We start from the raw sequence: 72,089 nt of genomic DNA on the forward strand, positions 1-72,089 counted from the left end.
GAGTCCCAATACTTGTAGGGGTCGTAGAGCTTACCTAACCATTACGCTTACCTAACCACGTTCAACTTCAAGGGGTAGGAACGTCCCAAGCATTCCGGATAGCACGGATCCAAACGTTATATGCAGCCAGGCACAGATAATAGATAGCTGATGTAGTCGATTTAAGATGAGCGAGGAGTCTTCGGGCTTAATCCAAAATGTGAATGCCATGCTTGTTTAATTATTTAATATGAATTGCATCATTCAAGTCACGAGTGTGTCCCTAAATTGACGGGTTTATTGATCCCCTTGCGACTGTCGAAGTCACCCTCGTCAGCAACAAGGGGATGTTGTAGACATTTTAGAACTAGGCGGGGCTTCCGGCTTTACGTTTGGTATTCACTGTACGTAACTAGCTAACTAACTGACTAATCTCAAGTCAGTTAATTATTGACAAAATAGGATCAACATCAAGCCATAAGAATACGAACGTTAACCTTTGCGGGACAAGGGAAGCCATGGCTGAAGCCGAGGATATTTTTCTTAGAGCTAAACAGCGGACATTCACTGGACTGACCGAAGGTAGCTAATGTTAGTTAGTTGGCTAGCTATAGTTAGTTAACTGTACAGGCTGGCTAACATCCATCTGTTTTACAATTTTGTATTCCTGACTGGTTAATATAAAGGATACATAGTTACGAATATGCACGCTAAATTAACCCATCGAGTAACCTAACGAGCTAGCTATCTGTGCTACACGTGAACGACTTTCCCGAGACGTGTCATGTTGTTTACAAAAGTTGCTGTTTAGCCTTTTGCCATTTACTCTGCGTTTCCGAGATGAGTTCCAGAACAATACTTTTCATTTGTTCGAATCTGCTCAGCTATAAACTAGCCTTTTCACCAATTCACAGTCCGTAATACTTTCAACTCATGAAATATAGCTAGCCCTTGATTCTGAAGATTGATTTACAAATGCCTAACAGTAAGGTTAGCTGTAAATGTGAGTTGCATTATTGCCGTTTACCTTATCATAACCCCAAAACAGGTCTCTGCCCAAATGCAATGGCCTATTACACGTGTTATGTTGTATGGAAGACTACCTCCCGTCTTTTTTATTTATTTTATAGGCCTATTTTCGGATTGGCTTGTGATAGGAAGTCAGTCACTGTGTACTGTAGACCTTTGACCAGTGAACCGACTAGGCTGAATGGCTCCATTTCTGCCCAAGCTTACAGACTGAGGAATTTAATTGTTTAACAACTAATCAGATTTACAGACAGTCTCTTCCTCTCACAGCCTAGCCCATTCATAGACACTAATAGCCCTTGATCATGACACTCAGTTCCATACATTACACATAAGTCATTGTGTAATGACTCCAACACCATCATTAAGTTTGCTGATGACACAAGTGGTAGGCCTGATCACAGACAATGAAGAGACAGACTATAGGGAGGTCGTCAGAGACCTGACCCTCTGGTGCAAGGACAACAACCTCTCCATCAACGTGATCAAGACAAAGGAGATGATTGTAGACTACAGGAAAAGGAGAACTGAGCACGCCCCTATTCTCAGCGACGGGGCTGTAGTGGAGCAGGTTGAGAGCTTCAAGTTCCTTGGCGTTCACATCCCCAACAAACTAACATGGTCCAAGCACACCAAGACTGTCGTGATGAGGGCACGACAAAACCTACTCCCCCCTCAGGAGGCTGAAAAGATTTGGCATGGGTCCTCAGATCCTCAGAAGGTTCTACAGCTGCACCATCGAGAGCATCCTGACGGGTTTCATCACTGCCTGGTATGGCAACTGCTTGGCCTCTGACCGCAAGGCACTACAGAGGGTAGTGAGTACTGCTCAGTACATCACCGGGGCCTCGCTTCCTGCCATCCAGGACCTATATACCAGGCGGTGTCAGAGGAACGCACAGCAAGCAGTACCGGAGCACCAAGTCTAGGTCCAAGAGGCTTCTAAACAGCTTCTACCCCCAAGCCATAAGACTCCTGAACATCTAATCAAATGGCTACCCAGATTATTTGCATTGCCCCCCCCCCCTTTATGCTGCTGCTACTCTCTGCTGTTATCTATGCATAGTCACTTTAATAACTACCTACATGTATAACATTTGGTTTTGATTTGGATGAAGGCGTCTTCTGTACGGGGGTGTTTTGTTAAGAGCCCAGATGCGCAATCTGAACATTAACGTGTCTCTTGCCGTATGGTTTTGGAAGCATAAGGACCGTGTCCTTCAAATCAGAGAGAAATAATAATTAAGAAAAGGTTCAATTGATACACACCTTGATAAAGTTAGGGTTAGTCTTCCCACACTGCCATGTCTCCATGTTACAGCACTTGTTTACGGAAGACAGGCAGATGGAAGACAGAGGCGAAAACCTGCACTAATTCGCTATCTAGCATGCTCGCACACGTGTGTAAGCGTAACTGGGCGGAAAGTGTAGTTCTTGCCTCGAGGCACACGCAGCCTTATGGATCTGTGCAAACCTGCTACAGTAAGTGTAACTTTTTAACTTGAAAGATTCTTTCTCGCTGATATGAGAGTTACGTTCTTTAAACTGTATTTCAAGCGATGATTGACGTTTCTAAATGTTAAAACATAGCTTCGGGATTGTAGTTCACATGGTCTCCCCCGGTAAGCAGCATTTATAGCTGAGCGTCCTTGGGATGAGGCAGAATGCCTTGGGTTCTCGAGAGCAACTCACAATTCTCATCTCTCTACAAACTTTTTTTGATTTTCAGCACCACAAACGGATGGTGAAATGGATAGGTTTTTCTCTTCAAATGAGAATTCAACACAATTTCATATTTCATTAAATTATTTTTTAAAGGCCCTCCACTCTAATCGTGAATTATGATTAGTATTGTTTGAATGCACCGTCTGCCAGATGAGAAATCTCTCAGATTTATGTTTGAAGTGAAGCTCGCTCAGCGCAGCCACACAAAGCTGCGTGTACTTATCGGCTTTCATGGGAGCTTTGGCTACTCTTTTTCAAATCTTTTTTTATTTTTATAGTTCACACAGCAGCGACTCCTGAGACAATCACACTACTGTAAAGCTTGTGTTAACAAAGATACCAGGCTTTTTCTCAGAGAGTCAAAGCTAGGCTGGTGTAAAAGCCTTACAAATCATGTATGTCTCATGAGTCAGTAAAAAAGGGGGGGGCTTAACCTTTTACATTTCTAGTTATGGGAGGAAACAGTTTGCGTGCAACCTAGTTAGAATATACATGTTTCTAATTGGTGGTGGAGAGATCAGTGAACTAAGACCAATATTCTCACGGTATGGTATGGATTATTATTTGAACCTGTTGGTCATCTATGAATGTTTGTTCTTCAAGATGTTCAATCTGGCCTTAATGGCCATGTACTCTAATAATCTCCACTCGGCACAGGACAGAAGAGGACTGGCCACCCCTCAGAGCCTGGTTCCTCTCTAGGTTTCTTCCTAAATTCCTGCCTTTCTAGGGAGTTGTTCCTAGCCGCCATGCTTTTACGTCTGCATTGCTTGCAGTTTGGGGTTTTAGGGTGGATTTCTGTATAAGCAATTTGGGACATCTCCTGATGTAAAACAGGCTTTATAAATATATTTGACTGATTGGTATAGAAGACTGATGCAAGTTATATTGAAGAATAAGCCTCAGCAGCATAAGTATTTTTCTGAATTGTAAAAGTTCAAGCCCCAGTCAGGAAAGTTTTCAACCTATGTAATGTACCAAAGCAGCATCCTGTCTTCAGTGATGATGATATGAACATAACCTTAGACTGAAAATTGTAGTTAAAATTTGTTTGTATTTTCTTTACCTTTGATCCTTCCAAATAGCTTACTACTTCCCATGTCATGATTGTGCATTTATAGCCATAAAGTAAGGCGTCTAGTTTGTGTTGTGTTTAATACATCTGATGTTAATGTTAACCATAGGAGCAGGGAATGTTCCCCATTATGTTCTAAATGAAGATACAAAGAGCAAAGTAAAGGCTCTTTCACTGTTGTTCCCAGTACTGGGATTCTCAGGCTTTCATTTGCTGCACAAGCTTCTCTGGAGGAGAGAATTAACATAAACTCATTTTGGAGAGAAATGCATGAAGAGCATGTTAAACATTGAAGATCCTGATGAACAAGGAAGTCCCGCTGTGTGTGTGTGTGTGAGAGAGAGTGAGTATATTGTAATGTGTGTGTTTGTGTGTATAAAGCATATAGCTACTTTTTGAGCTACTGGAACAGAGTGAGTGAAGCAGGCTTTTTCTCCAGACCCAATACCAACACCAGATTCAACTAGTCAAGGGCTTGATGATTAGAACAAAATCCTGCATCCCCAGGGTCAATTTGTAAGAATACTGCTTTTAGGACTAACTTCAGCATGACTTTCATAAATAGAGACACCCGTTGCAATAAAGTATAGTGCATTCGGAAAGTATTCTGATCCCTTCACTTTTTTTCACATTTGTGTGTAGATTGATGAGGAAAAATAGGATTGAATCTATTTTAGAGTAAGGCTGTAACATAATATTTGGAAAAAGTGAAGGGTTCTGAATACTTTCCACTGTATACTGATTCTATATTCTATCCCATGTCCCTGGCATGACTCTCTCCCCTGAACTCCTCCTACCTTCCCAGATGAACAGAAGGAATGGAGAGGCCCGTTCTGCTTCATCCAGGCTGCAGACCCCCAGCTGGGTCTGATGAAGACCTGGAGGGAGGGGGACTGTGACGGGGGAGGGGATGAGTGGACCGATGAGGTCCAGCTGACCCAGCAGGCTGTGGAGGCCGTCAACAAGCTGAGCCCCAGGCCCAAGTTCATGGTGCTGTGTGGGGACCTGGTTCATGCCATGCCAAGTAAGACAATGTTCAAAAGAAACACACCTGAGCCTTAACAGGTGTAAACATAAGGATATTACCTGTATTTGTATGGTAGACATACTATGTGGAAGAGAGCAGTCCAGTCATACTTTGACAATGACGGGATCCTTTTGTGTACTGTCCTCAACGTGATGCCGCCGTTTGTATTCAGAATGACAACTGGGAGTGGAAGAGTAAAGTCAGATTTTTATAACTAAACCAAGATAGACCACAGCCTGCCGTTTCAAATGGGAACGAATGAGCCGTAGTGGGCCGAACAAGCAATTAGGTAGGCAGAGCCAAGCAGGAGCTAGAGAGATCCTATTGGCGCGTTCTAGCGTTAATTTGCATATTTCCTTTGGGGAACGCTACTCTGTGAAGTGCGCGTGTGCAATAACTCAAATCACCTTTTCACTCCTAAACAATCCAACGGGTAAAGTCTACAAAACTTTGTCCACTCTGTTCGTAACAGATTGTAGTTTTGGGAACAGAGAACTGTATTGCGATCAAATGTTTAATCGATGAGTAAATTAGCAGAATGTCTATCAGAATCCATCTTGTTCCATCTTCTCCAACTGCCGGCCACTGGGCTTCTTCTCACTACCATATTTTGTATAAATGCTTCACATTTGTACATCCGGTGAAATATGTCTCTTTGTTCTATCTGTGCTGTAGTTTTGCTACGGCACATTTCATTGCAGCCGTGTGACCATAAGAGTTCAATGTCAAGCAGCGATGTAGATGCACTGTAATTGACATTCTGATAGATCAGTGTGAAGGTCTCTGATATTCCATGAGTCTATAAAGGAAGTGGAATATGACTGTTATAATGATAAATTGATTCTCCTGATTTAATTTATGCACTCTTGAGAACGTTGAGGGTTTGGAATCGTTACAGAATGTTCTATGAGATGCAGAAGAATGAGCCGTCTCTTGATACCGGCGGACTTTGTAAACTCCCGCTACAGTCTCTGTGCAATGTTTTATCAAAAATCTATGAATGAAGTGTTTGCCTCTAAGCCATTTTTCACACAATGGTAGATCTAGGGAAATGAATGAGTTTTATCTACTCAAATAGATCTGAGGTTGGCTTAGCACAGGTTTGTCAGGCCTTAAGGAAAACTTACCTCCCATTTGTCAGTGTAAGAAAAAAAGTCCTAAAACCCCATCCTTTCCTGTGTGGTTTTAAAGAGGAGGATAAGTGGGAGAGGTATGCCTGAAAGGTGTTAGTTGGAAACAGATGCTGGTGGTGAATGCAATTTCAGTGAGGGGCTATAGCTTGGTGAGTGTTTGACAGCCAGCTGACTAATTTGATAACGGTAAGAGGAATCGGCAGGCTAGACCCACTGCAGAGATAATATTGTTGCGCACCAAAGTGCTGCTTAACAACAGAACTACCGTTTCATTACAATTAAGGGCCGTGGGGGGCCTTGCCTTCCAGTGGTATATCTGTGGAGTCCGTGGCTCTGACGTGCATCTACAGGAGACAGCAGGCGTGCCTGTCGGTCTGTCCAGCTGTGCTGAATACAGTGCATTCGGAAAGTATTCAGACCCCTTGACTTTTTCCACATTTTGTTACGTTACAGCCTTATTCTAAAATTAATTAAATAGTTTTTTCCCCCTCAATCTACACACAGTACCCAAATAGGGTTGCACATTTTGGGGAATTTTCAGGTGGAAACTTTCCGTGGCAATTAACGGAAATATGCAAATTAATATTAATACTATTTAAATGTATACAGTGTTTACAGACCAAGTATTTGATAACCTGCAAAATTGGCAGTGTTTCTTACTTACAAAGCATGTAGAGGTCTGTTATTTTTATCATAGGTAGACTTCAACTGTGAGACGGAATCTAAAACAAAAATCCAGAAAATCACATTGTATGATTTTAAGTAATTAATTAGCATTTTATTGCATGACAAGTATTTGATACATCAGAAAAGCAGAACTTAATATTTGGTACAGAAACCTGTTTGCAATTATAGAGATCATACGTTTCCTGTAGTTCTTGACCAGGTTTGCACACACTGCAGCAGGGATTTTGGCCCACTCCTCCATACAGACCTTCTCCAGATCCTTCAGGTTTCGGGGCTGTCGCTGGGCAATACAGACTTTCAGCTCCCTCCAAAGATTTTCTATTGTGTTCAGGTCTGGAGACTGGTTAGGCCACTCCAGGCCCTTGAGATGCTTCTTACGGAGCCACTCCTTAGTTGCCTTGGCTGTGTGTTTTGGGTCGTTGTCATGCTGGAAGACCCAGCCACGACCCATCGTCAATGCTCTTACTGAGGGAAGGAGGTTGTTGGCCAAGATCTCCAGATACATGGCCCCATCCATCCTCCCCTCAATACGGTGCAGTCGTCCTGTCCCCTTTGCAGAAAAGCATCCCCAAAGAATGATGTTTCCACCTCCATGCTTCACGGTTGGGATGGTGTACTTGGGGTTGCACTCATCCTTCTTCCTCCAAACACGGCGAGTGGAGTTCAGACCAAAAAGCTCTATTTTTGTCTCATCAGACCACATGACCATCTCCCATTCCTCCTCTAGATCATCCAGATGGTCATTGGCAAACTTCAGACAGACCTGGACATGCGCTGGCTTGAGCAGGGGGACCTTGCGTGCGCTGCAGGATTTTAATCCATGACGGTGTAGTGTGTTACTAATGGTTTTCTTTGAGACTGTGGTCCCAGCTCTCTTCAGGTCATTGACCAGGTCCTGCCATGTAGTTCTGGGCTGATCCCTCACCTTCCTCATGATCATTGATGCCCCATGAGGTGAGATCTTGCATGGAGCCCCAGACCGAGGGTGATTGACTGTCATCTTGAACTTCTTCCATTTTCTAATAATTGCGCCAGCAGTTGTTGCCTTCTCACCAAGCTGCTTGCCTATTGTCCTGTAGCCAATCCCAGCCTTGTGCTGGTCTACAATTTTATCCCTGATGTCCTTACAGAGCTCTCTAGTCTTGGCCATTGTGGAGAGGTTGGAGTCTGTTTGATTGTGTGTGGACAGGTGTCTTTTATACAGGTAACGAGTTCAAACAGGTGCAGTTAATACAGGTAATGAGTGGAGAACAGGAGGGCTTCTTAAAGAAAAACTAACAGGTCTGTGAGTGCTGGAATTTTTACTGGTTGGTAGGTGATCAAATACTTATGTCATGCAATAAAATGCAAATTAATTACTTAAAATCATAATGTAATTTTCTGGATTTTTGTTTTAGATTCCGTCTCTCACAGTTGAAGTGTACCTATGATAAATTACAGACCTCTACATGCTTTGTAAGTAGGAAAACCTGTAAAATCGGCAGTATATCAAATACTTGTTCTCCCCACTCTGTTTTTTTCATTGGATATTTTTACCATATATGGAGACAGAAACATAAACCTTTTACCTTATCATAAGTAGACATAATTGCAAATGATTAAATCCTTCCAATAGAAAAAAAAACACAAAAACAATTTAGTTACGAATTGAACTTTATTTAAATGAGTTGTCTCTTCACATGGGATCATTTCACTGAACAAAAGAAAGGAAATATTGAATGATCCCCAATGATCCATCGCATCTCCCAAAAACGTTTTCAACATACCGTATTTTATGTTTTTGATAAAAGTTCTTCATTTTCTTTGAGTTGTGCATGACCCTAGTGTGGCAACACATGCATTCTACATTATTTCAATGGGTCTTTCTCCATTCTGATTGTTTTATACTGTCAATTCAACTTAAACCTAAAATAACTTCCTGCACTCATTTGAGATCATTTCCACACTGCCATGATATGGGGGAAAAAGCTAGGCCTTATTTTTAACCAAATGTTGCAATTGCAATTTAGATCAAAACACTTGGGTGAACTTTTGGAATCACAGAAATAGAATGTTTATTATAATTCTATAATTAGAATAGAAATAATAGTGGGCACTTTGAATACAGTGTTGTTTGACATGACAAAGAATGAAAATGCCATGGACGAGTTATTGTGACAGGGTAGGAACCAAAGTGATGTTCAGTGTTTCCTAGAGGACCCTATAATCTTCGGCTACATTACAATCTTTAGTCATGTAGCCAACATATTCATGCTTTGCTTATTCCTCTTTGATTTAGAAGATACTGTTGCACAAACAACATGCTGATTTAGGCCTCCACCAGCACTGGTATGTGTGTGCTTAGGCTCATTGTCCTGTTGGAAGGTGAACCTTTGCCCCAGTCTGGAGTTCTGAGCACTCTGGAGAAGGTTTTCATCAAGGATCTCTCTGTACTTGGCTCCCTTCATCATTCCCTCAATGCTGACTTGTCTCCCAGTCCCTGCTGCTGAAAAACATCCCCACAGCATGATGCTGTCACCACCTCCCTGACCAAGGAAAAGTCTTTGTGGTTCAAAACTTCTTCCATTTAAGAATGATGGAGGCCACTGTGGGGGACCTTCAATGCGGCAGACATTTTTTTGGTACCATTCTCCAGATCTGTTCCTCGACAAAATCCTGTCTCGGAGCTCTACAGACAATTCCTTCGACCTCATGACTTGGTTTTTGCTCTGATGTGCACTGTCAACTGTGGGACCTTATATAGACAGGTGTGTGCCTTTCCAAATCATGTCCAATCAATTGAATTTACCACAGGATGACTCCAAGTTGTAGAAACATCTCAAGGATGTTCAATGGAAACATGTTGCACCTGAGCTCAATTTTAATCTCATAGCAAAGGGTATGAATACTTATGTAAATAAGGTTTTTCTGTTTATTTTTAATACATTTGCAAAAATTTCTACCAACCTGTTTTCGCTTTGTCATTATTGTGTGTGTGTGTGTGTAGATTGAGGGAATTTAATACATTTTTGAATAATGCTTTAATGTAACAAAATGTGGAAAAAGTGAAGGGGTCTGAAGGGTTAACTGCCTGTTCAGGGGCAGAACGACAGATATGTCAGCTGTGGGACCTTGTCAGCTGTGGGATTCGAACTTGCAACCTTTCGGTTACTAGTCCAATGCTCTAACCACTAGGCTATGTCTGATATAGCCTAGTTATAATGAACATGATTTTATTATGGCTATATAAAAGGTATAATTTGTATTGTATTTTGCACAATGCACATTTGGCTTAATGACGAGGGCCAAATCCTACCTCTGCTTACATAACACATGTTGTGCCAAACTGAAACAGCAGGGGTGTCCTCAGCCCACTCCCTATCTCATTTCGTCCATGCTTAGTAATAATGACTACGAATTTGCCTTGTGCGTTCTGCTCATGAACACCATAATGGACACACTTCTACATTAAAATGCATTCCACACCTGCACAATCCTTAGTGCCTAGTGTCTCTTCTCAGTTTAATCCGGGCACGATTCCCTCTCATTCCGCCTAGTCCCTCCCTCCCTGATCAGTTGCATTTATAGGTCACTGCGAGATCAGCGTTCCCTACCAAACGCACAGTGATAGTCTAAGCGCAGGGTTTGGGAACATTTTAAATGGCCTGCCGTCTCTCCTCGTTACCGTCAAGCAGCCTGAGCAGGTTGTGTGTGCCAGATGCATTACACACCACGTCTGTCAGATGCACAGTCGTTTCCACAGTGCCCACTGCCAGGGGGGTATCACCAGGCAACGCTGCCTAACTGACATTTGATTTACACCTAAACTGTTTGTGTTTATTTACAAAGAGTATAAAACTGTTGCTGGCCAGAGGATTGTCAACAAACAGGGCTGTCAGGGACAGACAAGATATTGGCCCCAACTGTGTTTTGGCTGGTGTCTATTTGTTCTTCTTGTGGTAAACATCTCCCATCTCAACTTGTTTGGATCCCTCTCTCTATTGTGTGAAAACACATATCTTATTTCTCTCCAAATGAATTTGTCCAAAATAATGACTTAAAATTGTGCTGTGTAAAAAAGGGTGCAGGATGGTGCTGTGTAAAAAGGGTGGGCCAGTATTCGATGGGTAGGCATCGCAGTGTGCAGACTATTTGTTGACACCTCCATCATCATGGAAGGAGAGAGAGGCTACATTTATAAATTTAAATTCTCTACTTGTATCCTTCAACCCTGTACATTATCACTGTAGTGATCAGGATAACACAGGGCCTTGAAGGACTCGGCAACTGACGGTTTGATCGACCATCACCTTCGTTAACCACCTGTTGTGAACCACAAGGCTCCATGCTGGGCCCAATTAAAATGCCCATCCCTGACCACAATCCACAAAAAGCAGCTGTCAGAGGGAGCATATTCCCATGGAACGCTGTCACCATCCCATCCATGCTGCTGTTATTGACATCTCTCTGTGATCCCATCCCACTGATGAGGACTTCCCCTTCACAGAGACTCATAGAGACCAAGGAGCCATGAAGTGTTCAGAGGAGAGATGATTAGAGCAACGTGATGGACCTAACACACTCCTAATGAGCACTACAAAGGATTCCAGGGACGTCCTCAGGGGTTTGTTTGTGGGCGAGGAGAGCCAACAAACGGGAAGGTGAGAGTGAGGTTATGCTGAGTTTCCATTGAGGATTTACCACAGTGTTTTACCCAAAAGGCTCAGACTTTTTTGTTTCCATCTACGCAGGCCGGTACCCATGCCGCACTGGGCCATGGCTCTGGCGGACCTGCTCTAACTTGGAGCCAAACCAAGGCCCTGGGTAGTTTTCGGCTGGCGTCTACACATAACAACGGCTAATTGCACACTTTAACACCTTGCCACAAAGCCTTGAATGATGCAGAGGTTGTTGATTCTGCCCGATGGAAGCACAATAACACTAGAGCTTACATTAACATAACACACCGGTGACACACTGGGGTGGGGGTATGTCTTAGTGGAAAAACACCAAGTCCCCCTGCACCCATCTGAAGGCCCCCTAATTTCTGTTGAAGGCAGTTAGTGGGACTCTGGGTGGAATTGAGCAGCAGCAGAACACAATTTGGAGAGGAGAGAGATTGGAGAAATCAGGCTCTGTGAGAAGGCATAGTGTGTGTGTGAGTGTAGTATACTGTGTGTGAGTGTGTTTTGCTGATGGGGACTTCCAATAGGAGAAGCTTCTAATGGGTTAAGTGAGGGGTTTCGGGACAGGAGAGAGGAGACCCTGTAGGGGAGATGTTTCAGAACCACCACCAGAAAGGAGAGTTAGCCTATATACAGTCTGAATATGGATGCATAGCCTGTATACAGTCTGAATATGGATGCATAGCCTGTATACAGTCTGAATATGGATGCATAGCCTGTATACAGTCTGAATATGGATGCATAGCCTGTAAACAGTCTGAATATGGATGCATAGCCTATATACAGTCTGAATATGGATGCATAGCCTATATACAGTCTGAATATGGATGCATAGCCTATACAGTGGGGCAAAAAAGTATTTAGTCAACCACCAATTGTGCAAGTTCTCCCACTTAAAAACATGAGGCCTGTAATTTTCATCATAGGTACACTTCAACTATGACAGACAAAATGAGGGGGGAAAAAAATCCAGAAAATCACATTGTAGGATTTTTAATGAATTTATTTGCAAATTATGGTGGAAAATAAGTATTTGGTCAATAACAAAAGTTTATCTCAATACTTTGTTATATACCCTTTGTTGGCAATGACAGAGGTCAAACGTTTTCTGTAAGTCTTCACAAGGTTTTCACACACTGTTGCTGGTATTTTGGCCCATTCCTCCATGCAGATCTCCTCTAGAGCAGTGACGTTTTGGGGCTGTTGCTGGGCAACACGGACTTTCAACTCCCTCCAAAGATTTTCTATGGGGTTGAGATCTGGAGACTGGCTAGGCCACTCCAGGACCTTGAAATGCTTCTTACGAAGCCACTCCTTCATTGCCCGGGCGGTGTGTTTGGGATCATTGTAATGCTGAAAGACCCAGCCACTTTTCATCTTCAATGCCCTTGCTGATGGAAGGAGGTTTTCCCTCAAGATCTCACGATACATGTCCCCGTTCATTCTTTCCTTTACACGGATCAGTCGTCCTGGTCCCTTTGCAGAAAAACAGCCCCAAAGCATGATGTTTCCACCCCCATGCTTCACAGTAGGTATGGTGTTCTTTGGATGCAACTCAGCATTCTTTGTCCTCCAAACACGACAAGTTGAGTTTTTACCAAAAAGTTATATTTTGGTTTCATCTGACCATATGACATTCTCCCAATCTTCTTCTGGATCATCCAAATGCTCTCTAGCAAACTTCAGACGGGCCTGGACATGTACTGGCTTAAGCAGGGGGACACGTCTGGCACTGCAGGATTTGAGTCCCTGGCGGCGTAGTGTGTTACTGATGGTAGGCTTTGTTACTTTGGTCCCAGCTCTCTGCAGGTCATTCACTAGGTCCCCCCGTGTGGTTCTGGGATTTTTGCTCACCGTTCTTGTGATCATTTTGACCCCACGGGGTGAGATCTTGCGTGGAGCCCCAGATCGAGGGAGATTATCAGTAGTCTTGTATGTCTTCCATTTCCTAATAATTGCTCCCACAGTTGATTTCTTCAAACCAAGCTGCTTACCTATTGCAGATTGTCTTCTCAGCCTGGTGCAGGTCTAGAATTTTGTTTCTGGTGTCCTTTGACAGCTCTTTGGTCTTGGCCATGGTGGAGTTTGGAGTGTGACTGTTTGAGGTTGTGGACAGGTGTCTTTTATACTGATAACAAGTTCAAACAGGTGCCATTAATACAGGTAACGAGTGGAGGACAGAGGAGCCTCTTAAAGAAGAAGTTACAGGTCTGTGAGAGTCAGAATTCTTTCTTGTTTGTAGGTGACCAAATACTTATTTTCCACCATAATTTGCAAATAAATTCATAAAAAATCCTACAATGTGATTTTCTGGATTATTTTTTTCTCTCATTGTGTCTGTCATAGTTGAAGTGTACCTATGATGAAAATTACAGGCCTCATCTTTTTAAGTGGGAGAACTTGCACAATTGGTGGCTGACTAAATACTTTTTTGCCGCACTGTATACAGTCTGATATTGATGCATAGCCTATATACAGTCTGATATTGATGCATAGCCTATATACAGTCTGATATGGATGCATAGCCTATATACAGTCTGATATGGATGCATAGCCTATATACAGTCTGATATGGATGCATAGCCTATATACAGTCTGATATGGATGCATAGCCTATATACAGTCTGATATGGATGCATAGCCTATATGCAGTCTGATATGGATGCATAGCCTATATGCAGTCTGATATGGATGCATAGCCTATATGGATGCATAGCCTATATACAGTCTGATATGGATGCATAGCCTATATACAGTCTGATATGGATGCATAGCCTATATGGATGCATAGCCTATATGCAGTCTGATATGGATGCATAGCCTATATGCAGTCTGATATGGATGCATAGCCTATATGCAGTCTGATATGGATGCATAGCCTATATGGATGCATAGCCTATATACAGTCTGATATGGATGCATAGCCTATATACAGTCTGATATGGATGCATAGCCTATATGGATGCATAGCCTATATGCAGTCTGATATGGATGCATAGCCTATATTGATGCATAGCCTATATACAGTCTGAATATGGATGCATAGCCTATATACAGACTGATATGGATGCATAGCCTATATACAGTCTGATATGGATGCATAGCCTATATGCAGTCTGATATGGATGCATAGCCTATATGCAGTCTGATATGGATGCATAGCCTATATGGATGCATAGCCTATATACAGTCTGAATATGGATGCATAGCCTATATACAGTCTGAATATGGATGCATAGCCTATATACAGTCTGAATATGGATGCATAGACTATATACAGTCTGAATATGGATGCATAGACTATATACAGTCTGAATATGGATGCATAGCCTATATACAGTCTGAATATGGATGCATAGCCTATATACAGTCTGAATATGGATGCATAGCCTATATACAGTCTGAATATGGATGCATAGCCTATATACAGTCTGAATATGGATGCATAGCCTATATACAGTCTGAATATGGATGCATAGCCTATATACAGTCTGAATATGGATGCATAGCCTATATACAGTCTGAATATGGATGCATAGCCTATATACAGTCTGAATATGGATGCATAGCCTATATACAGTCTGAATATGGATGCATAGCCTATATACAGTCTGATTTGATATGGATGCATAGCCTATATACAGTCTGATTTGATATGGATGCATAGCTAGACTGAAGCTAGAGAACCATTCCGTCTCCTAAATGCTTGAGCCAAGGATGCGGTATACCTCTTCAAAGGGGGAGACACCCTGGACCCAAACTGTTACAGACCTATATCCATCCTGCCCTGCCTATCTAAGGTCTTCGAAAGCCAAGTCAACAAACAGGTCACTGACCATCTCGAATCCCACCGTACCTTCTCCGCTGTGCAATCTGGTTTCCGAGCCGGTCACGGGTGCACCTCAGCCACACTCAAGGTACTAAACGATATCATAACCGCCATCGATAAAAGACAGTACTGTGCAGCCGTCTTCATTGACCTTGCCAAGGCTTTCGACTCTGTCAATCACCATATTCTTATCGGCAGACTCAGTAGCCTCGGTTTTCGGATGACTGCCTTGCCTGGTTCACCAATTACTTTGCAGACAGAGTTCAGTGTGTCAAATCGGAGGGCATGCTGTCCGGTCCTCTGGCAGTCTCTATGGGGGTGCCACAGGGTTCAATTCTCGGGCCGACTCTTTTCTCTGTATATATCAATGATGTTGCTCTTGCTGCGGGCGATTCCCTGATCCACCTCTACGCAGACGACACCATTCTATATACTTTCGGCCCGTCATTGGACACTGTGCTATCTAACCTCCAAACAAGCTTCAATGCCATACAACACTCCTTCCGTGGCCTCCAACTGCTCTTAAACGCTAGTAAAACCAAATGCATGCTTTTCAACCGATCGCTGCCTGCACCCGCATGCCCGACTAGCATCACCACCCTGGATGGTTTCGACCTTGAATATGTGGACATCTATAAGTACCTAGGTGTCTGGCTAGACTGCAAACTCTCCTTCCAGACTCATATCAAACATCTCCAATCGAAAATCAAATCAAGAGTCGGCTTTCTATTTCGCAACAAAGCCTCCTTCACTCACGCCGCCAAGCTTACCCTAGTAAAACTGACTATCCTACCGATCCTCGACTTCGGCGATGTCATCTACAAAATGGCTTCCAACACTCTACTCAGCAAACTGGATGCAGTCTATCACAGTGCCATCCGTTTTGTCACGAAAGCACCTTATACCACCCACCATTGCGACCTGTATGCTCTAGTCGGCTGGCCCTCGTTACATATTCGTCGCCAGACCCACTGCCTCCAGGTCATCTACAAGTCCATGCTAGGTAAAGCTCCGCCTTATCTCAGTTCACTGGTCACGATGGCAACACCCATCCGTAGCACGCGCTCCAGCAGGTGTATCTCACTGATCATCCCTAAAACCAACACCTCATTTGGCCGCCTTTCGTTCCAGTACTCTGCTGCCTGTGGCTGGAACGAATTGCAAAAATCGCTGAAGTTGGAGACTTATCTCCCTCACCAACTTCAAACATCAGCTATCTGAGCAGCTAACCGATCGCTGCAGCTGTACATAGTCTATTGGTAAATAGCCCACCCATTTTCACCTACCTCATCCCCATACTGTTTTTATTTATTTACTTTTCTGCTCTTTTGCACACCAATATCTCTACCTGTACATGACCATCTGATCATTTATCACTCCAGTGTTAATCTGCAAAATTGTAATTATTCGCCTACCTCCTCATGCCTTTTGCACACACTGTATATAGACTCCCCCCTTTGTTTTCTACTGTGTTATTGACTTGTTAATTGTTTATTCCATGTGTAACTGTGTTGTCTGCTCACACTGCTATGCTTTATCTTGGCCAGGTCGCAGTTGCAAATGAGAACTTGTTCTCAACTAGCCTACCTGGTTAAATAAAGGTGAAATAAAAAATAAAATAAAAAAAATACAGCTGAGTACAGGACTATAGACACCTTTGCAGAGGCACATGGGAATGTGTTTATCCAAACCTGTCAAAATCCTCTTTCTCAGCTATGTTCTGAACCCAGCTCAGTCTAGCTCAGCCCATTCGCTGTCTAACTAAAATTACCTTACCATTGTAATAAATCATAACTTTAAGGTCAGAGATTGTAGCAGGCTAGGTGAACGAAAGTCAGCATTGCAGTGAGACGTGGTTATAGGTTACAGTTTAACTGCAGTCAGTGTTTTAATGGGAATGTGTCTACAGAAATCACAGATAGCCATGTTTCATTCATCTCAGTTTAAGTGTCCCAAATCCATATTGATGAGGTATAACGGTAGCAGGGCAGGGGCTGGAGCTTGGCTATGGCTGGAGATGGGGCTGGCGCAGGGCTGTGCTGGAGCATGGTTGGGACTGGTGATTCATGGAAGTGTCATAGCAGCTAATTGCTGTATGGTGTAGTGTGGTTGATCTAACAATAGTAGCCTGTGTGGCGGCTCTAACAGCAGTAGCCTATCTGTGTCTGTAGGCGAGGCCTCCTTTTTTACAATTGTAATATTGTTTTAAAGATTGATTTAAGAGGACTTATGAAAAATGTATTTGCCAGTAGCTAATATTCTAAAAAGTGAAACTCACATTAAAGCCTGAGACCAGACTCTATTTATTGTCCATTTGTTCACAGCAGTAGTCAGTTGACCTCTCTTGATGGTTATTCTTTGTTACCTGATTGATTTGGTTGCTGTTTACGATTTAACGTTCCTCTGATTTTAAATAATGTTATTGTACTGTAACTTTTAGTCCAGATGGCTCTCTGATCTGGCGTATTCTCCCACACTAGTCATCAGAGGATTGCTTGCTCGTCCAGTCCCTTATACAGGACATATGGGCTGATTGGGCTCCCCACCCCTCTAGGTTTTTATCTTGTGTTATTTTCTCTCGTTCTTCGTTTTGTCAGAAATACTCGTCTTATGAAACAAACCTTGTCCAAACTTCTATCTCCAAAAGTAGGTCAGTAAAATAATTACTTTAATGAAAAAATAAAAAACCTGAAGAAAGGAAGGCATGAAATACTTTGCTATGCATTAATGGGTTTGTTTGATACACATTGTAAATTATAAATGGACCCATTGTACTCTTTCTCCTTACTTTATTAAGAGTGGTTACATTTCTCCGTTTTATTCTGTATCCTCTTTGTGTGGACGGTAATGAATAATGTGAATAGGCAGGGGGTAATAATGTCCATCCAAACTTTAAATGCAAAAAAAACCCTGGGAAGTTCAAACTAAATGTTACCACTGTTCCAGTGATGTGTCCTCTCCCCCATACAGGCACCCAGTACCGGGAGGGGCAGGAGCGGGACTTGAAGGTGGCTCTGAGGGGCACAGACCCCTCCATCCCTCTGGTGTTTGTCAGTGGTAACCATGACCTGGGTAACACACCCACCCCAGAGACTGTAGCCCAGTTCTGCAACGCCTGGGGAGACGATTACTTCAGCTTCTGGGTGGGTGACTAGAGTGAGATGAAAACTTACTGTGGATTGTACAAAACTCTTTATGTTCCTTACATAAACACTGGTCCTTGGAGCTGGATAGGAACAACAATTGACCTGTAACATGACCAGTAGGAACAGAGTGGCACCCCTTTTTATCCAACATGAATTACTACTGTCATTGTATACTCTGTGGGGCCCAAGCTGAAAGCAAAGTGATGTCATAATGCTGAGACAACTGTCTCTAGTCAGGTCAGTTGTAATGTGGCTGCTTTAAAGGCATTAATGAGAACCATGGCAATGCCATAATGACATTATCTTAATAACCTTAACCTATACTGTAATCCCAAACCTGCCATTCTGATTTTTAGGTTGGAGGGGTGCTGTGTCTGGTGCTGAACTCCCAGCTGTTCTTTGATGCGTCGGCCTGCCCCGACCTGAGAGACGCCCAGGAAGCCTGGTTAGAGGACCAGCTGCAGAGGGCCTCTCAGGGGCCCGGGGTCACCCCCAAACACGTCCTGGTGTTCCAGCACATCCCTCTGTACTTAAAGACCCCCGACGAGGAGGACGACTACTTTAACCTGCAGACCGCCACGAGGCAGAGCCTCCTAGGCAGGTTCAAACGGGCAGGTAGGTGATTTAACTTGATTTAACCTTTATTCAGGGGGGAATCTAACTTCCACTAGACTTATTTTCACTTCATGCATTGATGTCCATGGTAGACTTAGTGAAAATTACATTTCAGTGGAAGTTATTATTCACCCCACAACCTTTTATTTAGGAAGTGGTCTCCTCTTGTTTTGTGCTTAGTGAACACAGCCCAGATTTAGCTGTGCAACACAGCCCTCACACCAGGGAAAGATGGGATTAGTGTGTCAACAGGTTTACTACAGGATAAGTCACAGTGAGGAGGACCAAGGAGGAACAGCCCCTGAATTTTTTTCCCCACATTTACAGCCTGAATTTAAAATGGATTAAGTTGAGATTCTGTCACTGGCCTACACACAATACCCCATAATGTCAGTGGAATTATGTTTTTCAATATTTTTTGCAAATAAATTAAAAACAAAAAGCTGAAATGTCTTGAGTCAATAAGTATTCAACCCCTTTGTTATGACAAGCCTAAATATGTTTAGGAGTAATGTGCTTATGTCAAATAAGTTGCATGGACTCACTTTGTGCAATAATAGTGTTTAACGGGATTTTTGAATGATTTCATCTCTGTACCCCACACATACAGATAATTGTAGATTCAATCACAAAGACCAGGGAGATTTTGCAATGACTTGCAAAGGGCAAATTGGTAGATTGATTTTTTTTACCAGACATTCAATATCCCTTTGAGCATGGTGAAGTTATTAATTACACTTTTGGATGGTGTATCAATAAACCCAGTCACTACAAAGATACTGGTGTCCTTTCTAACTCAGTTGCCTGAGAGGAAGGAAACATATCAGGGATTTCACCAGGAGGCCAATGGTGACTTTATAACAGTTACAGAGTTGAATGGCTGTGATAGGAGAAAACTGAGGATGGATCACCATTGTAGTTTCTCCACCATATTAACCCATTTGAGAGTGAAAATAATGAAGCCTGTAAGAATAAAAATATTCAAAAACATGCATCCTGTTCGCAACAAGGCACTTAAGTATTACTGCAAAGCAACTCACTTTTTCTCCTGAATACAACTTATGTTTGGGGCAAATCCAATACAACATATTACTGAGTACCACTCTCCATATTTTCAAGCATAGTAGTGGCTGCATCATGTTATAGATATGCTTGTCATCGGCAAGGGCTGGGGAGTTTCAGGATAAAAAATAAACGGAATGAAGCTAAGCACAGTCAAACCTGGTTCAGTCTGCTTTCCACCAGACACTGGAAGATGAATTCACCTTTCAGCAGGACAAAAACGTAAAACACAAGGCCAAATCTACACTGGAGTTGCTTACAAAGAAGGCAGTGAATCTTCCTGAGTGGCTGAGTTAGTTTTTATTTTAAATCTACGGCCAGACCTGAAAATGGTTGTATAACAATGATCAACAACCAATTTGACAGAGCTTGAAGAATTTTGAAAAGAATAATGGGCAAATGTTGCACAATCCAGGTGTGGAAAGTTCTTTGAGACTTACCCAGAAAGACTCACAGCTGTAATCGCTACCAAAGGTGCTTTTACAAATTATTGACTCAGGGGTGTGAATACTTATTTAAATTAGATTTCTGTATTTCATTTTCAATACATTTGCAAACATTTCTAAAAACATGTTTTCACTTTGTCGTTATGCGGTATTGTGTGTAGATGGGTGAGAAATGTATATTTAATCAATTTTGAATTTAGGCTGTAACAACAAAATATGGAATAAGTCAAGGGGTATGAATACTTTCTGAAGGCACTGTACTTAATTTAATCCATGCTCAAAAGTATACAAAGGTGAAAGTGCATAGTGCTGAACAAAAAAAGAGCATACGTTTCATCAGTGCTGTATAAAGCTGAAGATGACACCTGTATGTCTTAATTAAGTGTGTCATTTTAGTTAGTCTGTACAGCACTGATGAAGATGTAAAAGCTGAAACCTATGCTCCTTTTTTTTGGTTTAGCCCTTTTTAGCACTTTCAACTTTTGTATTCTTTTGTGCATAGATTGAATTAAGAATATTTTAGAATCTCGGCCTCCTTGTTTTTTCCCCTTCTCATAGCTTGAGTGTGAGTACGTTTTTAACTCTACAGATATGTTTACTCTCAGGCACAGACCACCATTTATTCTAGCCTAAACGCAAACTCTCAAAATGGATTTCAGCACTTCTATTTTATGATTTCAGGATCTGCTGTTTTTTTTTTTTACCAACATGTCAAGCTCATATGAAAGGAAGATCAAGTTCAACTCATCCACACTAATATTTCCCCAGCGGTTATGCTAGTACAGCTATAGACTAGGGCATGGGAGTGTTAAGTATCGCACTCATACCCTTGTAGTAAAGTAATATAACACACACAGATTGCATCACTAAGAGAACATTGGCTATGTTGTCTAATGTACTGTAATATAATGGGCGGTGTCAGAGGAAAGCCCATAAAATTGTTTTGTACGCTTGTTGTATTCGGCGCATGTGACAGTTTGATTTGGTAATGTACAAGGTTACCACATTGTCTACTGTAATGTACGAGGCTACCATTTGTGTACTCTACTGTAATGTACGAGGCTGCCATTTGTCTACTCTACTGTAATGTACAAGGTTACCACATTGTCTACTGTAATGTACGAGGCTACCATTTGTGTACTCTACTGTAATGTACGAGGCTGCCATTTGTCTACTCTACTGTAATGTACAAGGTTACCATATTGTCTACTGTAATGTACGAGGTTACCATATTGTCTACTGTAATGTACGAGGCTAACATTGTCTACTCTACTGTAATGTATGATGCTACAATTTTCTACTGTAATGTACAAGGCTACTATATTGTGTACTGTAATGTACGAGGCTACCATATTGTCTACTCTACTGTAATGTACAAGGCTACCATATTGTAAGCGCCCGTGCACAGGTCTGTTCAACGCTGATCCGACCAATCGGATTCCACGCTTCAAGATTGCTTCGATAACGTGAACCAGGATATGTTCCGCATAGCGTCGGACAATAACATTGATGAATACGCTGATTCGGTGAGCGAGTTTATTAGCAAGTGAATCAGTGATGTTGTACCCACAGCGTCTTAAAGCGTTCCCCAACCAGAAACCGTGGATTGATGGCATAATTCGCCCAAAACTGAAAGTGCGAACCACTGCTTTTAATCAGGGCAAGGTGACCGGAAACATGACCGAATACAAACAGTGTAGCTATTCCCTCCGCAAGGCAATCAAACAAGCTAGGCGTCAGTATAGAGACAAAGTAGAGTCGCAATTCAACGGCTCCGACACGAGAGGTGTGTGGCAGGGTCTACAGTCAATCACAGACTACAAAAGGAAAACCAGCCCCGTCGCGGACCACGATGTCTTGCTCCCAGACAAAGTAAACAACTTCTTTGCTGGCTTTGAGGACAACACAGTGCCATTGACACGGCCCGCAACCAAACTCTGCGGGCTCTCCTTCACTGCAGCCAACGTGAGTAAGGCTGCAGGCCCAGACGGCATCCCCAGCCGCGTCCTCAGAGCATGCGCAGACCAACTGGCTGGTGTGTTTACGGACATATTCAATCAATCCTTATCCCAGTCTGCTGTTCCCACATGCTTCAAGAGGGCCACCATTGTTCCTGTTCCCAAGAAAGCGAAGGTAACGGAGCTAAATGACTATTGCCCTGTAGCACTCACTTCCGTCATCACGAAGTGCTTTGAGAGGCTAGTCAAGGACCATATCACCTCCACCCTACCTGACACCCTAGACCCACTCCAATTTGCTTTCCGCCCCAATAGATCCACAGACGACGCAATCACACTGCGCACTGCCCTATCCCATCTGGACAAGAGGAATACCTATGTAAGAATGCTGTTCATTGACTACAGCTCAGCATTTAACACCATAGTACCCTCAACTCGTCATTAAGCTTGAGACCCTGGGTCTCGACCCCGCCCTGTGCAACTGGGTTCTGGACTTCCTGACGGGTCCGCCCCGCAGGTGGTGAGGGTAGGTAACATCTCCACCCCGCTGATCCCCAACATTGTTTACATACCCTACATTTCTCATCTCATATGTGTATATACTGTACTCCACACCATCTACTGCATCTTGCCTATGGTGTTCGGCCATCGCTCATTCATATATTTTTACGTACATATTCTATTTCATTCCTTTACACGTGTGTGTGTGTGTGTGTGTAAGGTAGTTGTTGTTAAATTGTTAGGTTAGATTACTTGTTAGATAGTACTGCATGGTCGGAACTAGAAGCACAAGCATTTCGCTACACTCGCATTAACATCTGCTAACCATGTGTATGTGACAAAACATTTTTTGATTTTATTTGTCTACTGTAATATACAAGGCTACCATTTTGTCTACTCTACTGTAATGTCCTAGGCTACCATTGTTTACTGTAATGTACAAGGCTACCATTTTGTCTACTCTACTGTAATACGAGGCTACCATATTGTCTACTGTAATATACAAGGCTACCATTTTTGTCTACTCTACTATGTCCTAGGCTACCATTGTTTACTGTAATGTACAAGGCTACCATTTTGTCTACTCTACTGTAATACGAGGCTACCATATTGTCTACTGTAATATACAGTGCATTTGGCAAGTATTCAGACCCCTTGACTTCTCCATATTTTGTTACGTTACAGCCTTATTCTAAAATTCATCAAATAAAAAAAATGTCCTCAATCTACACCCAATACCCCACAATGACAAAGCGAAAACACATTGTCTACTGTAATGTACGAGGTTACCATTTTGTTTAATGTAATATACATGGTTACCATATTGTCTACTCTGCTGTAATGTACAATGTTACCATGTTTACTGTAATGTACAAGGCTACTATATTGTCTACACTACTGTAATATATGAGGCTACCATAGTCTACTGTAATGTACAAGGCTACCATTTTGTCTACTCTACTGTAATATACGAGTCTACCATAGTCTACGGTAATGTATGAGGCTACTATATCGTCTACTCTACTGTATACGAGGCTACTATATTATATACTCTAATGTGTACGAGGCTACCACAGTCTACTGTAATGTACGAGGCTACAATTGTCTACTCTACTGTAATCCACAAGGCTACCATATTGGTCACACTACTGCAATGTACGAGACTACCATATTGTCCACTCCTCTACTGTAATGTACGAGGCTACCATATTGTCCACTCTACTGTAATTTACAAGGCTACCATATTGTCTACTGTAATGTACGAGGCTGCCATATTGTCTACTGTACATATTTTCTGCAGAGGGAGCTCATCTATTCTGAGACGCTTGTCTGTTTTGTCCGGCAAGCTATGATCAGCATCCTCTCTCTCTCTGTTAGCAGGAGAAGTGCTGCTATTCCTATCATTCCTAATCACCAGGGTCAGATACTGGTTACGGTCTCTCAGCTATTGTTTAGTGTTTTACTTGTTTTGTTCTATTTGCATCATACAGCAGTAGGCAGACTGGCTGCAGCGTATTTTGGTACGAAGACTCCAAAATAAATATTGCGTTTTAGAGACACTTTGTTCCTGTTTATTGGAAAACTGGAGATGTGTATATGAAGTGTTTTTCACTGCAGGGCATGATGCTGGCGTTTGGTAAAAAATATCTCAACCGACCAAAACACATTTCAAAATAGAGTGCCTTTTAGAAAATATTCACACCCCTTGACTTGTTCCACATGTTGCGGTAGTCTGAATTTAAAATGTATAAAATTGAGATTTTTTTGTGACTGGTCTACACAAAATGCTCCATAATGTCAGTGTATATATATTTTTTTTTACAAATTAATGAAAAATGAAAAGCTGAAATGTCTAGAGTTAAGTATTCAACCCCCTTTTGTTATGGCATGCCTAAATAAGATCAGGAGAAAAAATGTGCTTAGCACGTCAAATAAGATGTTGCATGGACTCGCTCTGTGTGCAATAATAGTGTTTAACATGATTTTTGTGGCAACCCGGGGGCCAGCAGGGAGCTACAAAGCCAGGAGCAGGACTTCTGTCAGCTCCAGAGGGCTAGATAGTTTCCAAGGTGAGTCAGCACCATGGACAGCTTTATAGGCACCCACTGAGGCTGGTGATTTGACACCAATACTACCCAGTCCAGGTGATGCAACCAATTGGCACCTGGAAATGGTCCCACCTGTCCCTCGTTACTCCAAATGGATATAAGTAGAGGTGTAGTCACTCGGGCGTGTCGGCAGACAGGAAGTGGGTACGCCTAGACCTCAGAAGAACTGGAGAAGAGGACCCGTTCCCGGGCAGCATGCCCCGGACTCATTGCTTTCTCTTGTTCAATTACACAGGCGGTCTGAGAAGCTGCCACACAGTGACCCACCCACTACCTGAGAGGCCTTTCAGTTGTATTTCTCTCCGTTCCTCCAAACCTTTTATTAAAGATCAACTTTTGTTTGAGTGCCGCAAAATGGTCTCCGGCTGTCTTATTTTGTGAGTTTCACCTCTGACTCCCCTGGGCTGCCACAATACCTCATCTCTGTACCCCACACATACAATTATCTGTAAGGTGCCTCAGTCAAGCAGTGATATGAGAAAACGGAGGATGGATCAACATTGTAGTTACTCCACCACACTAACCTAATTGACTGAGTGAAAAGGAAGCCTTTACAGAATAGAAATATTCCAAAACATACGTCATGTTTGAAACAAGGCACTAAAGTAATACTGTGAAAAATGTGTCAAAGCAATTAGCCAACTAATACAAAGTGTAATGTTTGGGACAAATCCAATACAACACATTACTGAGTACCACTCTACATATTTTCAAGCATAGTGGCGGCTGCATCATGTTATGTGTATGGTTGTCATCGGAATGGACTGGGGAGTTTTTCAAGATACAAAAGAAACTAAATGGAGCTAAGCACAGGCAAAATCCTAGAGAAAAACCTGGTTCAGTCTGCTCTCCAAAAGACACTGGGGGACAAATTCACCTTTAAGTAGGACAATAACCTAAAACAAGGTCAAATCTACACCGGAGTTGCTTATCAAGAAGACATTGAATGTTCCTGAGTGGCCTAGTTACAGTTTTTACTTAGCTTAAAAATGACTGTCTAGCTATGATCAAGCTCTGTGTCAAGTTGTTTGTTGAAGAATTTTAGATTGCAAATATTGTACAATCCAGGTCTGCAGAGCTCTTTTATTATCCCCAGGGATTTGATTAGGAGATAAGACTTTAACCCCCTTGTTTTAAGCCCGAGAGTAGTGAGGAGGTGTAAAGCCTTGGGAACAGAGATGGAGGTTGGTGATAATGTGTAGTGTAGCACCAGGGTGTCAGAGCCCAGGGGATGGGAACCAAAGTGAAGGTGTTGAATGTCCTCTGGGGAATGTGTAACTGTTTAAAAAATGTTTTATTGAATATCCGAAACATACAATATACTTGCAGTGAAGCCGCTCAACAACTACACCACACCAGTCATCCAACAGACTCCCATTCAGAGCGACACACCGAAGCATCCAGGGTCAAGCCCTGCTCAATGGCACGTTGACAGATCTCCCACCAGGCCAAAAAAACGTGAATCCGAACCCTCCAAGTTCCTCCACAGTTTCCCAATAGCTATCCCTCAACCATTTGAGACCCCTCCAACAGTCCCGCCCCCCTCAAGAAGAACATTTGAAAAAATACAATTCCATTCCCCACCCCCAATAACCCCCCAATGCACCAACAAGCAAGAGAATGAACTGAAGATAAAAAAGGAAAAGACAAGAAAGCAGCAAACAACAACAATTTAAAACAAAGGACATCAAGGACATCTAAAATCATAACAGCGATGCCAACTGTATATGTTTGAGTGCATGTCTGGCACTATTACATGTATGTTTGTGTTCTTGTATGTGTTTATTTGAATGAGTGTGTGTGTATATGCATGTGTACAAAGACCTGCACGGCATCAGCCTCAGGCAAACCAGCATTATTTCAGTGTCATTCAAACACTTTTTATTATGTTTTATTTTGACTTTTAATTAAAAAAATAAAAAAATCTTAGAATGTTGGTCAATCTCCCGCACAGCTACTCCACTCCCACTTGTCTCCAATTCCACATCCCAACCCTCAGCTTCCCTCAGCCCATCCCATCTATCTCTGCTGGCCACCCACTTCGGGTTTCTACGCAACACATATCTTTCAACTATGCTGTAATGTTTAACGTACATTTTCAATCAATCTAATCGAATAGGATCCACAGATTGCGAGTTGAATATAAATTATTTTACTAAGAGTATTAGTTTATTAGTAATTGACTGACCAGGTCTCTCCAGATCTCCTAACAGTACTATTACTAGGGTCAATTTTAGATCAATGCTATGCCTTTTCAGCCATTCCTGAACCTGAGACCAGAAACAGGCTACCTGAGGGCAATACCAAAATAAATGGTCTATTGATTCTGTATTCTCACAACAAAATCTACAGAGCTTTGATGATTGTATGTCCCGAATATTCAACATTTTGTTGGTGGCAAGAATTCTGTATAATAATTTTAGCTGAAAAGCACGAAGTCTTGAATCTTGTGTTTTATATATCAACTCATACACCCTGTACCATGGAATCGGTACATCAAAAATCTCTTCACAACTATTTTGCAATCTGTATGTGTAACTTGTTGCACGCCCATATACCCTCACTGTTTAATTTAGGTGAAGGAGGTTTCTGTGTGTTTACGGACCAGGGAAGATGAAGGTTGTCTCTACAGTATTGTTTCGGACTCTGAAGTCATTTCTATTGAAAGGGCATTTATAGATGCATGAGCATTGTTGTTCCTCGTGCTCTCAGAATGGGGACAATTAAAGGGATAATGCCAGATTCTGGCATGTAGGCCCTTCTACTTCCACGGAGTCCGAGGAACTCATGGATACCATTGTTATGTCTGCGTGCAGTGTGTAGGACGTTAGGGGTAGTTTCACAAGCCAATGCTAATTAGCCTTAGCGCAATGACGAAGTCTACAGGTATGGTAGCGTTGCTCGCAGTATCCCTTTAACTGTGTATAATATGATGTAAGCTTTTAGTTGTATCCATGTTTCTTTTGTATTGTCAAGCATGTGAATTGACAATGCGAATACCACTACGACCAAGATGAATCATGTGTTTTTCCATTCATGTCTGATTTAGTATTCATGATTGATATATTGCCCCTTCAGATATATTAACTGGTTTTTAATTTCTCTCTGGCGCTCTATTGATGTTACTGAGAGTGGAGAACGTACATATCTGGTTTCCCAGGCAGGTGGAAATCTTTTTCCACCTGCCTGAAATCTTTTTCACCAGCATTTCGTGGATGTTACTGATATCAAATCAAAGTTTATTTTTTGCATACACAGTTTTGCAGATGTAATTGCAGGTGCAGTGAAAGGCTTGTGTTTCTAGCTCCAACAGTGCAGCAATACCTAGCAACACAATAACACACAATTTTAAAAAAGGACAAGAAATTAAGACATAACAGAACAAGCGATTTAAAGAGTAGAAATCAGAAATCATCTAGGAATCAGTCTCGGGATAAAAGAAAACAGCAGGACTGAAGCTGTGCACCTCTGATCTACCCCCACACCACAGTAACACACAGCACAGTAGTACTATGTGTAGGGTGAGGACATTGGAACGGGATCCTGAGATAGAGGCCACGTTCCAAATGGCACCCTATTCCCTATATACAGAAATACATTTCATCATGAAATGGTAAAAGGCAGTGCTCTATATAGGGATTAGGGTGCCAATTGGGACGCAATAAGAGAGATATGATGAGAGTGATGGATTTTCAGGCACAGGCCATAGATGAAAATCCACATGCTAGCTACTTAAATGTTCTATTTCCCTCGGTCATGCTAATTATCTACAGCTAGACACGCTTTCATGATGAATTATTTCTAGTCCAATACTCTGCCACCCGCCCTCTACCACACACACAAAGGGTAGAAATGCACACACATTCACACCGCAGTCTTACAGATGTGTCAGTGACAGCTCTGTTGGGAGTGAACAGTGTGAGAGTGGGAGGCTAAGGGAGAGTCTAGAGAGAGAACCTTCACCCCATGCTGAGGTCCTGAGTGCTCTGGAGCAGGTCTGAACAGGTTGGATCACTTATTTATCCAATCCTTTTAATGGCGTGGTCAGGAAGAACTCCTGAGGGAAACAGACTACGTTAGGACATTAGAGCTAGTGACTGATACCACTTGTGAGTGCAGACAGAGTGTGTAGATGTTTCTCATCTCATTTTTCCATTTGGACTCCCAGCAGGCCTGACTCTAGCTGGAGATATGAATGAGCCAGTAACACTGGCTGTTAAGTGATCACTACCAATGAATCCTGAAGCTTCACCACACTATCAAGAGGAGCAGAGTAGGCTGACTACTCCTCAACATTGACAGATGGTTTTAGCTCAATTGGTGAAGAACAAAAGTGCTAAGTGACATGGCTTGTTTTATGTTGTTTGTGTTTGTTTTATAAATCATTCTCATTTGGTTTCATGAGCTTTTTTTATGACTGTAACACTGATGTAGTCAAATTAATTCAGGATGATTTCATCATAACATTAATAGCTTTTACTTTTCATTCTGGGGTAGGTAGAGTTCTCAACTCGTGTTATCAGAAATGATAAGATGATTGTGTAAGGTTTGATAGCCAATCCACAGATTGTGACACCCTCCTCACCCTTCAAGCATTAGGCAGGTTAGGCACAGTTCCTGTCCTGCTGTGCCCCCTGCAGATAGACATGCACTGGATAGAGGTCCTTCGGTTCCCTAACAACAAAGAGTCAAACAATACATGTATTTAAATCAGAACATTCTGAACTACTCTGTCTCACTCTCCTGAATAAACCCAGAGGTAGGACATCAAAATGGGAGTGGGAGAAAGAGATGTATGGCTGATTTAGATCTCTCTCTCTCTCTCTCTACTGTGATGGTCCTCAGAGGAAACCTACTCATTTAAAAAGTAATTTTTCTTTCGTCTTGTTGGTTCACTTCCTCTTATTTTTCCTCCTGATAATTCTGTTTTTTCCTTCTGATGCTTATGTCATTGTTGCTGTGGTTTGTATTTTCTTAATATTTTAAGGGTTTTCAGAAAGGTTAGTAGTTACCCTTCAATTCAAGTGTGCATCTAGCAAGTGTTTTTTTTCTCCACATTTGTAGGGTATTTCTTTTGCAAACTCTACCATCTTGATTGATTAAAATAATCATGATATTATTCTGCCAGATAAGTATAGGCTACTTCGTAGTTAACATTTAATTGAGAAGGATTTTGGGAAAGCTTTCCATCTACCAGAAGACTTTTCATTAGCATCATCGCTAATGGCTACACAAAGTGGTAGACTCCCGCACTGCACACACACACAGCAAATACGGATCACTGATGCATTCTGTTCATGTCTTATGATAAACTTCTGCAAATTGAATTAATTCAATACATTTAGTTGATTCCCTGCTAAGGTCAAATGTTTTTTATATTGTTGAATTATGTTTTAATGCCTGGATTCCGTGAGGGCCCTAATGATCATATTTGAGACAGAATGAGGCTCTCTACTACCTACTGTTCCTGCAGTGATGATTCACCATCTTCCTCGAATGACTGGGACCGAGCTCCCTGCCATCCAGGACCTCAGAATGGGGTCAATCGGTGTAAAAGGAAGGCCCAGAAAATCATTAGACTACAAACCCACCCAAGCTGTTCTCTCTGCTTCTGCACGGCAAGCGGTTCATCAAGTCTGACACCAACAGGCTCCTGAACAGCTTCATTTCCCCATGCCATAAGACTGTTAAATAGCTAACTAAATGGCTACACGGACTAGCTAACTAAATGGCTACACGGACTAAGTTGACCCTTGTATTTTATTCTTATTTTTGCACTGTCTCTATGTACACTCACAGGGTCCTACACACACTCACTCCATCATTTGCTCTCACACACACACACACACCGGAAAGTATTCCGACTCCTTGACTTTTTCCAAATTGTGTTATGTTAGCCTTATTCTAAACTTGATTCAATTGTTTTTTCCCCCTCTCATCAATCTATACACATTACCCCATAATGACATCAAACGCCGACAGAGATGGCCGCCTCGCTTCGCGTTCCTAGGAAACTATGCAGTCTTTTGTTTTTTTACGTGTTTTTTCTTACATTACTACCTCAGGTCATCTTAGGTTTCATTACATACAGTCGAGAAGAACTACTGAATATAAGAGCAGCGTCAACTCACCATCAGTACGACCAAGAATATGACTTTCGCGAAGCGGATCCTGTGTTCTGCCTTTCACCCAGGACAACGGAATGGATCCTATGCGGCGACCCAAAAAAATGACTTCGTAAAAGAATGAAACGTAGCGGCCTTCTGGTCAGACTCCGGAGACGGGCACATCGTGCACCACTCCCCAGTATACTTCTCGCCAATGTCCAGTCTCTTGACAACAAGGTTGATGAAATCCGAGCAAGGGTAGCATTCCAGAGGGACATCAGAGACTGTAACATTCTTTGCTTCACGGAAACATGGCTCACTGGAGAGACGCTATCGGAGTCGGTGCAGCCAGCTGGTTTCTCCACGCATCGCGCCGACAGAAACAAACATCTTTCTGGTAAGAAGAGGGGCGGGGGCGTATGCCTTATGGCTAACAAGACGTGGTGTGGTCACAAAAGCATACAGGAACTCAAGTCCTTCTGTTCACCTGATTTAGAATTCCTCACAATCAAATGTCGACCGCATTATCTACCAAGGGAATTCTCTTCGATTATAATCACAGCCGTATATATTCCCCCCCAAGCAGACACATCGATGGCTCTGAACAAACTTTATTTGACTCTTTGCAAACTGGAATCCATACATCCTGAGGCTGCTTTCATTGTAGCTGGGGATTTTAACAAGGCTAATCTGAAAACAAGACTCCCTAAATTGTATCAGCATATCGATTGCGCAACCAGGGCTGGCAAAACCTTGGATCACTGCTATTCTAACTTCCGCGAAGCATAGAACGTTAGAACGTGCGTTGAAGATGTTGTTCCCATAGCAACGATTAAAACATTCCCAAACCAGAAACCGTGGATTGATGGCAGCATTTGCGTGAAACTGAAAGCGTGAACCACTGCTTTTAATGAGGGCAAGGTGACGGGAAACATGACCAAATACAAACAGTGTAGCTATTCCCTCCGCAAGGCAATCAAACAAGCTAAGCGTCAGTATAGAGACAAAGTAGAATCTCAATTCAACGGCTCAGACACAAGAGGTATGTGGCAGGGCCTACAGTCAATCACGGATTACAAAAAGAAAACCAGCCCCGTCACGGACCAGGATGTCTTGCTCCCAGGCAGACTAAATAACTTTTTTGCCCGCTTTGAGGACAATACAGTGCCACAGACACGGCCTGCAACCAAAACATGCGGCCTCTCCTTCACTGCAGCCGAGGTGAGTAAAACATTTAAACGTGTTAACCCTCGCAGGGCTGCAGGCCCAGACGGCATCCCCAGCCGCGCCCTCAGAGCATGCGCAGAACAGCTGGCTGGTGTGTTTACGGACATATTCAATCAATCCCTATCCCAGTCTACTGTTCCCACATGCTTCAAGAGGGCCACCATTGTTCCTGTTCCCAAGAAAGCTAAGGTAACTGAGCTAAATGACTACCGCCCCGTAGCACTCACTTCCGTCATCATGAAGTGCTTTAAGAGACTAGTCAAGGACCATATCACCTCCACCCTACCTGACACCCTAGACCCACTCCACTCAACCAAACTGCACACTGCCCTAACCCATCTGGACAAGAGGAATACCTATGTGAGAATGCTGTTCATCGACTACAGCTCGGCATTTAACACCATAGTACCCTCCAAGCTCGTCATCAAGCTCGAGACCCTGGGTCTCGACCCCGCCCTGTGCAACTGGGTACTGGACTTCCTGACGGGCCGCCCCCAGGTGGTGAGGGTAGGCAACAACATCTCCACTCCGCTGATCCTCAACACTGGGGCCCCACAAGGGTGCGTTCTGAGCCCTCTCCTGTACTCCCTGTTCACTCACGACTGCGTGGCCACGCACGCCTCCAATTCAAACATCAAGGTTGCGGACGACACAACAGTGGTAGGCTTGATTACCAACAACGATGAGACAGCCTACAGGGAGGAGTTGAGGGCCCTCGGAGTGTGGTGTCAGGAAAATAACCTCACACTCAACGTCAACAAAACTAAGGAGATGATTGTGGACTTCAGGAAACAGCAGAGGGAACACCCCCCTATCCACATCGATGGAACAGTAGTGGAGAGGGTAGCAAGTTTTAAGTTCTTCGGCATACACATCACAGACAAACTGAATTGGTCCACCCACACAGACAGCATTGTGAAGAACGCACCCCCCCAGGAGGCTGAAGAAATTCGGCTTGTCACCAAAAGCACTCACAAACTTCTACAGATGCACAATCGAGAGCATCCTGGCGGGCTGTATCACCGCCTGGTACGGCAACTGCTCCGCCCACAACCGTAAGGCTCTCCAGAGGGTAGTGAGGTCTGCACAACGCATCACTGGGGGCAAACTACCTGCCCTCCAGGACACCTACACCACCCGATGTCACAGGAAGGCCATAAAGATCATCAAGGACAACAACCACCCGAGCCACTGCCTGTTCACCCCACTATCATCCAGAAGGCGAGGTCAGTACAGGTGCATCAAAGCTGGGACCGAGAGACTGAAAAACAGCTTCTATCTCAAGGCCATCAGACTGTTAAACAGCCACCACTAACATTGAGTGGCTGCTGCCAACACACTGACTCAACTCCAGCCACTTTAATAATGGGAATTGATGGGAAATTATGTAAAATATATCACTAGCCACTTTAAACAATGCTACCTAATATAATGTTTACATACCCTACATTATTCATCTCATATGTATACATATATACTGTACTCTATATCATCTACTGCATCTTTATGTAATACATGTATCACTAGCCACTTTAAATATGCCACTTTGTTTACATACTCATCTCATGTATATACTGTACTCGATACCATCTACTGTATTTTGCCTATGCCGCTCTGTACCATCACTCATTCATATATCTTTATGTACATATTATTTATCCCCTTACACTTGTGTGTATAAGACAGTAGTTTTGGATTTGTTAGTTAGATTACTTTTTGGTTATTTCTGCATTGTAGGAACTAGAAGCACAAGCATTTCACTACACTCGCATTAACATCTGCTAACCATGTGTATGTGACAAATAAAATTTGATTTGATTTGAACATGATTTGGAAAGGCACACACCTGTCTATATAAGGTACCACAGTTGACAGTGCATGTCAGAGCAACAATCAAGCCATGAGGTCGAAGGAATTGTCCGTCGAGCTCCGAGACAGGATTATGTCACGGCACAGATCTGGGGAAGGGTACCAAAACATTTCTTCAGCATTGAAGGTCCCCAAGAACACAGTGGCCTCCATCATTATTAAATGGAAGAAATATGGAACCACCAAGACTCTTCCTAGAGCTGGCTGCCCGGCCAAACAGCAATCGGGAGAGAAGGGCCTTGGTCAAGGAGGTGACCAAGAATTTGATTGTCACTCTGACAGAGCTCCAGAGTTCCTCTGTGGAGATGGAAAAACCTTCCAGAAGGACAACCATCTCTGCAGCACTCCACCAATCAGGCCTTTATGGTAGTGGCCAGATGGAAGCCTCACCTCAGTAAAAGGCACATGACAGCCTGCTTGGAGTATGCCAAAAGGCACCTAAAGACTCAGACCATGAGAAACAAGATTCTCTGGTCTGAAGAAACCAAGATTGAACTCTTTGGCCTGAAGGCCAAGCGTTACGTCTGGAGGAAACCTGGCACCATCCCTACGGAGAAGCATGGTGGTGGCAGCATTATGCTGTGGGGATGTTTTTCAGAGGTAGGGACTGTGAGACTAGTCTGGATTGAGGGAATGATGAACAGAGCAAAGTACAGAGCGACGCTCCCCATCCAACCTGACAGAGCTTGAGAGGATCCGCAGAGAAGAATGGGAGAAACTCCCCAAATACAGGTGTGCCAAGCTTGCAGCGTCATCCTGAAGAAGACTCAAGGCTGTAATCGCTGCCAAAGGTGCTTAAACAAAGTACTGAGTAAAGGGTCTGAATACTTATGTAAATATAATATTTCAGTTTTATATATATTTTTTATACATTTGCAAACATTTCTAAAAACCAGTTTTTTCTTTGTCATTATGGGTTATTGTGTGTAGATTGAGGGGGGTAATTTTATAGTACAGACACTAGGGTGTCTGTAGTGGCGCCTCAAGCACCGAGATTCAGTGTTTAAGGCCGCTGCGCCACTTGGATGATGAAACTTGCCAGCCAACCAGCGAAGCTATTCAGGAGTCCTTGTCCTGCAAAGAAACAATGATTATAGTTGGAAAAAATGTAATCCGTTTTATAGTACAGACATTAGGGTGTCTGTAGTGGCGCCTCAAGCACCGAGATTCAGTGTTTTAGGCCGCTGCGCCACTTGGATGATGAAACTTGCCAGCCAACCAGCGAAGCTATTCAGGAGTCCTTGTCCTGCAAAGAAACAATGATTATAGTTGGAAAACAATTAATTAAATGTGGAACGTGATTACATCACGTGCCTGGCTGCCTACTTTAAAAAGTATTCGGCAATCTTCATTTATCACAATCAATTATTTGACAAAAGAAAAATCAATGGATAAAAATGTTGTGGATCTTTAGAAAATGTCTCCTATGTCTGTCGTTTCCATTACATCTGTCGCAATAAAAAAAAAGTGCAACATTGCTTTTGTTGAAAAAACCTGAGTCAATGGAAACCTGCCTATTGACTGATGAGACGAGACACTCACTTTGGCATCACTGTCTGGCCCCGACAGGAAACCTAGGAATTGTGTTTTTCTTTACATTACATGGACGTGCAAATCTACGAGCATTATGCTCTTTCCCTCCGAAAAGAAATTCCACTGCAATCCGAGATCTGTATATAATTAGAAGATACTCGTGTATCCGCCCTTACAATGGGAGTCGTCCCAAAGGCGGGAAGGCAGGCGACAAGCTTAGGTCTAAAATACGTCATAGAAACTAATAGTGCGTTTTTGGACAGATTTTGGCGAGAGTGAAACCTCTCACTTCGCCTCTTCCTCTTTGCTGCGTTTCCCTGTCATCGCTCACTTTGTGATCAATAGATCGCTAGAAGATGCATGTCGTTTATTCTAGCGGGAGAGGGCTCGACGGACTAACGAATTAATAAATAAATAAATAAATAAATAACATAGTTAGTATGAAGTGTAAAATGTATCCACGTGAAAATGAGTCTGCTGGTTGATATGTTGATGAGTACATTGGCATAACTTAGTAACGCTAGTAGAATAGGCTCTGGGTTTTGATAGCAAATGAATTTAGCCTGCCAAATTTTTTTTATCAACTTCCATCTATATTAGATTCATTATTCAATGGTGTACCCATTATGTGTAGAATCTGAATGTTGCTGATCAGGGGGCGAAAAAGGGTTTTCTTGAAAAGCAACTCCAGGGTTTTCTTGATGTTATTTTAGTGTTGAGGATTGGATGGATTTCCAGGACATGAGTCGTGTTCATGTGTACTGTGGACAGGAATTTAGTTTCTTCGTTGCCAGCTTTTGCCCGTTTTAATTATATCCTTGGCATGTGTTGTGTATTGAGTAATGGCAGCAAGCGGGTAGAAGTCTAACTACCCCACTACTGTTAGAAACGAAACATCTTACTTCCTCTGTCTGCCGAAACCTAGAGTGAACTCACAGTGGAACACGCACACACATCCGCAAAAAGATAATTACTCATTTGCACTTCTCATTCAGGGGCTTGCTTGGCCAACCAGTGTGAGTGTGAAATCAGTTCAGTGCCTTCTATTTCTCAGGAGAAACCGAGCCCTGCAGAAACACCGATAGAAATCAATTCAATAATGACAACGATTGTGATGGAAAAGAAATTGAAAAGTAAAAAGCCCCTGAAAAGTTTCTACATTTTTACAAACTATTCAAAAAATGAGTTCAGTTTCTCTCAGCTTGCACTCCCTCTCATTCCCATCTATCTCCCTCTCATTTTTCTCTCCTCCCCCCTCCCTCAGGCATTTGTTTTCAGTCTATCTGACAGATATGGCAATGATCTCATAATGCCATTATATTGAGCTAATATGAATATATTGCTGTTGTATGCAGATCAGGGACAGTTTGCCTATGTTACATTTAGCTCTGTATATGCATGTAGACAGGATGCAGACTGGAGCTGTGTAGAAAACAGAACCGGCTTTCTCCAACAAACCCAACAGACACCGACACCATATGGTCACATGTCACTTAAGGTTAATCAATACCAATTGATTATTAATCGATACCGTCACTTTCTGGGATTGCTGTTTTTTGGGACAAAACCCCAATATTGTGGCTCGACATAATGGGTCTGGTGAGTCAAAAAGCTTTGATAATCCTCTTCTTACTCCTCCTCTTACTCCTCTTCTTACTCCTCCTCTTACTCCTCCACTTACTCCTCTTCTTACTCCTCCTCTCTCGTATTGTGTTGTTGTAAGCCTCCTCCTCACACTCTCTCTCTTGCTCTGTGTTGTGTAGGAGTGAAGGCGGTGTTCTCCGGCCACTACCACCGTAATGCGGGGGGGCTCCACAATGGCCTGGACATGGTGGTGAGCTCCGCTATAGGCTGCCAGCTGGGAGAGGACACCCATGGGGTCAGGGTGGTGGTAGTGACCGCCGACCAGGTCATCCATCGCTACCACAGCCTGGAGCAGCTCAGTGGGCGGGGCATGGACGAGGACCTCAGGAAACTACTGCAGGCCTGAGCCAATCAGAGAAGAGGGGACACACAGGAACAGAATACCAGGGCCTGATTCATGAAGCATCTCAGGAGAGAAGTGCTGATCTAGGTCCCTCTTTTTATTCCTTATGATTTAAAAGGCAAAACTGATCCTACATCAGTACTGCTACTCTGACTCTTAATACAGGCTCAGAACACCAGACGGTGGAGAGGAAGTCTGTCAATCATCTTAAGACCTGTAGCCTACTGTGAATAAGCACCAACCCATTGTATTGTACAAGGTCATCAGTCGCAGAATGTGCTGGATTTACCTTACTCCAGGGAAGAAGAAAAAAAAACTGTTCTTCTGTTGTCATAAGTTACTCTTGTCAAGAATATCCTAGTTATGACTATCTCTAAAGTCTACAAAGACACTGTCTGTAACACTCATTGTACAAACTAATCCAATGAGCATGTCCTGTGTTAGTCATGTCTTTTTTATATCAAGCTTGGGGGGAATAATGTTTGTCTAGTCTAGTTGCAGCAGCACTGAATGTCTTTACTGACAACGGGTACTAGTATGACTCTATAGCCCTGAAACGACTCTCTGTTGCCCTGTATGAATATTTTCAACCCCACTCACCCAATCCTTGACGCAACAAATTGTCATGGCAACAGCAGTTGTCCTCGTTGAACAGGCCTGATGGTGGTGATGGGTGGGCCAACAACAACATGATGACCTCTGCAATGAAAACACTGTAATGGGATCAACAACTCTTCAGTTTACAGCAACATCCTGTCTGTGAATGTGATGTTCCCTACTATGTATTTGATATCTTCTTGACCTCATTGAGAATTTGTTATATTAGATTTGTGAATTGATTTAGTACTTAAGTTGGGGTATGGTCAGGAGGATTCCATTAGTTTAGTTTCTTTAGTCGCACTACAACTAAATGTCATGTTCTGTTTTTTTTTAAATGAATAAACATTGATTTAAACTATTGCAATGATTATGTAAGTGATGTTGCTGAATTGTTGATCATCTGTCCATAACAGCTACACAAACTGTTTTGCACCTACCCATCCCCTCCCAATAGAGGTCTTACACTGTGTGTCTATTGATCAGGCCGGTCTGTGTCCCAGACCACCTAAACACATCGGGTCCATCCTTGCGAACAAGTTTTTCTGCATCTTAAAATGCGCATTAGCCAATTAAAACGTAGTTGCGCGTGATACAACGCTACATGTTAGCTGTTCACATCACATAATCTAGCACATTTAGGCCTATGCTAACCTGACAAGGTGGCAGTGATGATTTCCTGTAAAAAATCCCACATCAGCCTATCAAAGACTTCAAGACAAAATTCATAAGGCATGTTTTCGCATATGACAAAATCACACGTTTTTGCTTATCAGTTTCACACACATCCACGTACGTTTACGGAAAAAGATAGGTATATACAACATTTTAATTTGATCATACATTGTGAAAACAAAAAGTCGAAGAGCTTTATGATTTTGTCAAACAGCTGTTATGTACATCTAGTACCATTGCTGCTAGGCAGTTGACTGAATCTTCTGGTTACTGCAACAGTGGGTTCGAGGCCCCTTCAAGCTTTTTTGTTAAGGATAAAACTGTTCACTGCTGGTCCTCGATGCTCTATTCAAAAAACGTATATGTGACGGAGTGGATGATTATAATAATTCATATAAAACGTTGTACATGTAAGTGTAGCCTACATAAGAAATTACGTGGTGTTTTTGGTCTAACAGTAATGTTATACTATGCTATCATATTCGGTATGTTAGGCCTATGTAGAATACTAATGAATCATTAAGTGATTAAGTGACATTGATTCAGCTTTGATATAAACTTTATTAAATGAGCACCATTCTGAGAAGTGGGGACCCCACTAGGTCTGCAAGAGGGACTCAAAGAAGCTCCTAATTAAATATATGCAATCTTCATTTACAAGGTTTTGACTGCACTTCCCTTCGCAACACTACAATAAATATAATTCTGCATTTCAGAGGAACAAACGTATCTCACCTGGGTTTCGAACTTTCCGCAAAGGTAGTAAATTACTAGAAGCCTGGCTCGCTACACTGAATATTGGTCCAGTTGTAATTGTGCATGTATTTTAGTGACTTTGATTAGCGGATGTTGCAGTATGACTTCTGTTAAAAGGAAAGATTCATCAATTCAGAATGTTATATCGTTTTTGTGCATCTCGGACTGATGTTCTATCTATTCCCGGGGTAATTCCATGTGTATCTGAGCTATTGCCGTTCAAGCAGGCAAAAATACAGCCGGTATGAAGCAAAACCCTTCATACCAGATGTATTTCTGCCTGTTCTATCACGTCCATCTGCGACAACATTTTTAATTGGCTGATGCAGCATTTGTTACCGGATATAAATCACTGCCACCTGGTCAGGTTAGAATAGGACTAAATGTGCCAGTTTAGGTAATGGTAACAGCTGACATGCAGTGCTTTATCACATGCAACTATGTCAACGATTTTAATTGGCTGATGAGCATTTTGAGATGGATCAAATTTTAATTATAAACTGGGTGGTTCGAGCCCTGAATGCTGATTGGATGACAGCTGTGGTATATCACGGGTATGACGAAACATTTATTTTTACTGCTCTAATTACATTGGTAACCAGTTTATAATAGCAATAAGGCACCTCAGGGGGATGTGATATATGGCCAGTATACCATGGCTAAGAGCTGTGTCCAGGCACTCCTCATTGCATCGTGCATAAGAATAGCTCTTAGCCGTGGTATACTGGCCATATAAATCAAATCAAATCTTATTTGTCACGTGCCCCGAATACAAGAGATATAAATCACAGTGAATGGTATATTGGCCATATATCACATCCCCCTGTGAAATACTTACTTACAGGCTCTAACCAATAGTGCAAAAAAGGTTTTAGGCGAACAATAGGTAAGTAAAGAAATAAAACAACAGTAAAAAGACAGGCTACATACAGTAGCAAGGCAATAAAAGTAGCGAGGTTACATACAAACACCGGTTAGTCAGGCTGATTGAAGTAGTATGTACATGTAGATATGGTTAAAGTGACTATGATGAATATATGATGAACAGAGAGTAGCAGTAGCGTAAAAGAGGGGGTGGTGGGACACAATGCAGATAGCCCGGTTAGCCAATGTGTGGGAGCACTGGTTGGTCGGCCCAATTGAGGTAGTATGTACATGAATGTATAGTTAAAGTGACTATGCATATATGATAAACAGAGAGTAGCAGCAGGGTAAAAAGAGGGGTTGGGGTGAGGGGGCACACAATGCAAATAGTCCAGGTAGCCATTTGATTACCTGTTTAGGAGTCTTATGGCTTCGGGGTAAAACTGTTGAGAAGCCTTTTTGTCCTAGACTTGGCACTGGGGTACCGCTTGCCATGTGATAGTAGAGAGAACAGTCTATGACTGGGGTGGCTGGGGTCTGACAATTTTTAGGGCCTTCCTCTGACACCGCCTGGTGTAGAGGTCCTAGATGGCAGGCAGCTTAACCCCAGTGATGTACTGGGCCATATGCACTACCCTCTGTAGTGCCTTGCAGTCAGAGGCCGAGCAGTCGCCGCACCAGGCAGTGTTGCAACCAGTCAGGATGCTCTCGATGTTGCAGCTGTAGAACCTTTTGAGGATCTCAGGACCCATGCCAAATCTTTTTGGTTTCCTGAAGGGGAATAGGCTTTGTCGTGCCCGACTGTCTTGGTGTGTTTGGACCATTCTAGTTTGTAGTTGATGTGGACACCAAGGAACTTGAAGCTATCAACCGGCTCCACTACAGCCCCGTCGATGAGAATGGGGGCGTGCTCGGTCCTCCTTGTCCTGTAGTCCACAATAATTTCCTTAGTCTTGGTTATGCTGAGGGATAGGTATTTTTCTGGCACCACCCGGCCAGGTCTCTGACCTCCTCCCTATAGGCTGTCTCGTCGTTGTCGGTCATCAGGCCTACCACTGTTGTGTCATCTGCAAACTTAATGATGGTGTTGGAGTCGTGCCTGGCCATGCAGTCGTGGGTGAACAGGGAGTACAGGAGGGGACTGAGCATGCACCCCTGGGGAGCTCCAGTGTTGAGGATCAGCGTGGCAGATGTGTTGGTACCTACCCTCACCACCTGGGGGCGGCCCGTCAGTAAGTCCAGGATCCAGTTGCAGAGGGAGGTGTTCAGCCCCAGGATCCTTAGCTTAGTGATGAGCTTTGAGGGCACTATGGTGTTGAATGCTGAGCTGTAGTCAATGAAGAGCATTCTCACATAAGTGTTCCTTTTGTCCAGGTGGCACATAAGTGTTCCTTTTGTCCAGGTGGGAAGGGGCAGTGTGGAGTGCAATAGAGATTGTGTCATCTGTGGATCTATTGGGGCGGTATGCAAATTGGAGTGGGTCTAGGGTTTCTGGGATAATGGTGCTGATGTGAGCCATTATCAACCTTTCAAAGTACTTCATGGCTACAGACGTGAGTGCTTTGGGTCTGTAGTCATTTAGGCAGGTTGCCTTTGTGTTCTTGGGCACAGGGACTATGATGTTCTGCTTGAAACATGTTGGTATTACAGACTGAATCTGGGACATGTTGAAAATGTCAGCGAAGACACCTGCCAGTTGGTCAGCACATGCTCGGAGCACACGTCCTGGTAATCCGTCTGGCCCCGCAGCTTTATGTATGTTGACCTGTTTTTAAGGTCTTACTCACATCGGCTACGGAGAGCATGATCACACAGTCGTCCGGAACAGCTGATGCTCTCATGCATGCCTCAGTGTTGCTTGCCTCGAAGCGAGCATAAAAGTGATTCAGCTCGTCTGGTAGGCTCGTGTCACTGGGCAGCTCACGGCTGTGCTTCCCTTTGTAGTCTGTAATAGTTTGCAAGCCTTGCCGCATAAGACAATCATCAGAGCTGTTGTAGTATGATTCAATCTTAGACCTATATTGACGCATTGCCTGTGTGATGGTTCGTCGCAGGGCATAGCAGGATTTCTTGTAAGCTTCCAGGTTAGAGTCCCGCAACTTGAAAGCAGCAGCTCTACCCTTTAGCTCAGTGTGAATGTTACCTGTAATCCATGGCTTCTGGTTGGGGTTTGTACGTATAGTCACTGTGGGGACGACGTCTTCGATGCACTTATTGATAAAGCCAATGCCATCGGAAGAATCCCGGAACATGTTCCAGTCTGTGATAGCAAAACAGTCCTGTAGTTTAGCATCTGCTTCATCTGATCACTTTTTTATAGACCGAGTCACTGGTGCTTCCTGCTTTAATTGTTGCTTGTAAGCAGGAATCAGGAGGATAGAGTTGTGGTCGGATTTACCAAATAGAGGGCGAGGGAGAGCTTTGTATGCATCTCTGTGTGTGGAGTACAGGTGATCTAGAATTTTTTTCCCTCTGGTTGCACATTTAACATGTTGATAGAAATTTGGTAGTGCTGATTTAAGTTTCCCTGCATTAAAGTCTCCGGCCACTAGGAGTGCCGTCGTGTTTTCCTGTAAGCTTATTTCCTTATACAGCTGTCTGAGTGCGATCTTAGTACCAGCATCTGTCTGTGGTGGTAAATAAACAGTCACGAAAAGTATAGCTGAAAACTCTCTAGGCAAGTAGTGTGGCCTGCAATTTATCACAATATACTATACTTCAGGGGAGCAAAATCTAGAGACTTCCTTAGATTTCGTGCACCAGCTGTTGTTTCCAAATATGCACAGACCGCCCCCCCTCGTCTTACTGGAATGTGCTGTTCTATCTTGCCTGTGCAGCGTATATCCCGCTAGCTGAATATCCATGTCGTCATTCAGCCACGATTCCGTGAAACATAGGATATTACAGTTTTTGATGTCCCGTTGGTAGGATATTCGTGATCGTAATCTCATCTAATTTATTGTCCAATGATTGCACGTTGGCGAGTAGTATTGGTGGTAACAGCAGCTTTCCCACTCTCCTTCTCTGGGTCCTGACCAGGCATCCGGCTCTTTGTCCTCCGTACCTGCGACGCTTCCTCTTGCAAATAACAGGGATGTCGGCCTGTGGGGTGTTTGGAGAATATCTTGTGTGTCCTCCTTGTTGAAGAAAAAAATCTTTGTCTAATCCGAGGTGAGTGATCACTGTCCTGATATACAGAAGCTCTTTTTTGCCGTAAGATACAGTTGCAGAAACATTATGTACAAAATAATTTACAAATAATGCGATAAAAAAACACATAATAGCACAATTGGTTGGGCACCCGTTAAACTGCTGCCATTTTATCATACCCCCTCTGGCCTTATTGCTTAAACATTAACTTTTTCTAATGTATGCAAGTATGGACCCAGAATGCAAGAATTACTGGACCAAACCATCAAAACAGGTTTTACCTGAGCCAATCAGAGGAGGGGACACGCTTAGGACCAGAACACCGGGCTGCATTCAGTAAGTTTTTATGTTCTGGAAAGATTCGCTTGAACGTTCGCTACATTGCGAAAAGGTTTGTACTGAGCGATATGTTTTCCCAAAACGTTCTTGTATGTTCTTGAACAGACTTTGAGATGCGTTTGCTCCGTTTAGTGGGTGTGCCGGGGTGTGACTTGAAGCAAATAACCACAATCCAACCTTTCCCTCTTTCTCAACTGGTCATTCAGTACAGCATCATTTTTATTCAATTGAACATTCTATTAAGTTTGTATGTACTGAATGCAGCCCAGTTGAAAAATAGGGAGGGTTTGGGGAGTGCTGTCAGCATGGCCACTGCCCTTTAAATACTTCACTCATTGCTTCAAACCACACCTCGCCACGCCCAGGAGCAAACATACCTGAAAGTCTTTTCAAGAATGTACAATAATGTTTTGTTTAGTTCAAACGTTCCACAACGTAGCAAACGTTCAAGTGAACTGAACGCTTATTCATGAAGCATCTCAAAGTAGGAGAGCTGATCTAGGAAGTAATCATCATGACAACCTGAGGAAAAACACAGTCGTTGTCCTTGTTGAAAAGGCCTGATGGTGGTGATAGGTGGGTCAACAGCAACAACTCATGATGACCTCTGCAATTAAAACACTAATGGGATAAACAAGACTCTTCAGTACAGTTTACAGCAACGTCCCGTCTGTGGACGTGATGTTCCCTACTACTTTTTTTTTATGTCTTCAATCAACTTGACCACCTTGAGTATTTGTTATATAAAGCCCTTTTTATACCAGGAATCCTTTGTCCAGGTCTTGTCCACATTCTGAATGTGCCCACCTATTAGCCATTGCATTTACACATGATATTAAAGTTTGACTCTTATCTGTCCACTAGCCACGTCTGCTTTGAGACCAGATTTCATGGTCCCTCCCTGTATGCAAATTATTTTACAGATATTTTGTTTACATAATATTTATTTAGTTTAAGAGACATCTTGACACCATGAGTCAATGGTGCCACCTGTCAACGATTAAAGAGAGTGGTAAAATGGTGATTTAAACAGTTTCGCTGTCCAGATCTGTCTACAAGATATCCAAGAACAATGCATCTTGCCTGTCTTCGGAGGTGGTCAGGAAAGTCAGATCACAATGCGACTTCTACACTTTAATTGTATTTATTATTTAACTAGGCAAGTCAGTAAACAACAAATTCTTATTTACAATGCCGGACAAACCCTAACCCGGATGACGCTGGACCAATTGTGCACCGCCCTATGGGACTCCCAATCACAGCTGGTTGTGACACAGCCTAGACCCAACCCAGGGTCTGTAGTGACACCTCTAGCACTGAGATGCAGTGCCTTAGACCGCTGCGCCACTCTGGAGCCAATCAGAATGTGGACAGGACAAAATATTACTGTTAGCACCAGGCAGGTAGCCTATCGGTTAAGAGTGTTGAGCCAGTGTCTGAAAGGTTGCTGGTTCGAATCCCTAGGTGAAAAATCCTTGAGCAAGGAACTTAACCCTAATTGATCCTTTTAGTCACTCTGGATAAGCGCGTCTGCTAAATGACTCAAATATAATACACAGAGATTTTTTTTCTGCACCTTCCTCTCGTCAGTGCGCCTACCCATCCCCTCCCAGGGAATGTTTTGCACTGTGTTAATGTGTTGACAGGGAGGTTACTCCATAATGGCCCAGGGAATTCTCTCTAAGTACATACCAAATGGCACCCTATTCCCTTTATATTGCACTTCTATTGACCAGGGCCCATAGGGTGCCATTTGGAATGCAAGCCCTGCCTTGCAAGATGAAAGCTGTTGTTTATTGATCTGACCTGTCTTTGTGTCCCAGACCCCCTAAACACTTCACCTTTACAGCAGCTTTTAGGAAACAACATGACAATATGAGAAGGCAGCCATGTTTCATATCTCTGTTGTCCTCATGGTGGAAGGTAAGTTGATCAGGGAGGAACAGACAGAGTGGACTTCTGTCAGGGAAGTGCAGGAGGTACAGTGTAAGGAACAGAGTAGGGAGGGGTGACATGAATAGTTCTGTCTCATAAGTGATCCTGCGACCCCCTGTCCACCAATCTCACAAGAATGATCTTACATTCGCTACAGTATTTGATTGCCTGTAGAATATAGGCCATTAACGACCAGCTTCCAAACCAGCTACAGTACATAGCTGGAGAAGCGAAGTGTTCCGAGTGATTTCACAGGTCAGCGTATCCAATCATGGCCTGGTACCAGGGAGCCACCCTCCACCCCACTGGACCCATGACCACAGAGAGAGCACCATCTGGGGACCACAGAGCCCTCACCTCCACCCCCACTAGCCCCTTGTCGCTCTGCCCTCAGGCCTTCCAAGAAAACAACCACAGCTGTTACTCAGAAAGAACCATGTTCAAAATTGGATAACAACATGATTAAGATACTAGATCCATGAAACAAAACAACTACTAAAGCTTTTGATATCTCAGGGCAAATTCTGTACTAAACAGTCTGCAGGCTGAAGACACAGTGATATTACGGCAGGAGAGGTGGTAGCGTTTTGTACCCCCCATTAGTTCTATTTTCTCTACTTCCTCTGAATTGTCACAGTGCAGTTCCAGGGCTGATTGCCGCCGGTGGGCATGAACACAACTGACAGGGAGAGAACACACACAGGCGCACACATACAGGGAGTTAAAAGTCTGATTGACAATAATGAAAACACAGAGTTCGGAGGGGCTTCATCTGTCTGGGTGGGTTGTTGGCCTCCTCTGTGTAAGCTGTAATTCATTGTGGCATCGCCCCCCGGCAGCACGTAAAGTATGACACACAGCACACGAACACACACCACAATGAGGTAAACAAACACTGCCTCTGACATGACTGATCATCCTCCTGCCTCGTCCCATGCAGGCTCAGGAGTGGGATGCAGGACGGCAGAAAATACATTCCATTTTCTGAGGGGCGTTGGAGCTCACCCTGCAAACAGTTGTTCACTGTCACTTTCTGCTCCTTGTCTGAGTAGAAACATATGGGTTACTATTTGGTAGGTTCCCATATTTGTATGGATAAAGGGCTGTCTAGTTGTGGATAAACAGGGGAAGGCATCAAGGGGGAAGGGTGTGGGGTTGAAATAAAGACCTGCCACTCACCTTGCCTCAAATGTCTCAGCAAGGTTCTGTACTAGAAGAATGTTCAGTGTTTGTTCAGTTAGTCGGCCTGGGAACAGAAGGCTGGATGACATTTACTAGGTTGTCATCTTTCACACTACTGACTGGACTCCCACTCTTTGAAAGTCAGTTGAGCTTTTTAACAGAAAGTTTAAACAAACAACTATGTGCCAAACAACCACCTGTTACTTTGTTTCAATAACAAACATTGTTATTTTTCTGTCTTTTCACTGGTTTACTCTTTGTGACTGATTTATGGAAATTGGATGGGTGTCTTCACCGTTTCAACTAGCCTAACAAACTTTCAGGACTTTCACCAGTCTTATATAACTTCAGTAGCCCAGTTGGTTTTTCAGGTAGCCTAGGTTTGTTCTTCTCCATCTGTCAATCATCCCTGCTCAACACATGGATAGCTTGCTAGTCTCCAGCCTGTCTGCATTCCATTATTTTAGGCTTCCTTCGACACTAATGGAGCTATTTCAGAAAGCAATAAACTGTGGGGAACATTTGCTGAGATGCAGCGGGGAACACTGAAATGAAGACTAGCACGGCGCATCGCTAAGATGTCTCCCCCAGGCCTCCAAGGCAAAATTATTATTCCAAATAATGCTATTAGATTGAGAGAAATGGAAAAAAAATAAACCATAAGTATTCTCCCAGAGATGGAGGGAAGGCAGCGGCTCATGTTGACGACATGAAAATAAAATAAAATAAACAGGTAGTCTCCCCTGTTAGTAGACCAGCTAACCTGGATAAAGTGCCTGCTTTTTTGTTGTTGCTTGTTACAGGCTGTCATCCATGCTAGATCAAACAATGATGTGGTGATACACAAAGGCAGGCCGGATAACAAGTTACATTTTGATTTTCAAGACAATTTTCAACGGGTTAAAGGTAATTGGGGAGGCAGGGTAGCCTAGTGGTTAGAGTGTTGGAGTGTTGGACTGAAAAGGTTCAAATCCCCGAGCTGACAAGGTACAAATCTGTCGTTCTACCCCTGAACAGGCAGTTAACCCACTGTTCCTAGGCCGTCATTGAAAAAAATAATTTGTTCTTAACTGACCTGCCTAGTTAAATAAAGGAAAAAATGGAATAATGGAAATAGTAAAAGATTTAGGTCTGGATACAGCCCTTAGCCGTGGTATATTGGCCATATACCATAAACCTCTGATGTGCCTTATTGCTATTATAAACTGGTTACCAATGTAATTGGGGCGGTAGGTAGCCTAGTGGTTAGAGCGTTGGGCCAGTAACCCAAAGGTTGCTAACCAAATCGCCAAGCTGACAAGGTAAAAATCTGTTGTTCTGCTCCTGAACAAGGTAGTTTACCCACTGTTCCTAGGCTGTCATTGGAAGTTAGAATTTGTTCTTAACTGACTTGCCTAGTTAAATAAATAAAAAAATTAGTGCAGTAAAAATAAATTATTTGCCATACTGGTGGTATATGTCTGATTGACCATAGCTGTCAGCCAATCAGCATTCAGGGCTTGAACCACAAAGTTTATAATATGCTTTAAGATGTGAATATACAGCTGTTTCAGATGTTTTCAGCTACAGTTGTGGTCTGTACATCCCTCCCTAACTTGTAGGCTTACCCAATATTGAAAGCTTGGCAATCTTGGAATGTCATTAAACCTTTTGGTGCTTTACAGTTTGGATTGATTAAATGAGTGATTTTATTTGTCAGTAAAAAAATACATACAGTGCAAAGACATTTTTTATTTCACAATAAAGTCGGGGACTTATTTCCATTGTGGTCCTTATTTTTTATTTTTTTACATAAAAACATATACAATTACATAGATACAGACACATTACAGAGATACAGATACAAAAATGTTCTACTGTTCACACATTAGCCAGCTTTTGACATCCTTTTTAAAAGTGGTTGGTAAGGCTTTGAGTTGCTGTGGTAGTTCAACCCAACAACCCCGTTGTATAAAAATGTGTTCTTACCAGATAGAATATTACATTTAAAACAGCGAATATTAGAGTCTCTGGCTCTGGTATTATGCTGGTGGACATCTCTAACAAATTAAAAATAGTTGGATAGGTACCTGAGGGCTGAGTCAATCTTTTTCAACTTAAAATGCTTGACCTCTAGATGAGTATGAGTGGGGAGTTGAAGTACAATTCTTACAAGCTTGTTTTGACTGATCTGTAGCTTATTCTTAACATTTTGGGCTGCTGATGAAACATGATCTGCAGGCATAATTAAAGTGACACTGGACTTGCGCACTTTCCAGAGAATTTAGGGTGTCTATACATAGGTTTCCATCCAATTGGCGACAGATTTTCATGCGAACATTCAAAAATGTGCATAAAAACAATGAGCATTCTCCAATAAGAGTTGTGTGTCCATCAAATTGACTTGTTGGAGATAAAAGTCTGTGCGGAAATACATAGTGCACATAAAAATTACTTTTGCGGCTAAATTCCCATGTACCGAATAAAAAATCCAAGTTAAATGGGTTTCCACGGCATTTCCAACTCTAGGCCTACTGATTGTTTTGTCACAAAAAATGTAGATATAGCGAATTAATATGCCCATTCTGGTACAGTATTGGCAGGTGCGCTCTAAATCAAATGACATTTTATTTGTCACATGCGCCGAATACAACAGTGAAATGGATACTTACAAACCCTTATTAACCAACAATGCAGTTTTAAGGAAAATACAAAAACAAAAAAACAATAGCGAGGCTATATACAGGGGGTACCGGCAGTGGCGGATTTAGGTATAGGTGACATGGGCAGCCACCCTGGGCGGCCCCGGACACCCACACAAAAAAAAATCGTAATGGTGACATTTGCGCGATCGGTTTTCTATCGCTCATTTGCACGTCACGTCAATGATATCATGTTACTGTGTGGGACTGAGGGTCAATTAACCTTGTCAGAGTGGGCGCCCTGATTCTAGTTTGTGAGCTAGGCATACTACTGCTTGGGAAGGTCTCCCAAGTACGAGATGGGGAGGGGGCGGGGGTAGGTTGACCTCAGGTCTCCCCACTGGAAGCCAGAGGTAGGGGGAGCGGGGGAATCTATCAAATAGCGCACCTCTAATTTTGTACAGTACTAATGCAATTAGTAAAATCAGTCACACTACGAAATACTACCAAATAAACCACAAATAGTTAATAATATAAAAGCAGTCTGCACATCACCAAAGTGAATTGGTTTAGTCTTGACTCTTAGTTGACAGTGTTGGGGGATTGGTAATGCATTGACGCTCAAGTGCCAAATCAACACAAATTTGTTTCTATTTGTCTTTGTTACTTTTTGATATATATGAGTCTTATTTTTGTACTTATTTTTTATATTTATATAGTTTTAAATGTTTAAATTAATTTGTGTTGTTCCAATTGTCTGAATTAAAATTACAGTTAGTGTAGAATAGCTCTGAAATGGGGGTTTGTCCAGGGAGCCATACAAGCTAGAACCGCCACTGGATACGGGTACAGAGTCAATGTGTGGGTCACTGGTTAGTCGAGGTAATTGAGGGAATATGTACATGTAGGTAGAGTTATTAAAGTGACTATGCATAGATAGTAACAGAGAGTAGCAGCAGCATAAAAGAGGGGGGCAATGCAAATAGTCTGGGTAGCCATTTGATTAGATGTTTACGAGTCTTATGGCTTGGGGGTAGAGGCTGTTTAGAAGCCTCTTGGACCTAGACTTGGCATTCCGGTACCGCTTGCCGTGCGATAGCAGAGAGAACAGTCTGTGGCTGGAGTGTTTTACAATTTTTAGGGCCTTCCTCTGACACCACCTGGTATAGAGGTCCTGGATGGCAGGAAGTTTGGCCCCAGTGATGTTTTGGGCATACGCACTACTCTCTGTAGTGCCTTACGGTTGGAGGCCGAGCAGTTGCCATACCAGGCAGTGATGCAACCCGTCAGGATTCTCTTGATGGTGCAGCTGTAGAACCTTTTGAGGATCTGAGGACCCATGACAAATCTTTTCAGTCTCCTGAGGGGGAATAGGTTTTGTCGTGCCCTCTTCACGACAGTTTTGGTGTGCTTGGATCATGTTAGTTTGGTGGTGATGTGGACACCAAGGAACTTGAAGCTCTCAACCTGCTCCACTACAGCTCTGTCGCTGAGAATGGGAGCGTGCTCAGTCCTCCTTTTCCTCTAGTCCACAATAATTTCCTTAGTCTTGAATACGTTAAGGGAGAGGTTGTTTTCTTGGCACCATATGGCCAGGTCTCTGACTTCTTCCTTATGGGCGGCAGGGTAGCCTAGTAGCCTAGTGGTTAGAGCGTTGAACTAGTAACCGGAAGGTTGCAAGTTCAAATCCCCGAGCTGACAAGGTACAAATATATCGTTCTGCCCCTGAACAGGCAGTTAACCCACTGTTCCTAGGCCATCATTGAAAATAAGAATTTGTTCTTAACTGACTTGCCTAGTAAAATAAAATAGGCTGTCTCATCGTTGTCAGTGATCAGGCCTACCACCTGTGATGACCGGCCTACCACCGGTCATCGTAAACTTAATGATGGTGTTGGAGTCGTGCCTGGCCATGCAGTCATGGGTGAACAGGGAGTACAGGAGGGGACTGAGCACACACCCCTGAAGGGCCCCCGTGTTGAGGATCAGCGTGGTGGATGTGTTCTCACCTACCCTTACCACCTGGGAGCGGCCCGTCAAGAAGTGCAGGATCCAGTTGCAGAGTGAGGTGTTTAGTCCCAGGGTCCTTAGCTTAGTGATGAGCTTTCTGGGCACTATGGTGTTGAACGCTGAGCTGTAGTCAATAAATAGCATTCTCACACAGGTGTTCCTTTTGTCGAGGTGTGAAAGGGCAGTGTGGAGTGCAATAGAGATTGCATCATCTGTGGATCTATGCGGTATGCAAATTGCGGGGGGGGGCCTAGGGTTTCTGGGATAATGGTGTTGATGTGAGCCAGCCTTTCAAAGCACTTCATGGCTACAGACGTGAGTGCTACGGGTCTGTAGTCATTTAGGCAGATTACCTTAGTTTTCATGGGCACAAGGAGTATTGTGGTCTGCTTGAAACATGTTGGTATTACAGACTAAGACAGGGAGAGGTTGAAAATGTCAGTGAAGACACTTGCGAGTTGGTCAGTGCATGCTCAGAGTACACGTCCTGGTTATCCGTCTGGCCCTGTGGCCTTGTGATTGTTGACCTGTTTTAAGGTCTTACTCACATCGGCTACAGAGAGCGTGATCACACAGTCGTCCGGAACAGCTGATGCTCTCATTCATGTTTCAGCATTTCTTGCCTCAAAGCAAGCATAGAAGTAATTTAGCTCGTGTTGTAGGCTCGTGTCACTGGGCAGCTCTCGGCTGTGCTTCCCTTTGTAGTCTGTAATAGTTTGCAAGCCCTGCCACATCCGACAAGCATCTGATGTGTAGTACGATTTGATTTTAGTCCTGTATTGACACTTTGCCTGTTTCGTGGTTCGTTGGAGAGCATAACAGGATTTCTTGTTAGCTTCCGTGTTAGAGTCCCGCTCCTAGAAAATGGCAGCTCTACCCTTTAGCCCAGTGCGGATGTTGCCTTTAATCCATGGCTTCTGGTTGGGGTATGTACGTACATTCACTGTGGGGATTATGTCATCGATGCACTTATTGATGAAGCCAGTGACTGATGTGGTGTACCCCTCAATGCCATTGGAAGAATCCCAGAACATATTCCAGTCTGTGCTAGCAAAACAGTCCTGTAGCTTAGCATCTGCTTCATCTGATCACTTTTTTATTGACCAAGTCACTGGTGCTTTCTGCTTGTAAGCAGGTATCAGGAGGATATAATTATGGTCAGATTTGCCAAATGGAGGGAGAGATTTGTACGTGTCTCTGTGTCTGGAATAAAAGTGGTCTAGAGTTTTTTCCCTCTGGTTGCTAACAGCTTGCAGATACAGTGCGGGTATAGCCTAATAAACTGCATGGCGTCGTGACAGTTTTTATCCTACATGTACTTTATTCACATAAAAAGATTGGATGGCAACATGGTTAACGTCAAGCCATTTTGAAGATGATGAAATTATATTTTGAATGAACGTGTGCATGCCTACAGGAGACATTTGAAGTAACCTAATCAGATTAAAAGATTGTGACTGTTTGTGTTTATGCATCTTATAAAAAGGTAATACATTTTAAAAGTTAAATGACAAATATTTGGCTAAAATGGAAGCGGTAGGTTATAGGTGTGCGAGGAATAACCGCTCGGATTGGAGAGGAGGCAGAGACACATTATTATAGGGCGACTTGGTAGAATGATGATCCGCAACAGACAGCGCATCTAAGTCAAATATTACATAGAAGTAAAAATACAGCCAGTCTGTCCTGTACTGTGCCTTTCTAGACATCATAAAATGTAGAGAGTTGACACAAAACTGATCCAACTGGAAAGAAACATTCAAATCACAGGGATTTTGTGCAGTGTCGTTATTAAAAGGACATTTTCACTGCAGCCTAGAGTAGAATTTTGTACTCCCTTAAAAACAAAAAGCATTCATTCATTGCATTGTGGTGTTTGGGTAGTCTAGGTAGGATAGTTCTATAGTCCCTAAAACAAGATCGATATGGTATCTTTTTGAGCTGCATGTCTCATGTCTTCACTATTTTTTCATATGCAACGATGAACCTCGTTTCTCCTGCTGTCTATCAGTTATTCCTACTTGTTCTTGTGGATTCATATTGAACATGTATCCATCTTTGAAAGCTTTTATGTGTGGTAGCTAGCCTATTGCAGATCTGGGCAAATGATCCACCTACCACTATTGTCACTATGAATAATGGACAGATGGCAGGATAAACCATTAGACTATATTGGCCTGTGGTATAGTAAAGGTTACCGCGTGGAAAAGCGTAGGTCATAAAGGAAGTACCAAAACACCTTGATATAGGGTAGGAGCATGCAAGCAGATGAGGACATGTGGCTAGGATGGAAGACATTATATAGTAAAACTTGCAGAAGAGCGAATGTAAACCAGGGAGAAAACACACTACCCTCCCCTGTGTCCAATAATATTTAAAAAACACAACCCTTCCCAATAAAATTCTAACTGTCCCTTTACTCAATTTGATTTTGAGATTTTTTAAAAACGGCTGCATTGGACCTTTTAAAGCATACTAATGACAAATTAACATACAGTGCCTTGCGAAAGTATTCGGCCCCCTTGAACTTTGCGACCTTTTGCTACATTTCAGGCTTCAAACATAAAGATATAAAACTGTATTTTTTTGTGAAGAATCAACAACAAGTGGGACACAATCATGAAGTGGAACGACATTTATTGGATATTTCAAACTTTTTTAACAAATCAAAAACTGAAAAATTGGGCGTGCAAAATTATTCAGCCCCTTTACTTTCAGTGCAGCAAACTCTCTCCAGAAGTTCAGTGAGGATCTCTGAATGATCCAATGTTGACCTAAATGACTAATGATGATAAATACAATCCACCTGTGTGTAATCAAGTCTCCGTATAAATGCACCTGCACTGTGATAGTCTCAGAGGTCCGTTAAAAGCGCAGAGAGCATCATGAAGAACAAGGAACACACCAGGCAGGTCCGAGATACTGTTGTAAAGAAGTTTAAAGCCGGATTTGGATACAAAAAGATTTCCCAAGCTTTAAACATCCCAAGGAGCACTGTGCAAGCGATAATATTGAAATGGAATGAGTATCAGACCACTGCAAATCTACCAAGACCTGGCCGTCACTCTAAACTTTCAGCTCATACAAGGAGAAGACTGATCAGAGATGCAGCCAAGAGGCCCATGATCACTCTGGATGAACTGCAGAGATCTACAGCTGAGGTGGGAGACTCTGTCCATAGGACAACAACCAGTCGTATATTGCACAAATCTGGCCTTTATGGAAGAGTGGCAAGAAGAAAGCCATTTCTTAAAGATATCCATAAAAAGTGTTGTTTAAAGTTTGCCACAAGCCACCTGGGAGACACACCAAACATGTGGAAGAAGGTGCTCTGGTCAGATGAAACCAAAACTTTTTGGCAACAATGCAAAACATTATGTTTGGCGTAAAAGCAACACAGCTCATCACCCTGAACACACCATCCCTACTGTCAAACATGGTGGTGGCAGCATCATGGTTTGGGCCTGCTTCTCTTCAGCAGGGACAGGGAAGATGGTTAAAATTGATGGGAAGCTGGATGGAGCCAAATACAGGACCATTCTGGAAGAAAACCTGATGGAGTCTGCAAAAGACCTGAGACTGGGACGGAGATTTGTCTTCCAACAAGACAGTGATCCAAAACATAAAGCAAAATCTACAATGGAATGGTTCAAAAATAAACATATACAGGTGTTAGAATGGCCAAGTCAAAGTCCAGACCTGAATCCAATCGAGAATCTGTGGAAAGAACTGAAAACTGCTGTTCACAAATGCTCTCCATCCAACCTCACTGAGCTCGAGCTGTTTTGCAAGGAGGAATGGGAAAAAATGTCAGTCTCTCGATGTGCAAAACTGATAGAGACATACCCCAAGCGACTTACAGCTGTAATCGCAGCAAAAGGTGGCGCTACAAAGTATTAACTTAAGGGGGCTGAATAATTTTGCACGCCCAATTCTTCAGTTTTTGATTTGTTAAAAAAGTTTGAAATATCCAATAAATGTTGTTCCACTTCATGATTGTGTCCCACTTGTTGTTGATTCTTCACAAAAAAATACAGTTTTATATCTTTGTTTGAAGCCTGAAATGTGGCAAAAGGGCGCAAAGTTCAAGGGGGCCGAATACTTTCGCAAGGCACTGTAAATATGTTTATTCCATATTCTGTGTGTGTATGTATGATAAAATAGTCGCTTCAGTAAATCTGGTCAGAATCGCTGCTTGTACATTTGAAACCCAATACTGTATCTCCAGCATAGAAAGTTATATTCTTAAAAGGTAAAGTTCTCCTGGTTTAGTTGGGTCTCCCAAAGTTTTTTCAAAGGGTCTACATCATCAGAGAAGGGTCCTTCGTGATGCTACAGACCACAAATCTAGCTGAAAACATCAGAATTGTCATATTTTTTGTATAATTGAATGTCTTAAAGCATAATAACTTCACGAAAAGTAACTATTAATGCATCCATTCCATAGTCTGTGTTTGTTTGATAATCTATTCCGTTTGTGTTGAGAATGTCAGGATTTTTTACCTAAATCTATTATCATTTCCATCATGCTCATATTCACCAATTTGACCTTTAACCCCTTGAAAATTGCCTTGAAACTCAAAATGTAACTTGTTATCCCGGCCTATATTTGTATATCACCGTATCATTGTTTGATCTAGCATGGATGACAGCCTGTAACAAGCAAGCACTTTTTCCAAGTTTGCTGGTATGCTATGTCCTGCTTCACGGTGATCTCTCATTGATGCTCCCTCATCCCCCTCTATCTATGATGTGTTTTTACATGATTACATGAGCTTAGCATGTTGACACTAACAGTTCATCTCTCCATGTTATTAATTGAACTAGTAGAAATAGAAGCACGATTACAAAAACAGAAATCCAATCAAATATGCTTCTTTAATGCCGGTCCACAGATAAGGTTATTCGTTCAATAATAACATACAACGCATATTTCGAATTAATTCCCTCTCACTGTTTCATGAAACAACCCCATCAACAATGCTAATTAATCACACTATCTTTTCCCACATTGGATATATCCGCCTTAACTTTCTCATCCCCTCTTCAATTAGATTTACCTCCATACTGTAATGTTAGTGTTTGGATTAAGTGGAATTACCCAGAAATGCTAATGTTTTAAATTCTCTTTAGCCTTTGACTCCCTGTGTATCAGCCTCTTGACACATGTTGTGTTGTGGGTTTATATGTTACTCAAAAATATACAGCAGATATTAGTAGGAGCTTCCCTGTTGGGTCAGAACCGTGATCAGTCTGTTCTGTATTCCGACTCAGAGCAGTGGAACGATTCCATCATTCTGGAGATTCATTCCGAGTTCCGTTAGAGGATTTTTCTATCCCTGTATGGTCTCCTTTAGAATCTTGCTGGATGGGTATTAAAACCGAAGATGAGGGGGCAGAAGTGAGATGAGGATGTCTGGGAGAGGAGAAGAGACGAGATGAGAGGGAGGGGGCGGCAGGACCATCGTTCTCTACCTTCTCCGTCCTTTCCTACAAGATTGGGCTTGATTCTCAAAAGATAGCTTTGTTAGAAAATGGGTCCACTTGGGGCCCAAGTTGAAACTTAAGTATCACATTCAACATTTTCCCAGAGCTGGTTGGTTCCTTGCGGGAGGAGAGTGACTGTGGGAATATGTAAATCTTCCCTGATACTCTCCCTGAGCGTCTTGCCTCCCCACCACACACTCTCCCTCGCTGTAATGAAGTGTAGTGTGGAAAGTGTCTCCCCCTCTCCAAAACTTCCCACTCAGTCTCTCTCTCTCTATCCATCTGTCTCTCTCTCCATCTCTCTCTCCATCTGTCTCTCTCCATCTCTTTGTCTGTCTGTCTATCTCTCTCCATCTGTCTGTCTCTCCTTCTCATCTGTCTGTCTCTCCATCTCTGTCTGTCTGTCTCTCCGTCTGTCTGTCTCTCCGTTTGTTTGTCTCTCTGTCTGTCCATCTCTGTGTCTTTGTCTCTCTCCTCCTCTCTGTGTGTCTCTCTGTCTCCTAGCTGGCAACCCTTAACTGAATTATTAATCCAATATACTTTCTGACGAGTCCGTCACTGTAGTATTTCAACACTCACTATTTGTATATTTTTCTATTCTCTATCCATTTTCTTTCTCTCCCCTATGCTATGCCTCCAAACACCATATTTCCTTCTCCTTTTATTGCTATTCACTGTCACACTGATTTACTAAACTGAATGTGACAGGCAGAGAATCTTGTTCATGCCTCTTATAAAAGCTATACATTTTGTTTCTCTCTCTCTGGTTTTCATGCATTTATCTTGACCATGAGGTTGCTTCTTTTCTTAAGATGTTTTATTTTAGTTTGTCACAGGGAGATGTGCAAATTGGAGCCCTTGAAAAGTAGGTCTCTCGTTTTTTGATAATCAGCTCCTGGTTACGTAAACAAAGCAATTAACTCTGAGTGTATCGTTGCTTCCCAGCAGCTACTCTCAGGCTGCCTGCCTTGTTTGAGCAACCTAACTCTCTGCCAATATGCTTTTCTCTTCATTTCAGTGTACAGAGAAAACAATAAGCTCAATGAATTAATTAAAAGGGGACTCATTTTTGGTTTGTAGGCAACCATGGTTGGACCAGAAAGGTAGAGGCACTGTGCTTGATATGGTATATCCCTTTGCCCTGAAAAAGTGGGCTGCTTGAAAATTTTAAATCTTCTGTCCTATTTTCTTTTTGAGCTCTCTTCTTCTCTCTAACTCCTTCTCTCTACATAAAACATTTACTATAATTAGCCCAGTATATTTTGGTTCCTTCATTTAACAATGCTCTGCTACTATTCAAGCCCTGCACATCTGTCCTCTGTCGCTCGTACACATCAGATTCCTCTTACTTCCTCCTCCAGCCTGCCTTATATTTCAAGCTGTTCACACAATCCTTAATGATGTCAGAAAACTGCAAGGTACAAGCTGACAAATGGTAATTTTTTTACTCATCTTATTGGGAGAAAAAGATGAGTGGAAAATGGATGCGATGCATGCATTTCAACATGTGGTGCCTTCATGTGACCCAGGGACCTATATGGTCATAAATAGCATGTTAATGATCATTTTATCCCACTTCATGCAACAGGAAGGGAACCCAGATACGATCAGCTGACTTGTTTACCCTAGTCTTTCCTTCTTTTAGAGAGGTTCAGACTCTGAACATCAGATGAGTTCCACAGTACACTGTGGAACAGAGCAGTATAATAGAGAACTATGTTGAGTAGCAGTGTGACAGTGCTGTAGTGCTCTCTAAAGGCCATTCTGGAACAGGGCATGACTTCCCTTTCTTATGATTTCTATACACATTGCTTATATTGCCTGCTGCAAGTAGCCTAGCGATTAGAGCATTGGGCCAGTAGCCAAAGGTTGCTGGTTCAAATACTTGAACCAACAAGGTAAAAAATCTGTTGATGTGTTCTTGAGCAAGGCACTTAGCCCTAATTTCCTCCAGGGGTGCTGTACTACCATGACTGACCCTGTAAAACAACACATTTTCCTGCACTCTCTGGTGTATGTGTCAATAATATTATAATTTTTTGTATAGCCTGGAATCCACTCTGAATAATGGTGAAATTGAGCAATATTCAGTTTAGATTCCAGGCTGCTGAAATAAAACAAGTGTCTTTTTTTGCATTAATAATTGAATTAACTCAGGGAGTGAGTTGACTGAAGTTCAGTGATGTCATGCTAGAGAAGGATATCCTGCTAGAAGAGTGATGTAACAGACAATGACACTGACACTGTAGGCTAGTGGTTAGAGCATTGGTGCCTCTAGCAAAACGTTGCTTGATCAAATCCCTGAGCTGACAAGGTACAAATCTGTCGTTCTTCCCCTGAACAAGGTGGTTAACCCACTGTTCCTAGGCCATCATTTTGAATAAGAATTTGTCCTTAACTGACTTGCCAAGTTAAATAAAGGTAAACATAAATGGAAAATGTAACAAACAACAATAGTGAGGTAACAGACTTTTAGGGTGCTATTGAAACATTGATGCCTGTCTTTCATTCTGGTTTTCCACAAGCACGGTTAAAGCCTCACAACCTACTTAAATTTAGGCTCTGTGGGTAACCAGGCTGCGTCTCCAGGCTATCGGACAGAAGTCTGGGCTACTCTGTGGCTGACCCTTTGCTGTGTCCCCAGGCTATTGGACAGAAGCATTGGCTACTCTGTCGCTGACCTTGTTGTTGTGACGTTGTATTAGTTAATGTGACGACTGTTGCTCATCGAATGATTAAAGGTTTCTAATTGCGTGATTAACTGAATCAAGCAATTATTAACTCATTAACCTGGGGCACCATGGGAAAATTTGTTTTATTGAGTTTCTATTTCCCAAATTAACTCAAAGAATATCAGAATATCGATTTTACAACAGTCGCTAATTAATCACTTTCCTCTACAGTCTCATTCTGAATGTTGCATAATCCGGGAATCTGCACAGACCCGGGTCTCACCAATGAGTTCGTACCACACCAATCTTAGTTGAGTATTTATTTACTAGAAAGCTAAAATGATGATAAAAGATACACATACACAAAAACACATTCTAGGCTATTGATTAGAATTTATAACAGGCCGACACACTATGGTGCGTGTTACCCAAAATGGGGATTTAAGAGAGAGAAAAAGAGAAAGTACACAAGAGAAATATACATTTGGGTGCATTTTTCAGCTATGCTTATTTTAACCCTAGCCTTGCCCCAAACTGCCGCTCTTATGGGTCAGAATATAATGATGTAATTACGTGTGGGAGGTCTCAGATGGGAAGCTCCGCGTGGGCCGTTTAGGATTCTCAATGACGCACTTCTCCGGCGCAACTCTCTGGTCGTCCTCACGATGTCAGTGTCCTTTTGGTCTGATTCCCCGCCCTTTCTCTGGGAAGGCTCTTCTGAGGGCAGACAGCTCTGTAGCTCAGGGCTCACAGCGTAGGAATGAAACAGTGTAAATACCACGATTCGAAGGAAAGTGGAGGTTAGGTGGTCCGGCTTGAATTCACCCGCTTAGACACAGCTATTCATCAGTAGCATGGGTAGAAAAATATTTCTTTGTCTTCAACCTTGGGTTGAGTTTTGGGTTCGTTGACTTTTTAGACCTCGGATGCAGCTTGGGTCACTTAGTCTGATATGTTAATTCTTCACTCACATGTCTTATACCCTCGGGTCAGAAGTGGGTAACAGCCTTTAGGGCAATTCTCTGGGCATGTTAAGAGGCAAGGTCTAGATTTGCCCAGACAACTAACTTCACATTTCATCTTTACCAAAACATTCTCTTTGATTTGGACATTTTCCACACAAAGTACAATTATCCCAGCTAGTGGACCTAGGCAGTATTGCTCCAAACTTTATTTGTTTAATGTTCTGCAGATGTTGTCTGTGGCCTAAGTTAATAACACACAGGAATGTTGTCTAGGCAGTGGCCTAACACACAGGAAATACATCATTACATTCCTCTCCCAAACGAGCGGCGTTGTGGCTCTACAGGAAATACATCATTACATTTCCTCCCCAAACGAGCGGCGTTGTGGCTCTACTGCTTCCTAAGTGTCAAAGGAAATGAAACGAAGAATTGGAATAGAAACATAAAAGTTTACAAAATGTGTCTACCACACCTTAATCATCTAATTTGGACTATGTTCTATATATGTCCAAGGTCTTGGCTAAATGACTCTATCATGGCATTGTCTCTAATGTCATGTCTAGGGGGATCCTACTTGCAGGTGGGTAGTTAAGGCACTTGGAAAAACTTGGCCCCTGAAGGCCAAAGCTTACATTGGGGACATTACTGGGTTGACCTAGCGAGTTCGGGAGAGGAGGCTGGGACTGGGCCCCATGAGGGGGTTTCAGGATCTATTACCAACTTTCCAAAAATCGGGATCGCTTCCGTCCCACGGGTGATCCTAGTATAAGACCAAAGGTCTTCCATTGCACGTGTGCGCCTGTGTACGTAGTAGGTGCACACGCCAAGGGAAATAAGACCAAGGATCATGGTAACAGTCAGGATACTGTCCGGCACCATCCAAGAGCGGGCGACAGACCAATCTTTTGGTCTGTAGTCAGTCGGGTCAACTAAAAGTGCCTCATCCAGTACGCTAAGATCAATAGTCATGGGTCCCTCATACTGGATTTGGTTTTGAATGGCTTGTGGTAACTCAAGGGAACGTTTCGCAAAAGCATCCGGCATTTCAATCTCTGTGTCTATCCTGTCGTAGGGACGTTGGTATAGGGCGAGGTCTTCTATGTGAATAATCGCCCCCTCTGGTACTTTAACAAAAACAGTCTGGTTGGGGAGGTTCAATTGGATGATGGAGTCCTGGCGTTCGTAAGTCATAGTGGCGGACGCGAACGGGGGGTTGACCAACCACCGGTTCCCTACCACCTCCACTTGTGTGGTGGTGGCCCCATCCCTGGCTGTTAGTTTGGCTCTACAGCGTTCTTTGCTGGTGATAGCTTTAATACCACAAAGACGCTCAGTGTTATCCCTGACAAACGGTTTGCTAGGACAGAGGTAGTGGACATCTTTGGTTAGAGTACACATTAACAGGTTAGGGGTGAGATAGAAATCTGGGTTGTTTTCCTGATAAGCTACAACTGGGGGCGTGGCAATCTTTACATGGGTACTGTCGCGCCAAAATCCTACATTGAGAACTGTTTTCAATCTATAGATATTCTCCAGTTCAACAACTGGCAGCGCAGTAGAAATCCCACTTCATTACGATCAACATCAATGTGTATTGGGATGGCCGACCCCAGACTATAGGCCAAATGTGACTGTAATGGCTTATCGTGGTTGAAGTAGCTGGGGTCAATATGTCGTGCACCATTGAGAGGGGCACTAGATATGAGGGAATTCTATTCATGGCCAAGTGGTCCAGAACTTCACAGAGAAAATCCTCCAGTAACAATCGAACCAATTGGACATGGGCATAGTCATGATTCATGACCTTTGCTAGCTTTCCTATAGACAGGATAGTTTTGTTCAGGAGAGTAGTGTGTGTGTTGACCACCAGAATAGTGTCCTGGAGAGACTTTCCCACATGTTGCAACCTGAGGGCCTGTGCCTTCATATGCTGCTTGATAAGTGGCATCTCTTCAGTAATCTCCCTAACATTCGTCTTGACTGTGGCTAGACTGACTGCGTTGACGGCAGTGGTACCAAGGGGAAATAGTGACCCTACGGCTGCCCCTATCGATAGTAGCGCACCGATGAATCGTTTCTCTCGCCTGGGCTCGGCTAGTTCTGACTGGGTTACTGTGAGAGTTGGGCCAACATATGGGCAGTGCCTAGCTCGGCGTGCTTAATTGCCTTGCTGGTCCAGTCAGCCCCGGTCCAACTCAAATGCGCTGCAGGTGGAATGTATTGGCGGTACACATTCTCTGCATCTAGGCGGACATACACCCTCGTGTGTACTCTGCAATTAGTTATGAGGAGTCCTGGATCGTCGCGGAGAACGATTCCCGTAGGGGGTCCGTTCGTGATTACATCTGCTGGATTGGTTTTGACCAGGGCGCAGAGTGTCAGGATCAGCCAAAGGAACTCCATCCTACAGAAACGCATAATCAGAGATTGTTGGATTATTTAAGTTAATTGTTTTTGTAAACAAAAATGTTTTGACAACTATTTTTTTGGTTTTCTTATTTTTAAACAGTACAGCGCAGGACGATATCAATAGTGACAACAGATGTATATCTGGTAGCTGGGAAGAGAATAAAAGATGTTAGGTGCAACGTACTGATCTCCTGGAAGGGATCAGCTGAGGGTACTTAAGAATTTTCTTAGTACCTCTGACTTTGCTAGGTTTTTATCTATTCGGTGCTGGCTAGCACCCCTTCTATTCCCATGGGGGGAGTGTACCACTTGATTTGGTGTTGTGTCGACCTTTGCTAATTCTGATCTGGTAAGCTACTGGTGATAGCTTCACCACAATCTCGTATCGCCCCGTCCAGTGGGGCAGGAACTCTGTTGCGATGCCCGTGGTGTATATGTAGTACCACACCTTATCCCCGACCTCGAACACCTGGTGTGAGGCCTTTTTGTCGTAATAGGTCTTGTCACCTTCTGCACTTCTTTCCAACTGTCCTTGAGCATACGCAAGGTAGTCTGGAGATGGTTCCGCAGGTCGGTCACGTATTGATGAGCCGTGTAGGCGGTGGCTGCGGCGACATCTCACGGTTGGTACAGGAGATGCAGTGGAAGCGTCATTTACCGGCCCATCATCATCTCGAAGGGTGTTATTCCTGTAGACCTGGTGCACGTGGCTCTGATCGCCATCAGTACCAATGGGAGTTTGAGGTCCCAATCTTTGTGGTTGGCTGCCACATATTTCCTCAAGATTCTGATGATTGTTTGGTGGCTCCTTTCTACCCTGCCCGAGCTCCTAGGGTGGTATGCGATGTGGAGTTTAGCTTTGACTCCCAGAAGCCTCCACAGTTCAGTCATTACGGCTGCCGAAAAGTGGGTTCCTCTGTCGCTGTCCACGGTTTCTCCTGGCAGGCCGAAACGACTGAAAACGTGGTTTAGCAAAAGAACGGCTGTGGTTTCCGCTGTGTCATTGGTCGCCGGCAGGCACTACACCCACTTTGTGAATGCGCAAGTCACTGTGAGGAGATACTTGTTGCCTCTGGCTGACCTGGCAACTGGGCCGACCCAGTCGATCTGGATCGAGCTCCAGGGGTAAGACACACCCTTGCGTTGCAGGGGTGCTCTGTGAAGTGGCTTGGAGGGTTGAAACTGGCAGCAAACTAGACAGCCCCTCACATATTGTGCCACGTCTTGTTCCATGTGAGGCCAGTAGGCCACCTGTCACAATGTTTTACATGTAGCCTTGACCCCCCTATGGACTTCACATGGCTTGTCGTGGGCATGGGCTATCATTATCTCCCTCTGTATGTTAGGAACCACCCACCTTCGAGCGTTGTCGGTTTCTGAAACATACACCAGTAGGTCATGTACAAGTGTGAGGTGCTGTTTAGTTGCGTACAGCGAATGTAAGTCGTGTGAATCTGCCAAAGCCAGTTTGGACACTGGGTGGTTGACAGGATCTGACAGGAACACCATCAAAGTGGCGAGGGACTCATCTTGGTGTTCCATTGCTACCAAGTCGCCATACAGGAATGAATGCATTAGCAACACATTATGTTCGTGCGAAGATGTTTTCCGTGGTGCTACATGGCTACGTGTTACCGCAGACACCATAGCTTCCTCAGTGTTTTTTTTTTCATCTCGAGCATCAAACACCCAAGGGGTGCCGTGAATTGCACCGGATTTCGCCATGCTGTCGGCATGGCCGTTACCAAGTTTGTCACGACCAGGTGATTTGGAGTGTCCTTTGACTTTCTTCCAATACACCTGTATGTCGTGTTTGGTGATGAGGTCTTCACAAGCTAGGATGAGCTCTTTGTTTTTCACCTCTTTACCACTTGAAGTAGTCATGTGCTTTTGTTTCCAAAACGGCAAGTGGCATAAGAAGGTGAGTCTCGCTTAGTTTGAGTCGGTGCAGATCGCCAGTTCTGACAATTCGTGTTACACCGCCGTTTGCAGGGTGATCAGCACGCCAGCCACTTCTGCAAACTGGCTGGTTTTGTTGCCAAGCTGAAATTGAAGTGGTTTGCACGGAATGTTGTTGTGCCATACCAATCCCACCCCAGCTTGCATTTGGTCTAGATGGCGGCAAGAACAGCCATCTACAAATTCCATTGGCATGTCAAGACACACGTTGTCTTCGAAGTAGTGATGGTTCGTAGGCAATGGCGGAGCGATGTCATACGGCGGTGGTGCGGAGTCGGTTTCATCGTCACCACAGCGTTGACACACCACCAAAGCACTACCCAAAGGCAGGTTTTTCGCTTTTGCGTAGTTGATTACTACATTATGGTTCTGTGGCGTCATGAGTCAAGCCGCTATCCTGCTATTGTGTACAACACCCTCACGGATTCATTAGCTTTTCAGAAAAGTCACAGGCTGGTGACATGTTTCTATGATCACCTTTTTCGACATAACTGGTGAAGTGTTTAATTGCCCAGACTGTCGACAGCAGCGCTTTTTCGCAGTCTGAGTATTTGTGTTCAGCAGTGTTGAGTGTTTTGCTCGCGTAAGCAACCACACGTTTGTCTTGGTCGTTTTTTTGGTACAACCCAGCACTTTGGCAGTGCTCTGAGAAACCGACTTCCAAGAAGACTGTCTTGTCTTTGTTGGGGTATACCAGGCAGGGAACCTCGAAAAGCACGTTTTTCAAGGAAGCCACAGCTTTGTTGTGAGTGACATCCCAATCGAATGGGATGTCTTTCTGAAGAAGAACGGTTTTGACAAGTCGATGAATTGACGGGAGTAATTACATACTCCCAAGAAGCTGCGCACCTCGTGAAGATTTGTAGGTGTTTTGATGTTGCATGGATACCTGTAACCCCGCAATCCAGTGAGTCTGGATCTCACTGTGTTTGTTAAACAATTCTCTCAACTGATGGCGTCATCTTTTACCGCACATGTCCCCGATGCAGCACCTTCTAATTCGAGTGATGGTTCCCGCCTAAGCTCGAAAGTCGAGATGTCCAGGCTCTTAGCCCGACTTGCTTTTGATGCTTCATCTCTGCTGGTGGGCATAGTTGAGGGCTAAACTGGAGAGAACCTTCACAAGGCCTCCACCTGATGGTCTTTTTTGAAGAGCATCTGTCGCAATGTCTACATTTTTCTCGCTTATGGCATCGAAATCTAACATTTTCAGCCCCTAGGCATAGTTAGGATTTGCATCGTTGCTGAGGTCAGCGATCAATCTTTCCGTGGGTGAAGGTCCACTGATTGGAGGGGAAATGGGTGGAAACCTATCTGATGGATTGCTCATTGTTATGATTATCAGTTATTTCAATTTATGTCATGTTTGGGTTTTTGAGTTGGAGGATGCAAACACGATTTAACTCAGTTTGTAAACATCAATGAATCATCAAGACTGGGTCAGTAATGTGAGTTGGTTGTTACTGAACTTGCCAAAACAGATTTAATTGATTAAATCGATTTTAATGATAAATCTAACCTGTGTAGGCTATTTGGGAATTGTAACTTTAATTCACCTGAAAGAGTTGCTATCTCTAAGTTAACATTGAAAAGTTGAACTATGTCTCAATGATTAGAACACATTAGTTTGCGTATTATTCCAATAACCAACCTGAAAAGGTAGTGTAGCAATTTAATGTATGTATTAAATTGAATGAGACAATGATATCCAATCAGTTGAGACTGGTTAGATATCGTACAACATAACCTGAATTATTAAAAAAATAATTACTGGTGATTCTTCATCACCGGAGATCATTGTTAACACAAGCTAAAATCGACCAGGTACCAGTGAAGGTAGAATTTCAAAGGTCTCCCTAAACACCATTAAGCTGGTAAAACAGATTTAATTTATTAATCCATTTGAATGATTAGTCAACCTCGTATAGGCTAAAGGAATTAGCTTTAATTAACTTGAAATAGTTGCTACAGTGGGGAAAAAAAGTATTTAGTCAGTCACCAATTGTGCAAGTTCTCCCACTTAAAAAGATGAGAGAGGCCTGTAATTTTCATCATAGGTACACTTCAACTATGACAGACAAAATGAGAAATAAAAAATCCTGAAAATCACATTGTAGGATTTTTAATGAATTTATTTGCAAATTATGGTGGAAAATAAGTATTTGGTCAATAAAAAAAGGAGAGTAGTGAGCCTCTAGGTCATATACTAGATCAAGATAAGGGCAACATCAGAGGGGACATACAATGGTTCCAGACACTGTCATACTCCTCCCCCCAATGGGAAAAGGAGGGAGTGACTGAAGTACAGACATAGTGGTGCCCTTCACATGGTTTCACAGATATATTCATTTTGAAGACAATGTTCAAACCTGACTTCTCACTTTCTGATATTCTGCCTATTACCAGACATGTAAAAGACAAGCCTGACCTCTCCCCTCTCTGGGCCCCAAGTGACTTTTCCCTAGAGAAGAGAGAGGAAAATGCAACTGCCAATAGTATAGTCCAAAAGAAGACATTCTAATGACAAGCATAAAATAAAATAAAACATCTCTTAAACATCTTAACATCTATGTTACCTAACTAATTCTGATTCAGCTACATCATTCCCCTCTCAAGGGACTCTGTCCCTTCTGGTGAATCAGAACAGTAACTTTACCTTACTAACAGTAGTTGCAGAGTATATGAATACATCTCAATATTTAAAATAAAATAAAAAATCAAATCCCTTCAATGTCAAATACCTTAGCTTATATGTAAGCTTTCTCCCCTTGTAAACTAAGTTTACAACCTTTATTCTACAAGACAGGCTTGCACAGGTTTAATCATACAGAATAATCCATTGTTGAGAAAAAAAAGAAATAAAAACATAACTTAGAAATGCTCCCTAAGTTACAGGAGAACCAGTATCTAAACACAGGCCTCATCTCAACATATAGGACAGTCATCCTTCTAAGTCCTCATGCTCAGAGATGTCGTCAGGAATAGAGAATAGGTCAGGGAAATCAAATCAAAAATCAAATAAAATTTATTTATATAGCCCTTCGTACATTAGCTGATATCTCAAAGTGCTGTACAGAAATATTCCAAATCATAATTAAAACCCAAACTATTTATCCAACCAAAATTTAGAATGACATTGCTCAGTGATTCAAATTGGTCTTTTCACTCAAAGTAAAAAAACTCAATTTAACACACATCAATATTGGCAGAATTTTCATTCATATTAACATTCAGTATAATTATCCCATAATTCTACTATTAACTTTTTTAATCACGATTATAATACAGATCAGTATCTCAATCCATTCTTAATCTAAATGACTATAATTTTACGTGGTGTAGACCTCTACAATCAACCTGATACCACAGTTGACCAACCCCCTCTCTCAGGCACTGATTCTTCTGGCGTCCTTTTCCTTCTTCTTCAGATAACTCAATGTCTCACCTTTACCACTCATTATGTCTTGTCCATTCGTCAACCAATATACCAGCAACATAAGAAAAGTTTAGAACAGATCTCTCTCCATGCTCACTCCACGTGGACTCCTCTCACACTCCTGAGAGAAACATGAGAGAAAAGCAGTTGATAGCTTAGATCGGATACTGTACACCGACTTCTGGCTTGGTTCCTTTCTCCCGGTAGAAGTGGTCCAAACAGAACCTTATTCAACGCCTTTGTCACTTTTCTTCAGCCAGTTAGAGGGGGTTTTGAGATACACACATTGTTTGGTCTAATTATCTCTTCCATGCATTAAGATACCGTCTGATGTCACTTTTCATGATAACCTCAAAAGAACAGATCAGAACAACAGTTCAGTTCAGTTCATTAACTACATGATAAATTATTACTTTTACAAATGATTCTTAATACACATATCTAAACATATTTGAAACAGAATCACACACATTCTATTGAAACTATTCTTTCAAATTGGCTTATACTCCCCAGCTCACTGTCAACTCCATCGTAGAGCTAAAGGATCAGGAAGTTAGACCTATATCCCCAGGGAATAGAACAGAACAAACACAACAATACAATACACTCCTTCACATATCACTGAAGGTGTATAAACTTCAATTCAAAACCTCAAAGAACTGAATCCTCCCCCACTTTTAACACATATCTCTTAGTATAAGAGTAATGTATAAAACAAAACTACTACTGGTACAAAAGATCAAACAAAATTTCAAATAACATAATCAAATAAATTCACTACTCTGAAAAACTCTACAAAGAAAAATTATTTAACCTTTAACATATGGTCATAGGAAAGTAGAATTAAAGCAGCCTTAGTTAATATGGCTAAGAATTATAAACTCAATCATATTTATCAATTACACAAATTACCTTGAAATCAGTATTACAAATTACCATAAATTCATTATCCAAATGGCTTTCCAAGCCACAACGGAAAGTCATGATAGAGGTCATCGGTCATACAAAACCCTTTAAAGAAGTCTTTTTACTATATTAGACAAATTACAAAAATAGTCCAACATTTCCTACATGTTGTATCCTAGATTCCCAGAACCTTCCTTTCTCAAAATAATTCACGTGTTTAATTAAAACTCAGAAAATAAAAACTCAGAAAAAAACAAATTCAATGTGCGTGCGTGCCCCTTTTACGTTTTCATGGCTGCAGGGCAGTATTGACTAGCTTGGATGAAAAGGTGCCCATTGTAAATGGCCAGCTCCTCAGTCTCAGTTGCTAATATATGCATATAATTAGTATTGGATAGAAAACACTCTAAAGTTTCCAAAACTGTCAAAATATTGTCTGTGAGTATAACAGAACTGATATTGCAGGCGAAACACTGAGGAAAATCAAAACAGGAAGTGGCTTCTATTTTGAAAACTCCATGTTCCATAGCATCCCTATGCTGGATTTAAATGGATATGAACCAGATTCCTTTTCTTATCGCTTCCTCAAGGTGTCAACAGTCTTCAGACATAGTTTCAGGCTTTTATTTTGAAAAATTAGCCAGAACGATAACATCACATCAAGTGGTCACATGAGTTTTGCTTGCGCAACAGAATTTGGACAGCCATTGTTTTCCCCTCTCCTACTGTGAAAGACATTTGTGGTTGATATATTATTGATTATATATTTTAAAAACAACCTGAGGATTGATTATAAAAAACGTTTGACATGTTTCTGTGGACATTATGGAAACTATTTGGAATTTTCGTCTGTATTGTCGTGACCGCTCTTTCCTGTGGATTTCTGAACATAACGCGACAAAGAAACGGAGGTATTTTGGATATAACAATCATCTTTATGGAACAAACGGAACATTTGTTGTGTAACTGGGAGTCTCGTGAGTGAAAACATCCGAAGATCATCAAAGGTAAACAATTAATTTGATTGCTTTTCTGATTTTTGTGACCAAGCTTCCTGATGCTAAGTGTACTTAATGTTTTGTAGTGCGATCGATAAACTTACAAATGCTTGGATTGCTTTCGCTGAAAAGCATAATTTCAAAATCTGACACGACAGGTGGATTAACAAAAGGCTAAGCTGTGTTTTCCTATATTGCACTTGTGATTTCATGAATATAAATATTTGTTGTAATATTTATTGAATGTAGCGCTATGCTATTCAGCGGTTGTTGATGACACTTATCCCGATATCGGGATTGCAGCCATAACAAGTTGAGAGACCTTTGCCTTAAATTCAGATTCCAAGAACACAGGATGAGATGTTACTATCCTTTGTGCAAGCACTTCCAAGAGTTAATGCACAGTGAGCGTGGTGAAATTTGGGGAGCGCATCGTCAGTAGTGTACCTTTGGTTCCTAGGGTGTTTCGGCCTTTCACACTATACACCCTCCCCAAAGGCGGCCAGCGACAGGGTGATCAATCCTACGCTTGCGTCCCATTCCCAATTAGTCATAGGAGTTGCCTTGTTGTTGATAGCCAACATCCCATGGGACTATGCATGGCAGGGGCGTCCTCCTCCCTGAGTCAAGCATTGTTGACCGCATACCTCCTGGCCCTCTCACTTCGGGGCCCAGCTGGGGTCTTTCCTCTTCATCCAGAGCCACTGACTGCTGCCTTCTGCCACCTCCGATACAGCTTTGATTGCCGAACGCTGGCTCTGGCCCTTAATTCCCAGGTCTCTAAGCGGTCTGGTTGTAGATGTTGCCACAAGACCTCTGCAGCCCACCTCCACTGGTCGGACTTCTGTGTTCCAGCCATGATGCCGTGCTTCGGCAGCTAGATCAGCATAGCGCAGATGTTTTCGCTCATAAGCCTCATCTACTGAGTCCTCCCAGGGTACTGTGAGCTCAATGATGAAGACCTTTTGAGCGAACGGGACCAGAGCACCATGTCAGGTCTTAGGGTGGTGGTTGCGATCTCCGGAGGAAACACAAGTTGCCGGCCAATGTCAGCTAGCATTTTCCAGTCGCGGGCCAAGCACAGCTGGTCTCGCTCTAATGGTGTAGAGCCGCTCTTCGGTGGTTTAGCCCCTTTGCGGACAAAGTTTGTCCGTAAGGAGTGTGATGCTGCTGTGGGTGGTAGAGAGTACTCCCTTCACAATCGAGATGCTGCGTGACTTGGATGGTTTAATCTTCATACGGGCCCAGCTGATGTTCTCCTCGAGTTTTCTGAGCAGTCTCCTGGTGCATGGGACAGTGGTGGTCAATGTTGTAATGTCGTCCATGTAGGCTCTGAGTGGAGGGAGGCGGAAACCAGAGTCGACTCGCTGTCCACCAGCAACCCATTTTGAGGATCTGATGATAACCTCCATTGCCATTGT

General features: G+C 42.7%; 1 protein-coding gene across 7 annotated transcripts; it reads left to right on the top strand.

Annotated features, from left to right (window-relative positions):
- Positions 1–324: 324 nt before the first annotated feature.
- LOC112258869 (calcineurin-like phosphoesterase domain containing 1) lies at positions 325–38,666 on the top strand. Of its 7 annotated transcripts, XR_006084110.1 has the most exons (6): positions 337–561; positions 4,614–4,832; positions 18,119–18,291; positions 18,651–18,909; positions 21,099–21,414; positions 21,513–21,917. XR_006084110.1 is itself a non-coding variant. In XM_042327007.1 (5 exons), the coding sequence occupies exons 1-5, from the start codon at positions 498–500 to the stop codon at positions 26,658–26,660; spliced, it is 1,062 nt and encodes a 353-aa protein (XP_042182941.1). In that variant the 5' UTR covers positions 331–497; the 3' UTR covers positions 26,661–26,741. The 7 variants fall into 7 exon arrangements, 6 of the variants coding, with proteins under 6 accessions (XP_042182950.1, XP_042182941.1, XP_024289280.1 ...); XM_042327007.1 differs by lacking the exons at positions 21,099–21,414; positions 21,513–21,917 and adding an exon at positions 26,314–26,741 and having other exon boundaries at positions 331–561; XM_024433512.2 differs by lacking the exons at positions 21,099–21,414; positions 21,513–21,917 and adding an exon at positions 25,220–25,471 and having other exon boundaries at positions 335–561.
- The last annotated feature ends 33,423 nt before the right edge of the window (positions 38,667–72,089 follow it).

The sequence above is a fragment of the Oncorhynchus tshawytscha genome, linkage group LG01 (genome assembly GCF_018296145.1).
Source record: "Oncorhynchus tshawytscha isolate Ot180627B linkage group LG01, Otsh_v2.0, whole genome shotgun sequence".
Lineage (NCBI taxonomy): Eukaryota > Metazoa > Chordata > Actinopteri > Salmoniformes > Salmonidae > Oncorhynchus > Oncorhynchus tshawytscha.

What these genes read in the sequence shown, in the direction of transcription:
- LOC112258869 (XM_042327007.1), top strand. Translation starts at nt 498, where the DNA reads ATGGCTGAAGCCGAGGATATTTTTCTTAGAGCTAAACAGCGGACATTC. An exon ending in ACGATTACTTCAGCTTCTGG is followed by an intron (nt 18,292 to 18,650) that starts GTGGGTGACTAG and finishes TCTGATTTTTAG; the next exon opens with GTTGGAGGGGTGCTGTGTCT. An exon ending in AGGCAGGTTCAAACGGGCAG is followed by an intron (nt 18,910 to 26,313) that starts GTAGGTGATTTA and finishes ATATACTTGCAG; the next exon opens with TGAAGCCGCTCAACAACTAC.